This window comes from Pundamilia nyererei, unplaced genomic scaffold (assembly GCF_000239375.1).
Source record: "Pundamilia nyererei isolate P.nyererei 1_Seehausen unplaced genomic scaffold, PunNye1.0 scaffold00008, whole genome shotgun sequence".
NCBI classification, from domain to species: Eukaryota; Metazoa; Chordata; class Actinopteri; order Cichliformes; family Cichlidae; genus Pundamilia; species Pundamilia nyererei.
The window spans coordinates 1,425,575-1,497,663 of record NW_005187409.1 but is presented as its reverse complement, the minus strand read 5'-3'; the positions used below and the strand labels follow the sequence as shown (position 1 = coordinate 1,497,663).

General features: G+C 39.3%; 1 protein-coding gene across 1 annotated transcript; it reads left to right on the top strand.

Moving 5' to 3' along the window:
- The first annotated feature begins 25,302 nt into the window (after positions 1-25,302).
- On the top strand, positions 25,303-65,012 carry glra4a (glycine receptor, alpha 4a). The gene is made up of 9 exons (XM_005722878.1): positions 25,303-26,047; positions 46,676-46,800; positions 47,690-47,757; positions 48,893-49,116; positions 52,025-52,107; positions 56,368-56,505; positions 56,756-56,970; positions 58,288-58,437; positions 64,057-65,012. The coding sequence occupies exons 1-9, from the start codon at positions 25,980-25,982 to the stop codon at positions 64,348-64,350; spliced, it is 1,365 nt and encodes a 454-aa protein (XP_005722935.1). The 5' UTR covers positions 25,303-25,979; the 3' UTR covers positions 64,351-65,012.
- Positions 65,013-72,089: the final 7,077 nt, after the last annotated feature.

Below are 72,089 nucleotides of genomic sequence, written 5' to 3'. Positions count from 1 at the left end.
TTTTCATTTTTATGTAAGCTTCTTTGTATTGTAGGTACATTTCAGGTGAATATGAAGGAGGTAAACACTCAGAAATCAAAGCTCAATCATTGCTTGAAGCCACTTCTGGCACTGCTCATCAGTCTGAGTAACAACATTGTTGTTTTTCTCAAGTTTAGGATGGAAACAGAATCAAATGAGATGGATTTGTACCCCTCTCAAATTTATGCTTGCCTAATGCCGAGCAGCAGCTGGAGAAACACGTTTTTCTTTTCTTTCAGCCCAGCGGCTTTCACTGGCATAAGCGTGAGTGCAAAAAAAGAAAAAATACACCACCTTTTCCTTCCCTTTCCGATGTGTCATGAGTCTTCTCTGAGCATATTCTAAAAACTTTGCAGGACTGTGTAACAACATTATTACTGTGCCATTGCCTTTAACTATAGCTTGATATTTTAACTTCTGCACGAACTCCCTTCCCCGTTCACACCATTTAATTTGCCTGCCTTACCCTGAATATGACATGCCATTACCGCATTAACAAATTCAGATGATGACATTGTTCATACAACAAGGGTAATTTTTCATTTAAAGTTATGTCATTGCATAAGTAGGGGTCTCAGTGACGGAGAGATTCTCTGCTAGTGCTTGTGTTGTTTTTCTCCATATGACAGAGAAACGCGAAGGGATCTGTTTACTGCAGACAAGTCACTGTGATCGCAGAAGCCATTAAATGTTGCTACCCTGACAGCTGTTCAGGGTCATTCGTCAAATGATGGAGTGAGAGAAAGTTGGAAAGATGAGGCGAACAGGAGGGGATGCAAATCTGCTGAGGTAGGGAGCGTACAAGTTGATGAAACATTCCTTGGACGATTACCCCCAGGTTCAGCTGGTCCCCGTCGGCCAGTCAGACACTCTCATTTTTTCACTTTACTGCTCTGCGCTAAACTTCAAAGAGTGCGCTTAGTGATATTATGGCATTACAGAAAGTTTCAAATTTATATTATTTCCGTCTTCGAACCTCCTTCTTGCACCTTTTACTTACGGGGCAGAAAAGGAAAAATCCTAACCAAGTGTTTGCCAAAATCCCCAGTTTCTTCACACAGCCCAAAGACATGCATATTAAACTGATCTGTGATTCAACAATGCCCAGTGGTGTGAGTGTGGTGCGTTGGATGTCTCTATGTGCTAGCCTGGGACAGCTGGGATAGGGTCCAGGCCCGCTTTGAAATTGAACTGGAAAAGCAGTTCAGAAAATGAATGAATGGATGAAAAAAAGGACAGAGAACGCCAATCCAGTTTCTTTACATGCTAATCATTTTATTAACGTAAGAACACAGGTCAAACTGAGCTTAAGGAGCCACAATATGTAAAAGAGCTAGTCTATTAATGCTAGGAAGCAAGTACAACCACAGCACTTTTCTAGAAATCCTAGTGGCCAAGAACACTTGGTCCGGCGCACAGGACCAGATAAGCAGCCTTGCTAATGATCAGATGACATCCAGAGGTATGGCAGACCTGAAGACATGGAAAAAGGTGTCCATTGAAGTTACACTCCTGAAAATTGCATCCTTGTTAAATAAAAAAAAAAAAAAGATTAAGAACAATGCAGCAGCTGAGGTTAGTGAAGAAGGAGAGGGGGTCATACACTAATTGGAAGGTCAGGGGTTCAATCCCTGGTTTCCCTAATCTCTATGGGGATTGTGTCTGAATGGATGAATGAGGTTTATATTAAAAAAGCACTGTAAATGCTCAAATTGACTAGAAAAGCGTTATTAATAGTAATAATGGATTACATTTACAATCTGCAGCAAAGCCTGTGGTTTGCATTGTTTATGGGTAGATTTAGTAATTTGGCTTAAGTAAAAAAAAAGAAGAAGTTTGAATTAAAATATAATTGTCTAAATAAATGCTTTGGGCTTTCTGTCACGGCAGCCTTGTTCTGCAATAAACCACAGCAAAGCTGATCGCAATAAGAATATTTGAATTGGTAAACATGACCAGAAAGAAACAGAACGATGCTGTAGTTACTTCATGTTGGGCTGATAAAGATTTTTAGGACACCTTGATCAGACCTACCTGGACTACCCTGAAACGCAGCCTTGTTCTACCCCCGATTCTAACTGTCACTCTACAAACACACAGCCAGACACACACCTATATGCACAAATATTCCCATGTCCACATGACAAAGACAGGGATTATCTCATGCTGTTTACTCTTTGGTCACCTCTCAAGGACACAGACCTTTATCAGGGCTGACCAGTGCTGTTTGTCCCACCTTCCTCTCCTCCAATATACCACTGAGTTATGGAGCGCCTGCTGATGCTCCTTAAAGGGCAGCGGGACGAGTGAGAGAAATGCAGCGTATGCTTAACACTAAGCCGATGGCTCCAGACACTCCCCATCCATCACTGTCTGCCCTGAGCAACCTCTTTTTGCCTGCCATTCCAACATTGAATTGCAGGCCCTCCAGGCCATAGTTACATTTAGCAAAATTATGCTAATCATTTCTCTCTCTTTGAGAGGACTTCTGGTAAATATTACATAAAATACACATATTTCATATTTGCAAACAGCAGGTTTTAGGTATGTATAACAAACCAAAATTTACAAATGAACAAAAACATCTCTTTTGCCTTAGGCATGTGCGCCTAATGCCTGAGGGTCTGGGGGAAATTATTAATTTATTATAGTTTAGAGTGATATTGACTTCTTTTGATGATGCAACAAAGCTTTGTTACTTGCTGTGTGGGCCTTATTTAATAAACACCTTTCTTCTGTTTCATGGTTGTTTGTGGTGGAAATTGGCCTGCTAGTGTAGCCATGAAGCTATGCAATTATACAACATCCTTCAAGCTTCAAAGGTCTTTTTTGTTTGTTTGTTTGTTTGTTTGTTTTTTAAAGAAGAATGGTAGTGTATGAATCAAAACAAAGCTACTTATTAACCATTCAAGGTCACAGCGCACTTCCAGATAAGGCAAATTTATATTCACTTTGTGAACACAAGGAAGACTTAGCATATCCCAATCTCAATAATGTATGTATCCTGGTGATAGTGTAGGCTTACAAGATTATGATCAGGTTTAATTGGAAGCCTGTGTCATTCTCACTCTGACGGTTTGCCTTTCTTGGTCAAATATAATTTTCCCATCAACACTGCTGGACTTCCAGCAGAGATGGAATTTAAAAATGACTCATTTATTCACAGCTGCACTCTTCCCTGGGAGGCACTTAACCCGTTTAATCCCAGAGCACGATTCATGGGTGCTTGAAACATCTCAGTGTGTTCAGAAAGTTAATAACAAATCACCTGCTAAATGCCAATAAAGATTCAACGAGTTTTTGAGATGATGATACTAAACAATGACTTTAATAATTAGTATTTGAGATCATCCTAATAGTTGGAAGACACATGGTAAGAGGAGTCATATCTTCAGGTCACAGACTCCCAGCTGTATGGACTTGGACAATGTCACCACCCTTCTCCAAATCCCAGCCTGCACAGTAAGGCTCTTTAAAAAGCCGGAGGAGCTATTTGCATGGGCACGTATGAAAATCAAGCCCACCATCAAGCCTTGCAGCCTTTCAATTCAGAGAGTGACCAGGAATGATAGCGTCGTCTTTACTCTTGGTGGTGAAACAATCTGATTCTTAGGGGGACCCGTGAGAGGCCTTGGTAGACTATGCGCGACAAGCATGTGGTCTCAAGCATAACAACTCAACTTCTGCACAAGATTGACTGTTGTGTCCGGCCAGGACGGTCAATCAGTCTGGAAAGGGTGAGGCTCTTCTAGATCTAAGAGGCTTACAAGACCTGGCTATACAAGCTGCCAATCTCCAAGCACAAACATGATGCAAGTGGAGTGCAACTCAACCAGTAAATCAGGGCTCACACAATCTCAAACAAAGCCACTCGACGATGGGGTGGAGTGCCAAACATATAATCCAAAGCCACCAAAACGGAGAAGAAAGACCTTGTCATCTCTGAAATAGCCTAAATGGATGCGAAAAATACACAATTTTGGCTGTGAGCCAACAACAGGAAGGTAAATGGTCCACCTGGCAGGCCGTCATCAACAGTAGTGGAAGAGGTTCTCATCTTATGACACTCTTGGAACCTCCATGTCTCGTATGGTTCACATGAATCCCGCCAGCTGTGTCACTCTTCTAATCCCAACCTGAGACGTATTCTTACTGGCTGCACGACAGCTTTGTCACAAGGGGCTGGTTGCCATGGAGATTGCAGACATACAAAGGATAACCTTAAAGACAGCGATACTGATGGTGATAATGACAGCTAACAAATATATGAGACCACCACCCAATGAAAGGTTCATGCTACAGCTGACCTAAATTAACAGTGCTTGTAATTTTCTGTAAGGGTTGATCAACAAGTACGCCCAAGCTCTTTAATCAACATGATATGTTCAGGGTAACCCATATCTTAAGACTGAAAATAAGAGATGCAATAATAGAACTTAACTGTAGACAAATCTGTCACAGTTTTGACCAGTTTATGTTTACTGTTCATAGCAGCAAAGCTGTCTATGTGTTCTACCAGGTGATAATTAATGTGGAGGGCTTGTTGCTCATTCATCTGTGCAAGTAAATTCTGAATAAAAAAGACAGAAGAAAATAGGAGCTTTTTTGCCACAGTGTTGTGTCTTATTTGCTGTAGGTCCGTGTTAATTTGGATGTGACTGGGTTCACATTTAATCTGTTTTGTCACCGGTGTCACTTTCAGTTGTGTTTGTTGTTGAAACTTGGTTCACAGTCATGCTAGTGGGCTGAAAATAAACAGGAAAAGTAATGTTAGTTCTTATGGTGTACTGCTGCATCTTTGTGCTGTGTTTTCAGTAATGTCATTTCTCATCCTATCTTGGGCTCTTTACTCACTTACTGGTGACCTACAGCAGCAGTGTTTTGGGGGGATTTTCTCTAATCGACACACAGCCAAAAGTATACTTACTGATCCAAACATACATGTACACCTGCACTAATATTTGGTTAAATGTCCCTTAACAAGTTAAAACTCAGCCACACCCTTTAGTAGCCGACAAGTGTCTGATAGTAAATGACCCCTCTCTCAGCACAATTAGTTTGTTTCAATTTGTTCACTTCACTCTGGGCAGTGATGCTGGTAGTCCACTAGTTTCCATTTCATGGCAGACTAGTGGACTACCAGTCAGTGGTTCCTGTGCTGTTCTTGAAATTTTGGGCCTTCTTCTGGACACATCTAAATAACTTGTACTTACATTGTGGCTCGAGGAGATCTTACCAACGTGTAAATCTACAGTTCTCCTTAGATTTTCACCGAGTTCCTTGGATTTTCCCATTTTTCTGAGTATTGGTTACTCCAAAAGTGCTATCAAACAAATCATTTTATTCTGGCAAAGAGAAACTACCCGTTAATGATCATGATCACTAACGAGAAGTTAATAGTTCTTGGATTTGTCAAGTTAAAAGACATTCTGGAAGTTGTAGAACTACTTATTAAAAAATTTAAATCAGTTAGTAGATGAGTTTAAGGGATTGTATATATATATAAAAACCTGTATTTATACTTTTGACAGAGAGTGGATTAGAGAAAATGCAAAATAAATTTTAAACTTTGAGCTTGCAGCTGATTCTTGTTTTTTAAACTCATTAAAGGACCATGGTGTACAGTCATTTCACCTTGGAAAAAGAACACTTCAGACAAGTCAATAAAAGCCCCAAATGACCATTGCCTTCATGCCAATAATAAGTGTATGTAAAGTTCTGACCACAACTACATATTAAATAAATAACATTTTAGCTGTTAAGGTCACTGTAATCGCTGTAATGTTTGAAAGTCCTATCCCAAATTACATTTTACTGTATAAAAACATGACATTAAAAGATAAACAAAAAATTTGCATCAGGAAGCGAGCCTCATCAAACATCCCTGAGGATGTGCAACATGTCACATAACTACATTTACGTCTACCAATGGGTCTCTACGGGTCTTATGGAAGGCAAGAGCTTTATTGCATATCCCTCTTCAGGATGTTTCCGTTATAACTGGAGTAGAACACGAATGAACAAAACTGAATTATTAGAAGATTACATCTTGCCCCTGCTCCTTTCAGTTCCCCCATGTGGCTCTTGATGACATTGGGAACTGCATGATGCTCATATTCCTCTCCATATAAACCCAAATACAAGGTTTTCATTTGAGCTTAACAAACCAAACTTAATCAACAACGCAGTCTTAGCGAGCTCTTGTCAAAGCAGTTATAGGTATGCATCTTACTTTTAGTTTTAGTTCAATATGAATGAAACACATTTTTTAAATAATTGGAGATATTTGTATTTGCTATGAAATATAGACCTGCCACAAAAAGCCAAGGACATTGCTGGACAGTGTGGGATACGTCATAAGTTTGCAGGACATTAAATGTGTGTCTGTGTGCGCGGCTTCAAAAGCCCGTGGTTGCTATAGAGACCAGCAGAGAGAATTATGAGTGGAAAAGGCACAAAGGGAAACATCATCAGTGTTTGTGTGGTTATTGTTTTAATATATTCCCTGACATCTTTAGTCGTCTTCCTGCTACAGCACAGTTGCAGTCAGGTGTCTCTGCAACAGCTTCCAGATTAATTTCACTGATCTTTTGTTTTATAGCTTTACACATAGCTTAGTGTTTGGTTGGCGTGCAACCCCTCCATGTGCTCCAGGTTGTGTTCCCATTAACCATATTTATTGGTGTAATTCCTCACTTGTAAGACAGGAGGTGCAATATTGCGTCCCCCAGTGTCATTTGCTATCATTCCATTATTGTCTACTGGTTTTATTGCATTGTAGTAGCAGCAAGAAAACATTAAACCCATTATGTGACCTTCCCCGGCTCCACAACCCCACTCTGTTCCTCAGTAACTTTAAGGTCCTGAGGAAAGCGTGATTTAAGATGAAATATTCTGAGCTTCAGACAGCGTTTGTGGCAGCAGCTTACATTTGTAAAGCCGGAGGGATGCAAAATGAGGTCTAAATTTTTTTTTGCCCTCAAAGTGACAAAAAGAGACAAAGAATAAGCTGTGCTTGTCTTTCTAGGAGCGGTAGCACCATCTAAACAAATCAGACCAGCAAACACTAACACGCCAATTTTATTAATCATTAAAAGAAAACAGCAGGAGTGTCAAAAGACAGCTTCTAAGTAGTTTTCCACAGAGTGGTTTCTCATTTCACAAAAAGGCCTCTTTCTACTATCACTTCAAGCTCCAATGTCAGTGCTACCTTATTTTTCTACTTTAATGATTTATTTCACAGGCTCCCTCTCTCTCTCTCTTTCTTTTCTACATCTATGCTGCCATCACGAAGGAAAAGAAAAGTGGTCAGTGGGCCTAATTGAGGCATTAGATACACTTTCCTGATTTTGTAGAAAAGCCCCATTTATTTCTTCTTATTGAATTTTTGTTTGTGTTGTTTCTGTGTTATTCAATTTTACGCAGCAGTTTGTATTCATTACGGGGCAACAGAGAGTCAGTGAGCATCCAAAGACAATGCCATGTTAAACTTAAGTGTCTCCATTTGTGCATTGATCTGAAAGTATACGTGCATTACCATCTAAAGGCTCCTGACTCTTCCTCCATCACATAAGGAATTGAGACCTCCTAAAAATATTTGTAGGGTTAATTTTGAAATTTAAATTGGCTGCTGTCTCACAGAGCATCTGAATATTTGTCAATTATACGATAAATCCTGAATATACTATAATTCGCTAATGCTCTTTCAAACACCTGTGTTTCCCTTCGAGAATTTTTTTCCAACTTCACCTTCTGTGTCACGACATCCATTTACGTTCTGCTGACTGTAAAAATAAGATTTGCAGTAATTTCCTTTCCAACATCTGTAAAAAGCAGCTTCTTTCACAACTAGAGATTAGTGAGGAACTCCGCAAATTTCACAGCAAGAGAGAGCCAGGATGCCAAATAAGGGGGGACATCAACCTCATACTCCAAGATTGAGTACCATGCCCCCAAAACAACTGGTAGGTTCAATGCCAAAGCAGCTGGCCTGAAAGAGATGATCATAGCTAAGCTGGAAACCTGGACCATCCGTGGCTGAGTCTACTAGATGTAAATGCAGCATTATTGATAATCCATACTTTAGCTGATCAGTTTCAGTGATAGTCAATCTGTACCAAGGTGATCCTCGAGATGCTTGGCAATAGAATGAACGACAAAGAGGCGTGCCAAGGCAAGATCAAGACAACATGGAGGAAAGTTAGCAAACTATCAGAGCTGCTGAAAGGTGTGATGAAGAATGGGATGCCCAAGAAATACAACAAGCTGCCCATCTCTGAGACCAAGCAAAGACTCACAGCCTTGGCTAACTGCATAAAGACACGAAAACAATAGAAGCCAGGAGCATAAATCGGATGTTCTCCACTGAACTATCCAAGGTGTACTCAAACAATATAACGAGGCTGGAGACTGAGAGCCAAATCCAGCACTAGGGAGAGTGAGAACCACCATCCAGGATGAAACAACAAAGATCATTGAAATGAAATTCATTGTGGTGGTTTTAGTGGCAATTTTTTTTCCTGAGTATCTTACGATGCCCTTCATCTCGTCAGACTATATAGACCTTTTAAAGCGTACTTCTTTATATTCCTGCCACATAGATAAAGGAAAACAGGAAATGCCACACTTTCCTGGTAAGAAAGAGGATACTGTCAGTTAGCTCCCTGGCCTTATTAGTGTATCTCAGCAGGGCGTCCAGAACCAATCTACAGTTACTGGTTGTGTCAGGTTTCATGCGATATTGGGCTTTTGTGTCTTCTGCTTCCCCAGAGAGTTACCCATGTGTCTGAGAGACAGTGAATGTTGGCTTCTCCGAAAAGAATATCCCGCAGGTGTCTCAGCAGGACACTGTTTAAAGAAGGCCTCCAAGAGAGTCGAGCACTAACTCCCAAAACCCTGCCTGCAAGTGAGATTGAGGTAGAGCGTCATGCAATTCTATGGCCTGAAAGGAAGGGGTTTCTGAACCATAAAATGAAAATAATACGAGAGCCCATAAAAGTAAAAAGAAGTGAAAATTTTAAAGTAGTTGGGTATTTTTACACCAAATGAGTCTTCACTCACCTTACACGCATTTGAAGTAGAGAAAGACTAAAGATGCAATTTCTTGCAAGCTAGAAAGTGGTAAGTGTTTTGCAAATTTGGAAAAGGCTGGAGTGAGACAAGTCCCTGAGGGTCTGTCATTTATGCAATATAAAAAAAACACGACAGGTACTTTTGAGGCTTGAAAACCACTGTTCTGGGGTTTCAAAGGAGAACAGCAATGGTTGTGACGAGCATGGTCCAAGCATACAGTCTGACAAGAGGCTGTGACTATCATTTACAAAGGCAAGAGGACAAGTTTGGGTACTTTTAAATTTTAATAAACCATAAACAAAATATGAAAAACAGGAGTGAAGCGCAAATGCTGGTACAATAGAGACACTTGCTGCAGGGCACAAAAGCTGAGGGTTGACCCAAATGTTCATGTGCAGACTTGGTGATTAGAGGAATTCATACACAAGAGTGAGGATCTTAATTTGTCTGCAGAAACCAAACCAAGGGGATTTTTTTTCATACCAATATAGCACATCTTAGACAACAGGGTGAATAATGAATTGAGAGTGCAACTGAAGTATTTCAAAAAGAGAATTCAAAATGCGAAAGTGAGATAATTTTGAGATCTACAATCAGTTCTCATTAGCAGCCGTCGCTCTGCATAGATCACCTCCAGATTCATTTTCAAAATAAGACGTTGTGCCTTTGCATGCCATAAACCTAATTAGCCATGATGGATGCTAGACAAGTTTTTGACAAGTCCTAATAACTTTGTTGATCATTCCCTAAGAGTTTACTGCTTCCTCTTCTTCCACCTCCTCCTCCCACACTGTAACCCTGCCCTTCATCATGTCTGGGGATGCTTTGACAAAATAAACCCACAACATGCTGATGAATTATTCAAATTTGACTCAGTGATGTATGAAGAGTTGCGAGAGAGATGCAGTTATTACTACCGGCAAACCCCCTTCCTCCAGCTGACTGAACCTCCAGTCAAACCAATTACCATCCACACCCCTCCAGCTTTTAAGCACCGTTTGAGAAGGAGAAGAAATAGGAGCAGCTGACTACATTATTCTCAAGTTGCTGCAGTCAAAACTGCTGCAGTGCAAAGATGGAGGTGATGGAATTTATCAATTCATAGTGCAGGAGAAAGTGAATTACTGTTGTTTGTCACTGGCAATCTATTCTGCTGAGAGGAGTAGGGCTACGAATGTGATGCTTTATAAAAACAACTTGCAATATCTTGTCATAACAAACAATTTTGATCCCTATCGACCTTTTATTTCAAGACACCGTGTTTTGTCTCCCCCAATGTGTATGTGCAGCGCTCTAGGTATTAGAGCATCTGCCACTTTTAGTTTAAAGCTCTTTGGCTCAATCTAAAAGGAGATTTTACACCATTTGTCCCTGATTTTCTCAGGGTTTGGGGCTTTTAGTTGTCATTTCCTGTCTTGTTTTTAATCACTAACCTTATTTAACATCTCATCAGCATTCTGCCTCACCTGTGTCGAATCAACTAATTACTCATCTGGGTATACTCCACTTTCTTTGTTCTCTGCTTGACAAGTATTCCACTTAGCCTAGGTTGTTTCTTAGTTTAGCGTTTTATTTCCTCATGTTTGTGTCTTATTTTTTGCTGTCTGCCCCTGCCCCTCGCATGCATTGTGCGGTCTGTTGGCTGACCTTGTGTATACGACTGGACCTGGCATAAAATCCCCAACTAGCAACGAGGGTGAAGAGGTGAGTAAACAAGGAAGCAAAATAATAGCATTACAGGCAGCAGTTGGTCAGCAGTACTTAGAGAATCTACATTAGTCTGACCTACTGCACCAGTTTATCCTCTCTTGAGAACATGTCATGTTTCCCTCCCGCTGCCCACTGCCAGATCAAAAATATGACCGTCGACCCAAATTGTTCAGCCTTCCCTCTCTTCTTCCTCCCAAATTTGTCCCAGATTTTAAATGCATGTTTCTCTCTGCTTCACTCTCTACTGTGAGCCCTTGGCTGCTGGTCTGAAGCTATCTTAAATATTCACAACCAGCGAGAGGGAGTAACTGAAAGAATAACACAGTCACCGGGACTTTACTTTGTGCAGCACAAGTCTAGAAAATTATAGAACTTTCTTGTGACCTTAAAGAGGTTAAACAAAAACAAATTAAAAATATGCACTATGTGGCATTTTACTTTATATACACATAAATATTGTTTGCCTGGAATAGAAATAATAATTTAGAAAACTATATGGAAGCTACAACTGACCATTTAAATCATGGTAGATGACGGTGTTAAAGCAACCAAACACTGGGGAAATTTTGGGGGTCATACAAATAAGCCCATGTAAAACCGTGAACCTTTCAGAATTGGTGTTGACTTTTCAGTAAACCACCTGATATTAGATAAGGTGGGACTCTCCCCAATAAATAAGAAAATAGTGGAGAAGCTTTTCGTGACCTTTGCTGAAACACCACCAAGTGTTGGTGCTTAAACTTAACCAAACGGGTTTGTAAACAAAAACATTCAGGAAAATCTAAAAAGTAAATCTGGTTGCACAAGGAAGTAGACCCTTTTTGCTTGGGTGAAAGCACGTCTGCCTCTGCCACTTCCACCTTTTCCTCCAAAAGCAAAGGTTGTCACTCTTTATATTACTCTGGAGACCATTTTCCCATTGAGGCATTCGACCAGCAAATCTACAAACACATTTTTATTTTTGGAGAGTTATTGGCAATTGACCTGTTATGACATTTAGGTAGGAGTTGCTAGAGTCATAAAACACAGATGAAAAGCCTAAAGTACTAATATACAGAGATTTGTACACTTTCAGAGTACCAATCTGCACTCCTGCTGAATCATGATGTTTAAGTGTGCAGAAGTAATTGCCCAGCTCAAGTGCTGTAGAGTGTACTTTCCTCTGCTTTTTCTTTACTTCTGTTGAAATACCAAAGGTCATGACTATAAACGAACACCTGTGTTGTGTACAGTGCTGTTGAATCTCCTGCTGTATTCCAGCTGTGGGCTTATTTTATTGTCAGTGTGAGGACACACGCAGGTAACACAGATGAAGGTCAGGGTGCCAAGTAATTTGAGAATATTTAGCACACACTTTAGAGAAATTTGTTTCTTATTAGCTCATCGTTGTTTCTTTAGTATGGAAATATTATAATTTCCACTCAATGGATTTTACTATTTCTGTGACAGTCCCTCGAAAACCTTAAGCCAGCATATACTGAAAATATGTTGAGCTTCTTGAATTCACTATCCAATTTAATTTTATTTACTCAGCGCCAAATCACAACAACAGTCGCCTCAAGGCACTTTATATCGTAAGGTAGACCCTAAAACAGGGGTAGGGAACTCAAGGCCTCAAGAGCTGGTGTCCTTGATCCAACACAGCTGATTTAAATGGCTAAATTAGCTCCTCAACATGTCTTGAAGTTCTCCAGAGGCCTGATAATGAACTAATGATTTGATTCAGGTGTAGGGACCCAGGGTGAGATCTAAAACCTGCAGGACACCGGCTCTCGAGGACTAACGTTCCCTACCCCCGCCCTACAATAATACATACAGAACAAAAACCAACAATTATATGACCACCTATGAGCAAGCACTTTGGCGACAGTGGGAAGGAAAAACTCCCTTTTAACAGGAAGAAACCTTGTTATTGCAAAAATATGAATTTCTAAAAGATTCTTGTAGAGTGGATACATTTTGTTCTTAGTCAGTCCTAATTATTCTGAAATGTATGTTGAATGTTGCCATGTTAACCTTCTTCAGCAAAGTATTTGGTATTGCCTATGACAAATAATTATTATTTATAAAAGCTAAAATGTACAAAAAAAATTTTAAATTTAGTTTTTGTACTTCAGACATGCATATTTGCTTTTTTACGGCAAATAATGGTATCGAGGTTTATATATTATAATACACGAACATAGAAATGATCAAGTGCTCTTTTTACTGAGCTGCGTTTGTGTTAATGCATCTTGTTTTGTGTTTTTATATTTCTTGTACAGTATTTGAGTGAAGCACCCACAAATTTGTTGTATTTTTTGTACAATAAAGGGCTTTTCTATTCTATTCTACTTTGAAAGCAATAAAATGCAGATGGTGACTTGGTAGTTTGACCTCTGGATGTCTAACGTCTGAAGTAGAAAATGAAATAATCCCTTGTGAAATCTCTTCTGTAATAAACTGATCTGGAGTGACCTCACAAATTACCAAATGAAACATACTTGGTCATCTGAAGTGTAAAACCTTTTTTTTTTTAGCACAGTTACAACCTTTAGTGATGAGCCAGTACATACAGTGCCATTTCACATGAGCACATTCCTGATGCAGCACAGTGAATCACCAGCTCTTTCTTCAGACTGTTCTGAAATCAGTAGCATTAGTTAATGGCATTTTCCCCATGAAACTCTCCTTTAAGCTTGAGCAGCAGCTATATAACATGCAACCCAGGAGATGTCTGTGTATGGTGGCCTTTAAGGTCTGTTACCTGCAAAAGTGGAAGAGTACAATACCAAACTTTTCCATTATAAAAAGATAAGATGCAGTTGCTCCTGGTTTCATCATACATCATGTTGAACTCTGCAGTTTCTACCCTTTTCGTCTGGGTACCTCTGGCAGCTCAGAAAAGCTTCTGCATTGTTTATTTCATGAAACGTGACTCAAATCCCCCTTAGACTCATTACGTTGGTGAAACATTTCCTCATCCTATTGCATCAATAACAATTGAGAGCAGACAAATGAACCTGCTAAGATTCAAGGATCCTGACCAGAAAGGGGTCAATCAACTGTGTGCTAATTGGCTCTATTTTCACCCTGAGTAATTCTGCAACTAATTTGTATTGCAGCTCAGAGTCACTGATCAATTATGAAAATGTTTTCATAGCGCTTGCACTCAAATGTACCTTCATTTGTAACAGAATCTGAAATAATAAGAGGTTATCCACATGTTAATTTCACATACCCTTGTTGGTGTTTTGTACTCTGGGCAGTGTAAAGCTGGCCCCATGAAACACTGCAAAGGTAGATGTTGGTACTTCAACTGGAAACACTGGCATTAAACCGATTTCAGGTGCAATTGCTTTGGTAGTGCCCTCTGTATCTATGACATAGTAGGGCCATTATTCACTCCCCACTTCCTAATAAAGCTACTCAATCAGACTATGTTGCATACAAATACAACAACTGAGTTTAAAGGAATGTGCCCATTTTTCTCAGTCAGTCATGCAACAATGCTCACATGAAATATGGACATTGAGTAGATGCCCTAAAAAGAGATTCTATTGTTAGTAAAGAGGAGAAATCGATACAGTGATTTTATCTTCTTCAAAGTAAATAGGGCTTTTTTATTCCAATAGAGACTTAGTTTTCCTGGCTCATCTTTATTAAAAAGTGAAATAAAAGGACTTTATTTAAAAAAAAAACACACACACACACACACCTTTTTATGGATTAAGTGATACAGAGAGTTAAAACAGAGTTTATCTATGTGTGATTTTGTTAACAGTAAATCATCTTTAATTCTAATCCAAAATCCTAAAATGAATATGTTCAATGAGAAGATGTTATGTGTGTTGGTATGATTCAGCTTCGATCTTGGCAGATTAGTGTCTGTGACTCTGACCCATCATTATGATTTTGAATAAGACAAATTATGTATAAAGTATGTTGCAACTGATAAACACGGAGTCATAACTTCCAATAATAGTTTAAGCCTACTGAATGAAATAAAGATAAAGACACAAGTCACTAAAGGATGACTGCAGAAAATGAAGCTGTGATTTCTGTCCGTGAGGGAAAAATGACAACTTAATTCACTTCTTCTGTTGGCTAATTATAATTTAACACATTACCATATTGCTTTGGATTCTATTCATTTCCATCACAAACTCACAAGAGCAACATAAAAAGAAGCTGCGGGGCACAGCATTGCTGTTTCTCACCATTTCTACCCCTGCGAGTGTCACAGGCATTACGTGGAAAATAGGACAGCCATTGAACACTCCTTCAAACTCCACTCTAACAGAAATGAGTCACACAAAGGCCGTTTAAAAGTGTTATCTTCAGACGCGTCCTTTATAAGCCTTCTCGTCTTAAAATATAAGGAAATCTAAATGTTTTCTTCAAGAATTTATTTCGCAGCCGATGAAGTACATTTTGCCTCGGTGAAGTCAAAGAACAAAGACAGCATAAAGCACCTTATTTATAGCTGCTGCGCCTTAAAGCTGCGCTCAGCTGCATGTTCACGTCAGCAAAGGCTGAGCTGCATTTCATGGTCACAACTCTTTGACATAGTGACTTGAGTCATAAAAAGACACAGCAGCTAAAACGTACTGCATCACAGTTGTAACACGACTCAGAGCAAACCGATTCCAGTCTGCTCAGTATAAAAATCATTACCATTGATCGGTGGAGAATGGGGCCTGACTTGAGTGTTTATGTTTGTACAATAAAAATAAGAGTGGGTATCTGATAAAGAACACAAACATATTGTTTATTATTGGCTTCAGCAAACACTGAGTGCACCTGTGTTTAATTTATAGGCAGAATCAATCTTTTTTTTCATGTACATTCAGGATATATTTACATGCTATAGAAAATTTAAGAGATATGAATACAAAACCAGTAAACTTGGATTTTTTTTTTAGGACTTGGATAATTATATCTATTTATTTATTTATTTATTTATTATATTTAGCTTTAAATCAATTGTGAAAAATGTGGGGTTTTCACTGTATATCAGTCCAGCATTTTGTATCGCAATAAACACTCGGCTATTATTAGAGAATGATTATCGTCCTATTTAGAATTTAAAAAATGCTAATGAACAGCAATATCCTGTATTAATCACCTTAATTAATCCTTAATTTGCAAACATTCTTTCCATCTTCCAGCAAATCTGCTGTCTGATCTGAAAGTCTCCAAAAGTCTTCTTGCACACATTCGTGTTGTTCAAATATTCTTCCTCCCAGACTCTTTGCCTTTTCTTCATCTCCGCCTCATCCTGGTTGCTCAGAGAGTCTCATCTGAGTCACCATCTGCTTCACTTCTACTACCACCAGTGTTTAGACACCAAGGGTCCTATCCTACTTCCTGATATTGCTGACACTCAGCTATACTATGTTGCTTCATCAGTTTATTAGTCAAAACTGTGCTTTAGTAAATGCAATGTTCAGTCCTTGTCGAAACTATCACCCAACTTCATTCAATGTTTGCATCATAAAGGCTGTGTTTTAGCAAGTTTCTTTGCACTTGAAAAATTAGTGTAGCTATTAGTGTAGTGTAGCACAAAATGTTTGCTATATTCTGAAATGGTGCTGCCCAACATGGAAGATACTACAAGCTCATACACTCTACAGCATGAAAGACCGACACTACAGGAATGCAAAAGACCGAAAGGAGATGCACTTTGTTTTTGAACTGGCCTCCAAAACATCCATTACTGATCTTTCTCTTAGTGCCCTCCATAATATGTGGAACCAGATTCACACCAGTCATCAAAATTGGATCCTTTCTTTCCATTTTAGTCTGTTCAGCTAATCATACCACCGTTAAACACACCAGACCCTCGTTAAAGCTTTGACCAGCCTCCTTTTAGCTCTTTGCAATTGTTTGGTGATGTCAAGAAAATAAATGCCATGATCGTCTGACAGGGGTCAGAGTGGCAGTAGGTCAGGGAGCATAAAAAGAACGATATATTGCACTTCATTTTAATTTTGTCCGCATTCATGTATCTTTGGGGGAGTGTAGAGAAAGTAAAGTAAAATTTTAATGTTTAATGGTTTGTATTTTGGAGACCTATTTTCATATTTTGGACTATTATTAGCCTTTGAAAGTAACTGTAACAAGTCATGACATTCAGTACTATTAAACACAGCTTTACAAGAAAATGCACAAGGTGTTTTTGAATGGTAGGCTTCCCTGGATTAGCAGATCAAGCTAGTGTTGACCCCAATCACACAAGACCCGTGTGTTTTGTAGGCTTTCTTTTCATCACAAAAAAGTAAAACCCATGACTTGGTTAAATAATGGGTGGCATGGCGATGCTGTGATTAGCACCATCCTGTCACAGCAAGAAAGTTGTTGGTTCAGATCCAGTATGCATGTTCTCCCTGCGTGGATTCTCGTCAGGTACTCTGGCTTCCTCCAGCACAATGGAGTTAGCTTAATGGGTGTGAATGTGAGAGTGAATGATTGTCTGTCTCTATGTCTTAGCCCTGTGACAGACTGGTGACCTGCCTAGGGTGTACCCTCTCTCTTGCCCTGTGACAGTTAGAATAGGTGACCCAGAATAAGCGAAGAAAATGGACGGATGGTTAAACAATAAGGCTATATGATTACAAATGTGACACTGCCCGTTACATTTTTGTACTTGAACTATATTCCTGTATCTCAAAGATTGCAGCACAGTCATGACCAAAGGTTTTGCAGTGGCACAAATTTTGTTTCATACAGTTTGATCTAGATTATCGTTACATAAGTCTATGATATAAATGAAGAACAATCACAAGTATTTAATACATCTAAAAGACTTGCATTGGCAAATAAATTAATAGTTGGTTTGGGCAGTGGTGCTACTGGACTGGAATAAGGATTGGAAGTTGGCGCTACAGCCAATCACATATCTTTATACTGTAAAAAATTAAGATTTGCTAGCTAGCAGTCTTTGCTAAACACTGCTGTCTGTCTGCTGGCTGCAGTTTCATCCAGTAGCCTAATGTATATTTATTGTTTGCCTCATCCTCATGGTCATTCACTTTCCCAGACATGTGGAGCAATATAAACATAACCATCTTCATTTAACCATGTTGAACAGCTGTTGCAGTGGCTCAGTGCTGCTTAACTCAGACACAAGTTAAACATAAATATGTCTTCAGACTTCATTCTTACAAGCATACAACAGATTTACGTTGTTACTGTCTAAAGCTGTAGCTGAGGTTGATTTGTGATATGTCTGCAAACTAATTGGAATTTCAAAACAAACGGCTCCTCCTTTTAAATGCGCTTTAAGGGCAACTGCTTTTGAAATGTGGGTTAGGGTGCTGGAGTGAACTACGTGCTTGGGAATCATAAAATAGACTTTGACTACAGCTAATATGAATAAAATGTAGAGCTGATGTTGTATTAGACTGACTTTGACGTTGCATTCTTCCAATATTTTGGCTGACTGGCTCTGACTGACTCTTGTCATTCACATTGTGGCGCACATGTCCATCTGTCAAAGCCTATCAGCTTTCTTTTGGACTGCGTGCCCACCTTGGCTGGCAGTATGAAATGAATGGATGCTTTATGCATGCAGACGGATGGTCATGTCTGTCTAGATTATTCGTTTTACTTTATGCATCTGCATCTATTTCTGCACATTTATGTCCCCATGAGAGAATTTGTCCCTTACATTTAATCAAATGATACAAATAATATAACACTTATACATAAAGTTTGCAATCAAGTTTCTGAAGCTGAAAACACGACTGAGCAAACAGCAAATGCCACAAGGATTAGACTGAAATGGGTTTAGGGCCATATTTATGTATGAGGGGGTTAGATATGACCAAGCACGTTCTTCATTGAATGGTAGGTAGTTATTGAATAGGTTCATCCTTGTACCTTTTAGAATACCTGATCAGAAAGTTTCTTCCTCACAAACTCTGTTAGGTGATAATGTACGAAACTTATTTATGAATACTGTTTTGGGAAGAAAACCCAAGACCGCAGTACTCATTTCAAAGAGGTCTGTGCATTGACATAAGAAGAAAACAACACAGATGGTATCAAACCAAAAGTAGGACCTCAATAAATGAAAAGAAACCCAAAAAGAAGATAAAGCAAAACAGCCCAAAGAAAAACAAACAAAGCAAAAGAAATATTGCAAAAGAGTCTGCTCAAATCCCCTCTGAATTTTGAAAAGCTGCTTAGTATGTGTGACACAATTGTTGAATTTTGTGTTTTTTCTGCAATCTGTTCTTAATTCACATTGTCTTCTCATTATCACATACTTATCTACTCATCTATTCACATTACTAAATATGGCATTTTCTCCAGAATGCACAGTAGCGTACAGAAAGGAGAATTTTACATCTAATATTGTGCAACGGCAAGAAATCATGAAAAGTATAAATACAGAGAACATGGATGAAAGAGGACAGACTTTTAGTTGTTACCAAAGTCCTGTCAAATCCGAACAGCTGAGATAAAGCCAATAAAACCAGACAGGATGGCACCTTAACCCTGCCTCTGTGTAAGTTGCTCTAAACATTATGTGGATAATCACCTCTTTAGGCCATAAACAGCACGGACCGCTGCACAAAGCTTTTTGTATTCACCCAGACCAACAGCCAAGCAGAATGTTATTTACTCTGAAGCAGAGGATAAGGAAGAAGTTAGACCACAAACAGACTACTCCAGCCACAGGTCCAACCCTCTGGGGGAGAGCTCGAGATTGGGATTTTGTGCCAGGCTGTGCAGCCATTTCTCTGCGACTAAAGGAGTGCACAAACAGCATAGGGAGAAAACAAATCACTTCCCAGGAAATTCACAATTGGCACAAATGCTGGCAGCAACAGGGCTTCGGAGAATTGCATAGAATTTTAGTACAATCTTTACTCACCTGCATAAATGTGTTGCTAACGTAAATATTGATTTCTTAGGAGGTTTCTGCTAAAGACAAGGGGAAATATTAGCCCCAGTCTCTGAGACCAACTTATTAGGTTGCTGTGTTAGAGGTCAAGTTTGGCATGTTACCACACATGCTTCACAGTTATATTAGGATAAAGCTGGTTAAAGAAAACGTCGCCTTTGGTTGTATGGGTGAAAGGGAAAAAAGTCAGAGTGACTGCCACAGCTGCAATCTGACCTTTCACTACTGTGCCTCCTATTAATCTACAAAGCTGAGATGAGGGCAGCGCAAGAGGTTAAAGAATAACAGCAAAGATAAGACGCTGACAGCATTCGCCTCAGATGTCACTTAGGTAGCTTATCAGCTGTGTATTTTCTCTTTTTAGGGTTGTGCCTTTTCATTTTACAACATCAAAATAAAAATTGAATCATAATCAAATCATAAAAATCTCTCTGAGCAGCCAGTAGCTTATTGGCCTGTGTCATGGCCCCGCATTGTTATCCAAGAACTACAGCACATGCCCTGTCTTTTATTTGTATTGCAGAAGATTTTGGTGATTTGTGGGATTTGATGACAAAACGTTTGACTTGAAGGAATGTGATATTCTTGAAGGTGGTTTGAGGAACCGCAGTGCCTTCATTAAGTATTTTCTCTGTTTTTGGTTTTGCTGGCAAAAATCAATCTGCCGTCTATTCTATGTGCTGTTAAGTACAGCATTGTTTCTTTCATCAGTTTATTTTTCACCATTTCAATTTGTTCAGGTAATATCTTGAAAGCTGGGTGCTATTTAGTCTTTGCCTTTTCTGTGATTTCTGTGCAAACATGTAGCTGGTGCAAAGTCAGAGAGTTGAAAGTCAAATAATCTTGAATCTTTATGGGAGAAACAGATTGTACTAGATAGGACTGATTCTATATCATCTATGTTCTTTAGTAACCACTATTTCGGTGGTTCATCAGCATCAGTGGACTTCTTTCTTTTGGATGAGTTTTTCTTCATCGTGTTGGCTTTAGAGTCCATATTGTGTTGTTTGCTTTACCAGTGGCCAGAAAATGCTTCCAAGTCTGTTATATCCACCACAATGATGATTGTTTTGTTTCCTCTCCAGGTCTATAACTCACACCATGCCTGCACCCTTTTCTATTGGATGCTGTACCTTAACATAAACAGCCATAATCACTTCTGTGAAAAGTGGCTCTACTCCAGTCTGCATGTTGCAACCATGTGAGAGTGTGTGAAAATGTTAGACAATGTTCTTAGGAATAGAAAAAAACAACCAAACAACAAAAAATTGCACGAATATTTGTGTTAAAGGTTAATGAGGCTCGCAATACAAAGCGGATCTGCATGTGGATGGTCCATTTACCATCCACGTGCACTCCCAAGAATTTTAATTTTATAGCCCATCTCACATGTGATAAGTTCATTTACATGAATCACAGTGTCTAAATGTGGCTTAATTAGGTTTGCTTGAAGGCAAAATACCTGGCTAATCTTTAAATACACCTCTTAATTGTCGTTTTAAAGCCTGAACCACTAAATAATTACCAAAAGTACAACTTTTGTGTTTTGTGAAATCTCTTACAATATCCCCCCCCATACACACACACACACAAATACATTAAATATTAACTCATATATTTGCATATATGAGTTTAAAGTTGTATCATATTTGAAACATAGGGCTTTATTGTAATTTATTCCTTAAATGTCTCACAAACCCACAAAAACTCATTTATCTAATATGTTAAACGTGGCTTCAAAGGGTTAAATTGCTGCCTGTTTTCAAACTCATTGCATTCAGTTTAAAAATGTTAATCTAATTCTATAATCATGATTTATACTCCTGTCTCTTGCTTCTCTCTCATACTTCATGTAATGCAATATCGCAGCTTCTCTGGGCCAGTGTTTATTTTCTAAAACTCCCTCTTGCATCATCTACCACAACTGATGTGTGATCTTGTGGTTTGGCCTCTAGTGCCAATAGCACATCTATTTAATTTAAGGACCCTACTATATTAAATAGAAAATGGCCAACAATCACACGATCCCTTGTGAGCAAGTGTTTAGCAGTGGTGGAAAGGAAAAACTCAGTTTTAACAGGAAGAAATCTTCAGCTGAACAAAGCTCAGGAACAGGCTGAAGTCTGGCATTAGGGGAAAGAGGTTAAAGAAAAGCAACATCAGAGGGGACAAGGACAAAAAAGCTAAGAGAGAGAGAAGACAAAGTCGAATGACATGTAGTAGTGGTATATAAACACCTGAAGAGTGAAATAGGGTTTGTTGTGCAGTCATGCTAAGTACACCATAGGAAGCCCCCCTTGCAGCCTATTTACTGTAGGTGATGGTTCAGGCTCACCCCGATCCAGATCTAACTATAAGCTTTATCGAAAAGTAACGTTTTGAGTTTAATCTTAACACTAGAAAGGCTGTTTGTCTCCTAAACCCAAAATGAAAGCTGGTTCCACATGAGAGGGGCATGATGGCTGAAGTCTCTGCCTCCCATTCTACTTTAGCAAGCCTGCAGTCTGAGAGCAAAGAACTCTGTTTGGATAATGTAGTACCAACTGGGTCTTTAAGATATGATGGGGCCTGATTACTCAAGTATTTGTATGTGAGGAGGAGGATTTTCAGTTGGAGATTCGGCAGAGTCAATGAAGACAAGCAGGGATGTAGAAAGGAAATAAAACCTCCCTTTCCAGCCCCTGTCAATACTTTCACAGCAGTGTTTGGAGTTATCTGGGGGTTTTTGTGGAACTTTTAGAACAGCTCGATATTAAGGAACTGCTATAGTCCAGCCTAGAAGTAATAAATGCATTAACTAGCATTTCAGCAGTCTTAAATATTTGTTTAATGTCTACACCGAAGGAAATATCCTGTTCAAAAAGGTCTCCAAGATTCCTCACAGGAATCTCACTGGAAGCCAAGGTAAAGCCATCCAAGCTAAGCATCAGATTAAACACCATGTTTCTGAGATTTTTGGGGTCAAATATGATAACCTCAGTTCTCTCTGAATTCAGGAGGAAACAGTTCTCCTGTAAATGAAGGGCTAATTGTGTCCTGTAACTTTACTCAAAGAATCTGGTTGGGGCATTTTTCCTTCTGTTCACGATTTTTGCATTTCCACAGCTCTTGCTTCATCCTGCGTGTATTTATGCTTAGTTAAAATTATAGTGTCTCAGTTCCTGAATGGCTGCCTCAGTTTTTGAGAATTTAAATTCTTCACAGTAACAGCTTCTGTTCTGTTACAGCTAATGTATATCATCTACTAAACACAGTAGATGTTAACTTTTACTTCAACCCCTGGGCTCTGGATTTGCAGAAGACAGGAATGTTAGCATTTAGCATCATTTCCACATTCACTACATTTCCCCTTTGATCTTTCAGCTAGAGGGAGGTTTAAGGCCTTGTCACTTTTATCTTTAAACTTGACAACAAATCTACCTTCCTCTTTAAACTTTACCATTTTCCCTAATTTCCCAAGAACCCCCCACTTTAACTACTATTCTCTGATCTGTCTCTTTTATGTTGTTTTACTAGACTTTTTTTATACAGCTACCCTTTCCCTCTTTGCTGGAAAGGCCAAAAGAGCTTCTATTAAACGACTTTTAGATGTTACCATATCAGCCAGTGTCTTGTACAGAGACACTAAATATCCAAAGCAACTTCTGCCTTCACATCTCTGACCTCTTTAACTTCAGCCTTCTTTCCCTTCCTTTGTTTTTGTGCCCACACGCTCTTCTTGAATTCTTTCCTCTTGTGCCTCTTTTCCAGTCAGCTCCACTTGTTTTGATAGTGGTGTGACCCATGTTATTTTATTAGTTTATATGTCATTTTCCGAGTCCTTCCTGTGTAATTCCTTGTCTCTGCAATTTGTTACATACCCATAAGTCTGCTAGGGTCCAACTGGGCCAGAAAAATGTTAAGCTTATCAGATGTTGATGGTAAAGTCTCATCTACAGAGCCTTTACATAATAATGTACTAAATACAAATGCACGCTTCAGGTAGGTGAAAGCACTGTTACAAGAATGACGCCTTGGCTGTTGTTTCTACAGCTGTGTGTTTCAGCGTCTGCAGCAGGGTTTAATCGCTGCGTTCCTTTTAAACCACCTTCTGGATAATCCCTTTGTTTTCTTGTTTTTATTTTTCTCAGACTTTACGTGGGCTTGCCTGTTATATCTTTTGACTTCTTTTAAAGTTCTGAATGTGTGACCCACTCGCTCATAGAAAAAACCAAAGCCAAACTCAAAAACAGAATTTGAATGAGCCGATGTAAATTCATAAGCCCACTGGAATGTGAAGCTAAAGAGGCTTGTGATTTTTCACTCCTTTTTAAGAAAGAGAAACCTAACGCATCTTTAATACCGTTCTTCATTGAAAGGGGACCAAGTAATTGAATATGGCGAAGGTTAATCTGCTGTATTTTCACACATAAAGACAAGTAATGGTTCTGTCTGCTTAGAACATATTAGAGCTGCTGAGTGGAATCAACCGGGAAAGATGACTCACAATAAAACAGACAACTGTGCTGCTGCCCTGTGATTTCTAATATTCAGAGGCGCTAATGGACACTGAGACTGGCTCTGCTTTCTTTCTTTTGCCAGTACATGGGGATGCATTCAATGACCTGATGCAGTAACACTGTCTACCGTAGTAGACAGGGTTCCATCTAGTTCAAGCCACAAATATATTGATCTTTTTTCCAAAGAAGATAGGGCACTTGCTAACCACAGCAACATCCCTGCAAAAGCTCCACTTTGGTGATGTTTCCATGTGGAAAATCACTCTTGTTACAATATTGCCAGGATTAAAGGGCGCAAAGGTGGTGGCAGGTTTACCTCAGTCATTTGGTTGATAACAATATTGTATTTTGGTTCAATGAAGCTCCTTAAAAAAAAAAACTGGTGAACAACATTTGCTTTGCCCACACTGCAGCTTCCAGGGCTTAAAAATGAAGCTAATACTGAAGTGCCAAAAACTGCCGCTCCTCCAATGGCTACTTTATGAATGGGTCCAAAAGCGAGTCACTACCTGTAGACCCCCATGTTAAAATGCCCATTCCACAGCTTTGTACAAAATGTGGCTTTGTTTTCAAAGAATCATTTACTCAAAAAGCAACAACTCTAAACGGCTGTTTTGTTCTTTTTCTTCTTTCAAATTTACCTTTTCATTTGTCCATGTGGTACAAACCCTTAAAGAAGCTTTTTGATCCATTTCATGTGAGTGACATTTTAGTCTGCTAGTAGTAATTAGCAGGTTTATCTGTGGGTATGCATCTCCTGGGTATAATAATAATAATAATAATAATAATAATAATAATCCTTTTTTAAAATAACAGCCCAGATTTTTTTTTGTTTGAACTGAAATAAATAAGACTTGTGTAATTTAGTTGGTTTTTTTTTTTCTAAATTAGTGATTAGAAACCAGCTTTGTCCAGAAGTGCTAACATTCTGCATGCTGATTGGTCGGCTAAGGATTTACAGGTCACGCTCCCTTGACAGCAATAGTTTACCAATGATAACTAGATGTTGTAAGTGTAATTAAACCACGCACCTAATTAGATTTGTGCATAGAAAGCTGCTGGCTGTGATGGTCAAAGGTGATTGCTATCAGGGGACTGTTGCTGGAAATTACCTGCTGATACTTGCAGGAAAACAAAATGGTGAAAGGCATAAAACAGCTTGTGGCGCTGTGGATAATACTCGAAGAAAGCTATTTTATTGCGCTAGAAATCTTAAATAATAACAATTTAAAAATGAACTTTCACATTTTACTTACACGTTTTTGAGTGTTTTAGTCCAAACTGGTCATCAGCTAGCGTCTAATTAGGTCATCATCGGAGGCCTCACTCCCTTCATTCTAATTAAGGATAATTACACCAGAGGCAGCCGTCAAAACAAAAGCTACTGTTCCTTTAAATCTTCACTCCTTTCAAATGTTTTGGAGCGAGGGAGGGAAATACAGTGAAAAGGAGACGAAACCACATTGTCAAGGAAAAGGAGAGAGGAAAAAAGAGACCCACGCGTAAACTGACACTCCCCTTGAACACATGCACCAGCGCACTGACAGTCTGACCAGTGCCGTCCAGCCGCCTGAAGCACAGCGCCCGCTGTTTGCATGTGTTCACCCCCCTTTGGACTTGGTGGGAGGGGGGAGAAGTTTACCCAAAGACCAGCCTGGATCACTGAGAGAGACGATGCCTTTTTCCTCCACACCGGTCTCACGATTCTTCAGTGGATTTGCTGATTCCCACAATTAACCTTGCAAGTTATTCATCGGGAGTGGGGCGAGATTTCGAGCCAGAGGATGCTCCCACAGGTCATTCGGATACTGTATGTCTTGTCTTTCTGCTTTTTCCAAGGAGTCTTTATCAGGTGAGGGAGCAATCTGCTTTTCTCTCAGTGTTTGTGCGAGTTATTTTCTCTCTCATCAACTGCTTCGCATAAACTTTTTCTTTTTAATTTAAACCATTTTAACCGACGCTACTGGCTGTAAGACATCTGGCATTTGTTTACTTATTTAAAAGACTTTCTTAGAAATTAACATCTAAACGTTTTAAATGCTGGCTTGAAGGGGGGATGGAAGACTGGTACATACGAGCAAGAAACCAGTCAATTAATTAATTAATTAATAAAAAAAAAAAACTAGACCTGCTGTTTACGCACAGAACAAAAAGATGAAGAAACCACGGAGCCACTAAACCCTGTTTGCCCAGAGGTGTCAGACTACCTGTGGAATTCCCGGTTGCATTGAAAGGTTGAGTGATGGCTTTTGTGGGTCGTTGAAATCGCTACATTAATACTCCAGTGTAGGATAATCGTGGTCGTGGTGCTGAACAGTTTAACGGGAGCCAGTGATTACAAAGCTTGCTGGGGTTATAAAAACTAATAAAGCTGCTGCATACTGAACATTTGGATGCATGTTTGAAAATGGGAGCTGGGAGTGGAGTATATTGTTTCTGTGCTTAGTTTATTCACTACTGCAGGAAATGTCATTCATTGTGGGTTCTAGAACACGTTTTATTTCCACGCCATCATTCTTTCACTCAGTCCATCTAACAATAACCAAGCTCCTCTGTCTTCTTCTTCTTTCCATGTCACCTTCCTCTCGTCCTCCCTCAACCTCTCTCCCTCCTCTTGGTGGCAAAAAGTTTTATTTGCAGTGAACACTTTTCTTATTTCATGCCCTGCCACCCTCAGGTGTGAGCGGAAGGGAATTAAGATCTGCATAATCCCAGAGCGGAACAGAGCAGTGACTCCGTGAACCCAGGGGCGAGGAGAGCAGCTCTTAGCCTGGAGAGCAGTCAACTGACAGCACCTCCTCTGACAAATTATATGCTCTCCTACCAGTCATTCTGCTAGCCACGTAGGGAGGGAGTGGGAGGGAGGCATGAAGGAAAAGGAAGGGATTAAGGTGTAAAAGACAGGCAGAATCAGATGGAGTCAATGGACATGTTGGGGGAATGATGGAAGATGAAAATGGGAATGGAGCAACCTGGGATGGGAAGAAATGGGAACAAGAAATTGAAAGAGTGATTCATTTAGCTGGAGGTGGTGTGAAGATTAGCAAAGTGGAGAATGAGACTGGTAGATGGAGAGAAATGGTTCAGATAGGAGAAACGAGATGAGATGGAGAAAGAGGGGGAGGTGTATGTTAGGTGGGAAGTGCTGTAAGAGATTTGGGGGGAAAAATGTCATGTGAAATAGTGCTCATCAAGCAGGATGGACATATGTTTTGGACTGGGTGTTTGTCAACAAGAGGAAATGCGAAACGGGAACCAAGGGTGTAATAACCAAGTTCTTATCATACTCTGAGGGTTGGGAGATGGTTATGTGTTGACGTGTGTATGTAGAAAGAGGCGATGTTGTGTCTCTTTAACTTGAATGACAACCTGGAACAAAACCTGACACGTTCTCTTTTCCTGAAGCTTTTCTACCATCCACTTCATTTCTTTGTGTGGTATCCCAGACAATTTCTGACCCTGCAAGAGGAAACTTAAAAATGCTAAGTTTTAATTGCAAAGTTGTTGATTTATGTTAATTTAAGCATTTTTAAAACTTGCACTCACAGAACTGAAACATGACAAACATAAAGATAAGCATGGTGCTTTGCTGCAAGTCGTATTTTAAGTCCACAGCACTTAAACAACTAACTTATACATAACTTCTAAACTTTTGGCTTTTGGATATTTTCTTTTGCATTTTATCGCACTACTGCAAGAGAAACACCAGCTGGCTGGATTATATTAGCTGTTTCCCTTGCTATGGTTCGTGCTTGCTCACCGTTACAGTTTACTGGACACTTTAACAGAACAGTGCCACTGTAAATGTTCTTGCTAACACCTTATTGCCAACACCTTTTAAAATATTAGCTGTGAAAAATATTGTGTGCATTTGCAGAACAGGGTTTCCTGAACTTGATTTAAAATAACTGTTTAAATAAAGTAAAGCTGGATCAGAAAATGTGAAAATAGCTAAAGAAATTAGCTTTGGCTTAGTCATGAGTTTTTGTTTTAGTCATACTGCCTCATTATTTTTAGAACGCACATTATAATGGGGAGCTATGAAAGTGGACCAATTATGTTTTCATTTTTTTCTGTTATAGTCTTAAAGTTGATAATATTCACTTAAACACGGCCAAGTGTCAGATAAAATTGAAGCAATCCACGTGAGCCTAAAGCTCAGGCTTCACTTTTTTTCTTCTTCTCTATTAATGACTCTATATGATTTTCATAAGAGTGATTATCTCTAATAAGGTACTCCAGGCACACAGGTCTGCTGCTTATGGAAGCCACACCCAACTGCTGTTCAAACTTCCTGTTTATAAGCGGCATCCTATCAGAAGTAGGTTAGGTCAAAGAGAGGCTGGCCTTGAAAGCAAAGGAGCCAAAATGGCTTGTTTCAGACAGCAGATGAATTGAGAGGCTGCAACATGGCTCAGCATGAGGTTTTTAAAAAAACTGAGTTATGCGAAGCTACTCTAGCCAAATCCAAGAATTTAAAAAATAATAATTAGCTGCAAATTAGCTAAAGAGGTCCACATTACAACAGAGAACTTCTGCCACCGTCACTTCTGACTAACACCTTTTGATGTGTTGTCTGAATGGGACTTTCCACATGGTAGAACTTGAATTTTTCTCTTTGGGGTGTCCAGTGAAAAACGAGTTGGTTGTTGATACTGTAATAAAAAAAATAGCCAAACTATCACACATGAAGTCTTCACCATGTGAACATCACATCAGAGGAAATTGTGCAAATATGTCCCTGACCTCTGGTCATCTGACATGTGTACTGGGAAATTGCAAGAGAAGAGTAGTGGATTGCATGAAGTGAAGGGCAGAGGATTGCACACCAAGGATCTCTGCTGTCCTTGCCTGCAGTCAGCTAGAGATCATGAGTCAGAGCTTAAAAAATATCAGAGAGTAAGTCTTATCAGATGGAGCTGGGCACTTGCGAGCCTGATTAGAGTGTGAGTGAGTGAGTGTGTGTGCACGCACAGGCAGGCATATGTGAGAGCATGGTGGTTCAAGAGGAGGCATGGGATCTTTCCCTCTTAACTGTAATGCATTAATTGGAGTAGATAAAGACTTAACATGACCCCAAACCTCAACTTGAGAAAATAGGTCAGCCATAAACATTAAACAATATATTAGTGACATATTTGGAGATAAACATGATCAAAAATTCTGCAACCCAGTTAGAGACATAAAAGAAGTTATTTTTACTTTTTAGATTCTTCACTGCATTGCTGGCACGTTCTGTTTCTCATATTTAGTTTATAATGTGAGGAGTAGTTTTAATGCAGTGTCACTGCATTTGCAAGGAAAGTCTAACTTAAAATTTTGAACTCTTTAAAAAAAGATTTGTGTCTCAGTGACTAACTGGCCTAATTAAAACATTGTATTGAAATGATGTGTACACCACTGAGATACTTCTAGTGTTACTGCAGTTATAATAACAGAATAAGTCTGAACTAGGAGTGATGTCACTGCAGAGTTGAGCATGTTCCAGTAGTGAAGTTGGAAAATCGAGAAAAAACAGGATTTGTTTTGCTCCTTAGCAAGGTTTATGTTCACTGCCGCCATCTTGGATTGTTACTCTGGGGTTGGCCAGGCAGCTCCGAATTTCAGATTTGGAAATCCGACTTGAGGGGGCGTTCCAGTTGGAAATTCTGACTTCTACCTTAAACTGGAATGTGCTTTAGCTGAATACATCTCCTGGAAGATATTGATCAGCTTAGGATTGTCGTTCAAATATTTGTGATGGGGGAAGTGACTGGAAAAGGGTTACTGTGTGGCGGTAAGCATGGACGACACAGAGCTCTCAGTTCTCACTCCTTTTTTTATTCCTCTCCAACATCAACTGAACACATCGCGCCACAAAACACAGCAACACACTTCCTCAACACGGGTGTGAGTGGAGCCCTCTAGTGGTCCGCCACAACTGTACTATTACAAATTGAAAAGTTGCTGTTCTTAAGGCTTGTGAGACAAGCATTTTAAAGATGTATATCAAAATCTATGCGATATACAGTCCAAGGGGATCAGTTTTGGCCAGTGAGCTGATCTAATGGCACGTCAGCTTTTTTTTAACCTTATGTCAAATTTCATGAAAATGGTTTGTAGAAAAGTTAAGATGCAGGAATCGATGTCTTTTTGGAATAAAATGTCTGCCATAACAGTGCTAATTGACATTTAGCAAGCTTGATGTTTCTTTTGAAGCCCGTTCTAAAACAACTGCTAAAGAACAGAAAAAGGACTTCTTTATAGTAAGCTCACTGGAAAGAAGTAAATACGATTTTTAGCCAATACAGACTTCAAAAGCTCTGTTTCTGGGCGAGGACAAAATCTTTCTGTGATAGCTTTTAATTAAATTCTGATGGTCCTCCCAGCTGGCACAGAAGTATCTGCAACAGCAAAGCAATATCTGGAGGCTAGTAAACAGCAGAGAGAAGAGGACTGCAAAGATTGTGTGCCTTCACTTTAAACATTTTGCAGCCCACAAGGAGTTGTCCAAATCACTTGTATGGGGAAAATCCCGGTGAGAAAATGCCTGGCTCTTCCATCAGAGAAAACTTTTCCATGCATTTTTTAAACCCTTTGAAAATTAAACTTCACATGTGACGTGTGTAGCGGGGTTTTAAAAGACGGCTGCACATGGCAAGACAAAGAAACAAATCGTTAGGGTCTAACAGTGATTTCACCTTGAGTTAGACTTTAACAAACACTTTTGGGGTTTTCTCATTCTTTCCAAAAACACAGAAAATCCCCACACACTTGGTTGATACACAGATTAGAGCAGCAAGGAGTACTGGCAAAAGGAAGTGTGAAAGGAGAACAGATGGGATGTTTATGTGAGTTAATGACGAAAAAATGAGAGCCAAGCTGGATACAAGAGGCGAGCAGACGGTTTGCTCTCCACAGCCACCACCGCCATGAGCAGTAGAGGCATGCTTATCAATGAAATATTAACCCAATAGACAAAAAAGTCCTCAAAAGATAAACAAAGAGTTCATGTTTTTGCACTTGTAATCTTCAGATTCCAATGAGGATATCATAAAAGTTAAGTATGGCTTGTTAAGGAAAGGGAAAAAACTTATTTTTTCTGCACATTCTCAGTTTTTAATAACTCTGTGCAGCTGGAAAAAGGCAAAATGAACATCTATCTTCTATTTAAGTGCAGCTTTTAATAAAAGGGTAGCACACAGTCACATCCTTGTCAAGGAGGCACTGTCTGACATAGATCTACCCATTTCTTCAGTGGGCATTAGATTTGTATTTGGATGTATGGTGGAGGTGACAGTTCGGTGATGGTCTCTAGCAGCTGGCCTGTTCCTTCACTGGTCAACTGACACCTCAGGCTGAGAGATGTGACTGATTATTTGACATATGTTTCAGTTAAACCACATATAACCTTTCCCTTTTTTAGTTACATCAAAAGTGTGTAATGGCCTTATTTGACAGATTGGAATAGTTTTCAGGTGCTGGTGGATGAAAACAGTGTTCTTGTCCTCAGGGATTTTATATGGGCAAATATGCCAGCTACAAAATCCAACCATGAGTTAAATGGCTACGATCATTCATATCATAAACCAGTTTTGTATTCTGGATGAGAACTGGGTCTCTGCCTGTCTTTTCCTGTCCACACTAAACCATGTATTTTTGACATGCCTCTGCCGCCAGCTGAAATCAAAACCCCAAGCCACTGAATAATAAATGCATCATGAAGCGTAACTGATGCGCATCAGCTCAGGGTAAACTTTTAATCTTTAAAGATATGTAGCCAGCTAATGCTAAGCTGAAAGAGCATTAAATGCAACATTGTCCACTGGTTATGGAGCCAAAAACCTTTCAGACGTGCATCAATATTTTTCCTCAGTTAATGGAGAACTTTTTAGCATCTTTCTTTCTTTTGAGTAAACAAACCAAAACTTCATGTTCATCTCCTGATGCAATCCCTTCATTATTAATTTAAGTAGAGCTGTCCATCAGTCGTGAGCTAAGATGAAAAACTGCACGGTTTAAGTTGAAGTAGTTCCCTTCTCTGCGTTAACCCCTAAAGTAGCCAAGAATTGCAAAAGGTAATTAAGCCAACCTAATCGATAGCCTCATTCCTTATGTGGGTCTTCTCACAAACCCACATAAACAAATGTTTTATTTCCTTTATTTGTTTTATTTTATTTATTATTTTAAGTTTCTGCCGATCAGGAAACTTCAGATCTACATATACAGTTTTCTATCTGGCAATTGTTTTAGTTTATAGAGTAACAGCAGTATTTCATAATCTATTTCATGTTTGTTTTTTTTCCTTTTGCTTTTTTTTTTTTTAGGTTTAATATGTAATTTTACATACAGATATGTTTTCGCTGACAGTTGTTTGCCAAAATGTACCGGAGGCCGTGCAATATTCTAGAAATGAGCCTGTTTTTAAAGCAACTACCTGTCCAAAGATGGTATCCGCAAATAATAGTTTTATGGTCGTCTTCTTTGTATATAGTTTTGTTTGTTTTTTATTCTCTGAATCATTTATTGATATTAAAACCTGTAGATGATGGCATCCTTAAAACTGTATGCTTAACTACTTGCCTTCTATAATTCTTCAACTCACTAATTTACATTCTACGCAGCACCCCGACTCTTTTAGATTATGTTGTGCTTTAAAATGTTGTAAATTGTGCTCCATTCACTGCTTGCTTAAATAATTCGGTGCAAGAACTTGTTTGATTTGTATACCTGAGTAAAGCTCTATACCATAGTCTTTGTGTCAAATCTTACTTGTTCTTGATTCTAACAATGGCCTGGCTTCACAGTCAAACTGCTAGTGTCGCAGTTCTTTATTTTAGTTTTGGTTGCAGAAGGCAGCCAGCTGAGGTGGAGGCGCGGTAGGTGTGAAGGTTTCAGGTGGCTTCATCAGGGTTATAAAACCACAGGTGTGTTCTGCAAATACATGTTGCTGCATCTTTGCAGCCAAAACAATCCAGCATACAATCTAACTCTCTCCAGTGTCTGGATAAGAAAATGTGACACAGTGGTAAGGTAATGCAATAAAGGGGAGCTCTCCACTCTTCTTCTCTAGCTCTAGCAAATTAAAAATACCCACTTATTGACTAGGAGAGCACTTTGGCTCTGAGGTTCACCATTGTAGGTCATTATGCTCTCTACAATTAGAATCATGAAGTGGGGAACCATTATGAAACCCTCCATCATGTCATTACATCTGACCAGATGGGCCTTGCTGATTAAACTTCACTTTGAGAGTGAGGGGGGAAAAGTGTGGTCTCAGAAAGCAAGACCTCATAATACGCTGCTGGCCAAAAGAAGAAGTGGCCAGTGGAGTCAAGCTGAAGAGCTGCTTTGTAATTGAATCCGAAAGTCATTAACCGAGCCATTTAGAGTGACCATGCTATAATCAATCATTGATTACACAGGGCTGTGTCAGCTTTGTCAGCCAAATATTGCAGGCTACAGCTACAGCTAGCTAACAGTCGAACAGCAGCATACCACACTTTATTAATCATTTTGCTTGTTTGTTTGTTTTTTTTCTTTTTTTAATTTGTCTAACTTGTGCTCTGATTTTATGCACTGATTATGTGTGTACAGTAGATCAGCGGTCTCCAACCTTTTTTTTTATGCCCGGTTTATGCCCGACAATATTTTCATGGACTGGCCTTTAAGGTGTCGCGGAAAAATACAACAAAATAAAACTAGTACCGGTACCGAAAAAAAGAAAATTTATTCATAACACACGTGAAAAGACCCAGGAAAACCGAGTAAACGATAACAAAATAACGCTGAAAACCAATAAAAACCCTGAAAACCACACATTTCACACCTGAGCCTCAGCTCTCGCAGCCCGGAACCAAACGAGGCCCGGGGGTTGGGGACCGCTGCAGTAGATGATAAGGATCATGTTGAGAAATGTTGTTTGAAGACTTTGGAACTTATTTTTTGGGGAGTGGGGGTTGTTTGGTGTTTTGGTAACTATGAGATACAGTCTTCTCCCAAAACATGGCACCATAGTTTTCACTAGCTGTGTGTGTGTGTGTGACTCACTCACTCACTGGCTACATTATTTAGGTACATCTTGCTAGTACCCGGTTGAAAGCCCCTTTTGCCTTCAGTAGTGCCTTAGTTCTTCAATTAGGTAAATGCCATACTGACATGATGGCATTTAGTGACTGTTTGCATGTGACTCTCCTGTTCCATCACATCCCAGAGGTGCTCTGAGTTAAGATCTGATGACAGTGGGGCATCTAAAGAGATGCTTTTCTTCATACCTTGGTTGTATTGAGTGGTTATTTGAGTTACTGTTGCCTTCCTCTCAGCTGAAGGCAGTGTGGTCATTCTCCTCTGACAACACGAGGTACTTTGGCACATTTTGGCCTTGTCATTGGCTTAGTGAGAGTAAAAGTTAGGAAGCATAACTGTGCGATGTTGGTAATTAATAAGGTTAAACAAAAACTACACCCGGGTTTCAAGCAGAATTCCTAATGTTGATTTGGGAAGCTGAATATAAGGACTTTGTGTTTTCTTGCAGCACAAACCAGATTTAATCTTTATTGTGTACAAGAAGAAACTTTTGGCGGATCCCTTATTTCCCAAGGGGATCCACATGCTTGATTTTACACAAATGTTGCAGTGGAGTCCCTTCCTCATGCAACCCGCCCATTCATTCAGACAGGGACCAGCACTAAGAGTAGACTAGATGCTGGGTTTGCGTCTCCGCCTGGTTTGGCCAGGAAATGCAAAAACTACCATACCATGGAACCCCTAATATCCATACCAGCATGTATGTTTACACAATGTTTTAATCGTAGCCTTTCAGTAGTTTGTAGCAAACCCAATTTTACCAAATCAAAACAGCATAAGAAGTATTGTCCTCCTACATTTTACTACACCCTAAGTCACATACACTCAGTAAAGGAGAATCTGTCAGGTGCTAAAGGTGGTTGAGAAAGATTAAAGCTGTGTTTGTCAGATAACCCAGGGTAAGGGAGTCTCTCCTCTTCAGCAGCATTAAATAAGGGAAGTTCACTTGCAAAGTCCTATATAAGGACCCTATATAATTCTCCTATACACTCAAAGAATTACTGTGTGTTAAGGCTTACTTTTGCTCTCACATGGTAAGAATCAAATTACAAGAAATGACGGTTTCATCTGGTGAGGAAAAAGCTTCCTGAGATGCTTTGATCTCAGTAGGTTTTCTGCCTTTGCTGTAACCGATCCAATAGGGTCTTCAACCATCAGTTAAATAGCTCCATATTGATGGTTGGACTTACTGTATGTGTCCATTATGTGACACTTTGTGATGTAAGTGGCCCATTTACCCTACGTGGCCTTCATGTGACTCTCTTCAACAGAGTAGAAAGCTGCTTCAAGGGTAAAGCAACATTGTTCATATACCTCCACAAATCTGCCTTGCTAGCGGACTTTTTTTTTTTCTCTCCACACACACTGATGAGATGACTAGTTGTCCTTGACAGGAGGAGTAGAGTATTAAACTGTAATGGTATCATAGAGTGCTTAAGTCTAAAAAAGAAATCTTTGCTGAGGAGAGCACAACAGTGTGAGCTTTTGGAAGGTGTTTGTGTTAATCCCAAGGATATTCTGTGTTATGTTGGCGCGCTGTTTCTTGGTTGCTCCTTGGAAAGAATGAATTTAAAAGAATCTGTTTTCTCAAAGTAATTGTTGTCTGAGGTCTACAGTAAAAGTAAAGAATGGAAAAGTTTAGATTATCTTCTAGGTCTTTAGAATCTTATTTATTTATTGTAATTATTATTGCACTTATTTAATCAGAGGGGAAAAGGTCTGTCTTTATAGATTCAAAGCAAACAAGGCAACAAAAGAATAGATACGAGCAATTCATGCTGCAATTTATACCATGTCTTTTTCAGTAACTGCTTATTTCTCCAAAAATGATGTGAAACCCAGTTCTTGCAGTTCGGCAGCATGCGTCCTACAGAAAGTCACCTGGCCTACCTGAATTTGAGACATGTCCCCTACTTAAAGAGGCCCTGAATTGCATGTCAGCTGAAATCTGTGGGAGACATTTAGCTTAAATCTAAAGCGAGAGCGTTTAAAAACACAGTTTTAGCCTTTGACATTTTGTGTGCAGTATATTTCAAATGGATGCACAAATTTAGGGCGCAACAGTGGTGTTGATGGTGCATCAGATTCAGTGGCCTCTGAATTGACTCGTGCATGGTTATCTTGCCTTTCTTTGCTAACCTCGTTACGGACTAGTGAAAGCAGTAAAGCAGAGACCCTTGTTTTTCTCTAAATCAAAGAAATGTCCAGTGTTACAAAATATTACCAGCATATCACATTTAAGACTGTCAAAAAAGTATACACAGTCTTTGAGTCCATTAGATCCCAGCCGGAGCCTCTAATTCTTCCTCGTTTTGTTGATTCAATCGATTGCCTGGCGGACATTTGTCTTCCCCAGAAAGGAGAGACATTTAAGTTTGTTTGCTGCAATCATGTTAGTGGGTCCATAGATGTCCCATGTCTAACATTGAAATGGGACAACTATAATATTCATTGCTTGAATTAGTTACATTACATTTAAATATTAATTTTTAAGCCCTTGATCATGAATTGGATAAGTGGAAGTGAGGAAGGGTGGATGGGTAAGTTTGGAGGTTTCCTATAGTTAAAATGTGTTTTACTACCAACATTTCTGAGATCAGCTTCTTGAAATTTGTTTACGCAGATTGACTATGCCTTATTTTCATAGCCCATGTTGCCATCTTTAAAGTCACTTTTGAAAGTTGGTCTTTATGATTTTCATCATCTCTCTGTTAGTGATGTTCAAACTGTCATTTCAAGGTAAGCCAGCTAATATTTCAAAAGCCTTGGTGATCATAACGGCATACAACTTCCCAGTGAGATTCTGTAAAAAATAACTTTTAACATCACAATGTTAAGGAGAATAGTTTTTGATTATGTTTGTATGGTTCTCTTGGAGGGCACTGCTTAGATGACTGGCTTTATGCTCAAAAGATGTGCTTTTGCCATGATTTTCTTTTTTTACCTGGTGACACACACTCTTTTTAGTTATGCAGGACCGTGCTTTGTTCATGGTTATCTCAGTCCACACACTCACCTCTGAGCTTGCTAACCATCCATAACGGTGCTGGAGACACATCTCTCTATCATACTGAGCAGACATCATGTGAGCTGAACAGATTCGTTCTCACCTTGCCTCCTGACCACTGAGATTCCTTCCAGTTTTAGTCATTTTTTTAATGTCCCTAAAAGCAACATTGTCTCCTCAAATAGTGTGCTAAATGGTGTGGTTCCCTGTGTATGAGAAGATGCGTCACATAAAGGCTGTTAATTAACATCAAAAGGCTTTCACTTTTCTTACCTTTTTCTTACCTTTGTTGTTTGCTTCTCTCTCACACAGTGGAATAATTAAATCCACCTGATAGGAAGACATAAAAAAGCACAAAAGTGTATGTCAAACAGGATTAGTTCACAGTCTGTCTGAACGTGTTTTTCTTTAACAGGCTGAAGGATTACCATAGCCATATGCCTTTGTTCTTTGGAAAAAGCTGCTAGACATGCAGTGCTTGTCCAGCACCCCAAGAGGCTCTTGTGAATAAGACATCACCCCGGAAAAAGTGCACAAAGCAAATGGAGCAGTGCCTGAGTTGTCTCTTGGACTCGAGCCTCTGAGGAAATCTCACAGAGCCAGACTTTGCCTCTCTTGAGGGTTTTACAAATCTGTGAGAAAGAAGACACGGGGACTTTTCTATCTACCCTTGGCTTTGTACCATCTCATGTTTACTGAGGCATAATCAGTGATTTTAAAAATTTCAACATGAAAATTGTAGCCTGCAGTCAAAGTCTCAGCTATAGCTGTGGGAGGGCTGGAGACTATACCAGCTTTTATAGCACCAGAGGCAGGGAACACCCTAGGTGTTGATGTGAGAGAAAAGGAGTTATGTTTGCAAAAAATATATAAGATTACCAGAAAATAGTGTTTCATGAAATAAATATTATCTTGGGGGGATATCTCATTGTATAGCTAATCTTTGCAGACTGTTATAATCAATTTTACACTTTAATGGGCAAAAATAATTATGGGCTGCTTAAATATTCCAGGCTAAAAAAGTTGGTAAAAAGACTAAAAACTAACTTTTCTTTCATCGATGTGAAATTATACATTAGCAGCACAGGTAAAACGACAAACTGATTTCACAAAGCATTGCAAGGCTGCTCTGTATACGAGTGTGATTCAGAAAATCCCTGGTAGACCCAGCTCCACGGTGTCTTTGTCATGACGTTGTTGCTTCCAGCCAGCAGCTTGATCAAGCGAAACAGGCCAGCGGCTATGCCTACAACTTCCTTTCTCTTCAGTGTCCTGTCCAATATATGGGTCATGCAGAGTGCAGTTACTGTCTTTGTGTGTTTGTGAAAGTGCTGTGCGTTTCTGTGGGAAGATTTTTCTGTATGACAGTCTGCTCTACCTTCTAAAACCTCACTTTATTATACGGATTGACAGCAAAACCACCAGCTTTTAGGCTTTTCTTTAAAAGCGCAGGTGGACCATGACCAGGGCCAAGTGCACACTGACTCACACACTGTCCCTTAGCTTTCTTATGTCTTTCTTGTTTTTTGCAATAACCGCTCTAGTTCCTAAGGTAAAATAGGAGGGCCACCGCACTGTACTTCCCCCCCACAAAGAGTGACCTTTGAGAGATAATAATGAAATGATAATGAAACAGTAGTCAGAACTGTGAAAAAGCTTTAGCGCGCAATGTAGTGTAGGGAGGGAAACGCCATTACATCATCATCTTGATGTGGCTAGCAAATAGCTAATAAAAGAAAAGATCATAACTGGAAAAGGAAACAAGGATAACTGGAAAAAGAAGCATCAATGCGCGCTTTCCATATTCATACAGGTGCAGGGAGCAAATGGAAGACTTTTATCATAACAGAAGAGTCTACAACGTGTAATTACGTGTTCAGCTTACATAGTTTGACAGTAGTCTACTTCTGTAAGAAATGAACTGGAGAGATTTCTCTGTTGCGTTGAGATCTGAGTTGAGTTGCTGCAGTGATGCAGACACCAGCAGTGAAGAGACTCACTTCAAATTCCTTCATTATGTTATCCAATTACCATGCCCATTTGGCTACATAGAAAAATGCTTTCCCAACTTGCTAATTATTGCATTTTGTTGCCTTGAATGTAAGACATGGTGAAGATGGAGATAAACACAGTGCTTTGATCATGGCTTTTATCCTGCATTTGAACACAATCATTCAACTATAAGAAGTTTCATAATAACAATATGAATTTCAATGTAACATGTAGCAAATTATGTTTATGACTCTGATCCAGTTGCAGTCTGAAAATGAAGCCATGGTATGTTTCAAGTCCCCAGGCACACATCAAGGCAAATCTTTTGCAGTCGGTATCGTCCCTTCTTTGTATCAGAAATCCTGCTAGCTCTGTTTCACAGAGACTGACAGGAGGCGATCCATGCTGATATCAGATTGTAGACGTGAAGAAGGTGGCCTGAATACAAAGTAGCTTGAAGAGACATCTGGGAAGATGGGTAGGTCTGAGGAGGCTTTGTGTTAGATTCGTCTCTCTTGGGTGGGCCAAGTCAGTCCCTGGTTGATCGCAGGAATTGCCATTTTAACTTCTACTGTTGGAGACCTTTAGTTTGTTGATTAGGCTTTGGCCAGAGCCAACAGGAGGTACACAATCAGCAAGTTCAATGCCTTTGGTAAATTTGAAAGATGCCTTATGGAGTACCTTATATAAATGTTCTGGGTTCCCAAGTTTTTAATAGCAAGGCTATATTCTGAAATCTACTCAAAAAAGAAAGAGAAACTTTTGCTAGATAATGTATGTGGGAGGAACAATTCATTCTGCCATGACATTTTGACAGCAGATGTTGCAATTAGGAGTTGGAGAGAGAGTAGATTCAGATTTAACGCAGCGTTATTCTCACAGATAAATGCATTATGTCATGAAGAATAGGATAATATATTTCCCACAGCTATAAATTTAAAGTCACTAGACAAGAATACATTAGAGAACTGAAGATTAGTAAAGGGTGTATGAGAACAGCCTGGCTGTTAGTTAGAGTTCACTGTAGTAGCAACGTGAATCTGTCATCAAGCCACAGCTCATTGTGTCCTTGTCATTACTGTGGCAAAAGCAAGTCTGTAAACATGTATTTATTGGTAATGACCCTGTCTGCTCTTGATGCACTATATCTATGTCGTTGCGTTTAAAACTGGTGTTTATCACTTTCTAATCCAGTAAAATAATAGAGTACATTGTATTATCAAAATGTAAAAATACATGGATTAGTATTGTTCTTTTGTCCAGACCCGCTCCATACACACTGAAGATTATTTCAACCAAAAATTACAGTGTGAAATTTCCACAAATTCGTAGTTCAGGCCTTTTGGAGTGAAACATACTTCATCCCTTTCTCTCTTTGATGACATCCACCCTTCCATTGAGACCATTTCTGATGAGCAGTAGATGGATCCACCGGAGAGCCAGATGCATCTCTCGGGTCCTGAGTCAAGTCTTTGCTGGATTTCTGCGTTTTGTTTTTTTAACCTATTTCTTAAAGGCATCTTGCATTAAAACACAAGTGATGGCCCGATTAAGTGACAAATCATCTGCTGTAGGATGCTCTGTCCGTACCTGTGTTTTCATACTCAAGGTGTTATAGGATGGCAGTGGTCATGTCATTGAAGATAAATGCGCAAGGTTAAATTACAGTGTGCTCCAAATCCCATTCCCCAATGTGCCTATTGATCAAAAAGCAACAGCAGTAGCCATAGGCCATCTCATACAGTGGTGTAAAGACAAGGGCTACACAGGCCATTAAAAACAAAAAATGGCATGTCATTGTATTTCCATGAAGCACACCATTTTGATAAGATGCCTGTCACAAGCTTGAATGATTTCTGTGGTTTGGTTGGCCTGATAGAAAGTTCTGTCAATTATCTAAGAGGTATTAGATCAATACATGAGGCTCAAGTAAATGTCAAGGACAAGTTGGCAAGTAGGAAATTAGAGCAATGTGGCAACAGGCAGAGAAAGCAATTTTCTTCTGTTTCCCATTATGCTAATGGGACTAGAAACTTAGTATTTCCATGTACTATATGAATATCTAATGGCCTTGATATCCCCCAGTGCTTCCTGGTTGGAAACCAGTGAACATCCATACTGTGAAAAGATGTGCTTTTCTGCGTCTTTCTAATGAAAAAGTAATTAACAAAATATGTTTGAACTCCATTGGAAGACCCTCATCCCATCTGATTTGGTGCAATTTGTATCTGTTATATGAAATATAAACTGATTGTTATTAAGTTAAAAAAAATTGAACATATTTGTTCAAAGTAGTATTTTTATGTGATAATTAGCTGCTTCGTTATCTGTCCTTGAAATTAGTGGGCAGCTTTCTATATCTCCTGAGGCATGGAGGCTATACGTCGTGAGAAAAAGAGGAATCAGTGAATTTTGCAGCTGTTGGTCTCTTGCTGACCTAGCCTCCCTTCCCCCTCACCCTACCCAGTCCAGTTATGTCCTTATAGATTTGAACTCTATGTAATATATAGAGAACGACAGCTCAAGCCTCTTTTATTTTACTGGATGTGCTGATGTCTGTTATAACTAAAGGATACACCGCGCTATAAATGCCTAGCATTTGTCAAGTTATGTAGCTAATCTTTTTGCTTGACCTGCTTGACCTGCAACAGCAGCATATTCCTATAAATTATATTTGCACTTTATAAACATCTTATGGATTAAATCCAGTTCCAACATTCAAAAGATCAATTTCTGATCCAAAGCCATTAAACAAACAGCATTGTCCTGTTGTATCTAAACCAAATTAAACACTCATAAAAATTTGTTTAGCAACCACTATTGTGGAAACTAATGGGGTTCCTTATATAGAAATAAATCAATTAATATAAAATGTTTTCTTGTATAGCTTGCTTATTTTTTTTATTTTTTATTTTTATAAAAGATAATAATTTGGATTAAAATAAGTTTTCACGTTTTTTTTTTTTTCACCAATTTTTAATTAGTAATTAGGTGGCGAGTATCATCATATTCCAAAAACACAACATGACAGTGGTGAAGCTAAACCAGAGCAAGTTGTGAGGAATTGGCTATACAGCTCTGGTAAGCCAAGAGAAGCTGATGCCAGTTTCGCTCTAGCTTAATTAGTTTGCACTGTTCTCTGTTGGGATTTTTTTTTTTAAAAATATATACTTAAAACTAGTAAATTAATCTCTATTCATACAACATTTCTCAAAATCCGTCTGTTTTGTGTGAGGAAGAACTGTAAAACAAAGCAACCCTGACTAACACTGGCCCCTGCGTTGTTATCCGTAGACTTTTTTTGTTTGTTTGTTTTTTCCTGGACTGAGGGTCGTGTGTACACAAGATAGCAGGATAATGCTTCTGTTACATTGACCAAAATTAACGGCAACCTGAAGGTTTATTTGTTTATTCAATTTATTTATTTTTGTTGAAAGCCTGGTGGAGTGGAAAGGTAATCAAATGCTTGCTAGCTCTTCACCCCAGTTGTACTTACTTTGGGTTACTTTGGGTACACATGGTTGATCTGATAAGACGCTCCTGGCAGGTTTGCCAAAACAGCTTTTTCCTCTTGTAGCTGCCCCACTGATGTGAATTTGTGAGTTCAGGAAGATGCAGAGAGGCCTTTCAAACTGAAAACCACCCTATGATAGATTCAAACAGTAAAGTCGGGGGGGGGGGGTTATAAAAGCAATAAAGCAAATTACCACTTCAAAGACATCGAAACATTTCTTACTGGCTACACTGTTATAACAAAATTTTCCCTGCATCTAAATATGTGTGCATACAATCACCTTTTGGCTTTGACTTTAGCTTTGTTTTCAATAAAAAGTCACTTGCTAACGAGAGTGTTACAGCCAAAACTTGCTTTATAATGGAAGGAATGACTTGTTATTCTCAACAGCAGCCTGGCACCGATCCTCAAATGAAAGGGATGCAGGGGAAGCAAAAGGTCAGGCTAATTAAATGTCAGCAAAGAGCATCTTAATAATTGAACCATTCAAACAAAGAACCACATAATTTAGTTTTAAGGGTTCTGATGAGCCACTTGCAGCCTCTCTTGTAGTTTTATGGTCAATAGATTATTATATTGTTCCATCTTAACAGTGATTCCTGTACACTACATAAACCTCGATAGACTTCACATCCAAAAGCAATTGACTAAGACAGAGTTTCCTGATAAAGATGTAAATTTTTGGAAGGAGTTCAGTTTTTCCCAAAACCTCCAGCACTACATCTTAAACATCTGTCAGGACTCATTAGTCGGAATGCAAGTGAGTAAATTTTCAAACAGTTGTATTTGTGCCAGAAACCTAAAGATAAAATTGTTTTGACACGCTTGTAAATGGCTTAGGCTGTTTCTTCTTTCACCCTCTCAGTTATATAAGATCCTATTGTGACACCATAAACAATAGCAAGAAATCCAGTTGGATATGCGTGAGGGTTGATAGAGAGGTGATGTTGGTCCCCGAGGGAAAACAAACCCACACATCCTCCTATAGCAGCGGGTAAGAAGTTCGTCCATTGACCTCAAGAGTTTATTTATCCTATTACTCTTTAAATATTCTTTACTTGTGTGCTTTAAATGCACTTAAACTCTGTGTTCTCTGCATACTGTATTTTCATTATGTTTGATCACCATCAGGAAACATCGTAAAACTACCAGCACCTTATTAACTGAGAAATCTCATACTGCCATTTCCCCTAACCATAAGCAGAAATTACTCTCAGTCAGCTCTATAAAGTGGGGCTGTATTTCACTAGAAGTTTCTGTCTTAATAGTTGGCTCGGAGCACTGACGCATGCATAGTACAGTATAGAAATGGTGAAGCTTGTCCTGTGAGCTAGGCTGACAGCGTTGTGGGGCAGACTGAGTGTCTTGACTGCAGTTCACCTCTCCATGATTTTTTATTTCCCAAAATGTCATGTAACAGCATCTTTTCTTTGATCATGAGCCATCCACATCAAAAGCATTCACACTGCCAACACATGCTTGTTGTAGGGTCTTATTCTTTGTCTGTCAATATTTCTTCAAGATTAAAGAGTTTACTGTCACAGTCATTTGTCTTTGAATTCTTGTGACCACCTGTGAGAGAAAAATCACACTTTAGGCCAAACAGGATGCTTTATTGTTCTGTGTTGGTTTGTGAAAGGGACGCAACCCAAGACAGATTGTTTGTTGTTATCAGTGGCTTACTGCAAGTAAGAGGCTGACCATCCATCCATCCATCCCCTTGTGCACCTGTTTGTGTTTGTAGCCAAGCGCTTGTGAGAGGGGAAAAAAGATAAGAGAGGTGCGCGTGTTACATCAGTGTTACTAGAGGGGAAGGAGTGCGTGGAGTGAGGGGAGTTATGGGACCAGTGAGAGTCGAGCTTTCACCAAAGACTGATATGTGCACGTCTCTATGATGAAAGCAAAAGAAGGGCTCCAGTGATAAGGCTTGTATGTTCATGGGCATGTTGTTTTGGTTGTCAGTGAATCCATCTAACCTCACTATGTATGCAAGGCAACAAGCTCGCTTTACTTGTGGTACAGACACTGGTAAAATCAATGAGCACAGTAACAGTAAAACTAGAGTTCCAGAGGTATAGATGAGCTGTCAGATTAGTTGCACTGTACCAGAAGTACCGCGGGCAAGCACAACACAATATTCAGTCTAAAAAGTTTAAAAAATATATACAAAGCTTGCTAGTGAAACTATCACAGAAGTGATAATCAAATTGTAAGTGTTGGTCTTTGAATAACAACAGCAAGTTGAGTACATTTGAATGAATTCATTAAAAAATAAAGCTGAAGATGCTTGCTTGGAAACTCGGACTTTCTAACATTCACACACAAAGTCACACTCCGATAGATGCATCGATCACAGACCTTCCAATTGGTAGGCAATACGCTTTAGTATCGGAGCCATAGTCACAGGTTTTGGAACAACAAGGAGTTCTTCTTTCAGTAACTAAATCTACACACAGTGATACATAAACATGTCTGTCTTGTCACAGTAATAGATGGCAGAGCTAGATTATACGTTTAGCTCAAATCAGCGTCCTTATTTAAATCAAAGGGGACTGATGACAAAAAGCTTTTCCATTAAAGAAGCACCAGAAGTGAATGTTTGCCCCATTAATGACTCTGATCATCTAAAACCGAATGAGAGGATGTAAAATTAAAGCAGTTCAAAGAACAAAACAAACGTGATGCATTCTTTTACCCCTACACACACTGCAACAGAAATAAGAGGAAGTGACCGTAGTAATTACCGTGCAGGCTATTTTCAGGTACAGTTGGTGTCCATCAGAACTGAGAATTACAGAGGCAAAATGTCACCATATGGAAATGAATATATCAGTCTGCGAAGGAATTTCAATTTTTAAAAAAAATCTGTAGAGTAATATAAAATAAGTAATGGCACAAGTGGATAAATTGAGTCACAAATTGGACTTCTTGCATGCAGTAAACGCTAAACTGGCCACAGTGATCCATCACTAGAGCCCCCTTTTTTAAAATTCCTAATTGTAGTCTGTGCTATTGCAAATAATGCATATCTTAGGACCAACTCGGCTTCACACATGTTTAAAAAATATTGTCCCCAAAGTCACCCTGTAAACTATAAACTGCCCATGCAGTTTTTGTGACTCTAAAGCAAAGAGCATAAGATTGGTAAATCAGACTGGTTCCAGACTTAATGAGGAAAACACAGGGTATCAGCAATACTGTGCCTTCCCAGGGACTGAACCTGCCATCTGTACGTAGCTTTAGATCTTGACAGAATCATGAACTGTTAACAGTTGTATCAAATTCATGGGGTGCAATATGCTGCGCTGCAGCCAGAGCCAAACAGAAGTCAAATCCAATGTGTACTGTTCTTTGTGTGTTCCTTAAGATATCCCTCTTTGTTACCCTTCTTCTTTTTCCTTTCACTCCAGGCTGTTGGTTATTCTTGTCAGTGGCTGCCCGAGCCTTACTGGAGCTCGTATCAACTCCTTCCTCTCCCTAGTGTGACATTCATAGCATTACAATTGAGCCATCAATCTGTCAAGCTTTACCCCTGGTAAGCCGCAAGCAGTGGGAGGCACAGAGGAGGGACAAGTTTACCTCTGCTTCTGTTTTGCTTCTCAGTAGTTAGGGTCTAACAACTTCAATAAGTCTTAGTCATGATGGGAAATAGATAAGCTTTTAGTTGCCAGCTGAGGCAAGCCATTCAGTTATCATTTTTCACCCTCATTTCGCATCTACTGCTGTGTTTTGTGCTGATGACTGACTTGCTGGCTTCATTTTTTTTTTCTTTGCCCACAACCCCCACTGCTACCTCTCAGACATGAATGCACTCCTTCACTACCGTTTTTCATATCCTCTCTCTTCTCTTTCTCTTTGTATTTGTTGTTCCCGTCTTTGCCTCTCCTCCTGGGTAATGTCAGACTGAGCTCCTGTAAGGAGGAGATAAAGCACCCCAGCAAACAAGAGCTTTCACCTTCTGACTTCCTGGACAAACTCATGGGGAAAACATCAGGATATGATGCACGGATCAGACCCAACTTCAAAGGTACAGCGTACGCCATGGCAGACCGTCGCAGTAGCCCTCAAGAAAATCCTAGAGACAGTACAAGCATTAGAAAACAAAGCAAACAGTAGTGAGTCTGTGCTGTGAAAGCTAAACAACTCGCCAAGCTCATGTGCATTTGCCGTGTATGTGTCTTCACCAAAACTGTAGGAGAATTCTAACATTTAAAGCTGTTCGTATGCTTTATGCTATGAGATACCCAACCGCTGTAATTTTGTCTCAGTACGACATTACTTCCAAAAACCAAAATTCTGTTACATACAAAATATTTGTGCAAAACTGCTACCTGGATTTTCTAGAGAAGAAACAGTTTGAACCACCCACAAGTCACCAGGAGAGGATATGGGTAGATGGTGTGCATACAAAGCACCTGAGAGTAAGGTTCTCATGTGTGTCCTCCACACATTGAACACAGCTCCGCACAGTGTCAGGGTTTAAGCAACAAAATATTTTTCTTAATGTTGTACCTCTGTGGTGTACTTGTTAGTGGAGTGTGTGACTCTATAAAACATCCTCCCTGAGTTATGTAATGTAGACAGGCCTGAGCACTATTTTGTTTTCTCAGACGCCTGACTATATTTGTTCCTCCTGTCATTATCTTTGTGCCCAGACTTTTACATGAAGCTTTTAAGCTGTCGTTACACTGACAGTGAGAGGAATAGCAGGAACTCCAACTTCAGAACTGGAATTAGCATTGCATGCATTGCAATAACATTTTTAAGTCACAGTCACTGTAAGCAGATGAAAAGTAGTGGTACAATGGATACATTTTCTATAGCCTTAGAAGGTGCAAAGACAAATATTCACAGTGGTGCTTTTTCATAAATCGCAGGGACAAGTGTGCATCTATGTTCTTATCTCTTTTCCCCAGGTCCGCCTGTGAACGTCACCTGTAATATTTTTATCAACAGCTTTGGTTCAATCACAGAAACGACCATGGTAAGAAGAGCATGTACAAATATTACACATTTCTTAAAAATGTAACCCAGAAAATTAAATATTGTAAATACTCTTTGACATGATTATAGCAGCAGATTATGGTACAGTTGTATCTCTCTGCATGATTAATAATAAAAAATACTTTTCATTTTCCTTTTCTAACTTATTGGTTTCTAATCCTTTAAGTGCTGAAGCAATTTCTGTTTCCTGGAGCATAACAGTGCAACCTTCAGAGACCATTGGGGTCACTGACATGCTGATAATGAACTGTCCACTCTGCAATTAAAATGAAAAATTGAGAAAATGAAAGAAAAGGGAGAAGGGTGAAAGGACAGGAAAAATGGCTCCCCTTACGTCTGCATTAACACTACAGTAAAGCAGTGAAGTGTTTAAGGGTATCCGGGGGACTTCCAGAGCTCCAAAGCTACAGTCAGGTTAACCCAGAAAACATTAATATTTTAACTGCAGGACTTTTCTTATTTTTTTTAAATAAATAAAAGAAAAAACCTTAATAACTGCAATTGGCCACAGAGAAATGATGAATTAATTGTACTGATTAGATTTCTAATTTAATTACTTATGTCTTCTGGCTGCAGGCCAGGCTGTGTTTGGTGTATTTCCTTAGCCTGGCCTTCATTATCAGCTCTCAGCGCAGTCTTTTCTTTTTTTTTACTAAACCTGACAAATATAATGCAGCAAACAAAGATGAATTATCTGCAGTGACCTTAGCGCTTGCTCTTTCTTGTTAGGTGTGATATGAATATTTTTCAGATTTTCCATTTATTTGCTCAGTCTCCAGGGTTTTCACACATTTCACATTTCTCAAATGAAAGGACGTTCATTAAAGTGTGTTATTCTCATCATGAGGAAATATAAAGTAGAAACATTATATAGCTCGAATTAATGTTGTATAAAGTCGTACTCCATCCCAAGAGAATAACTTTCATGATATTTCTGTCTGGCTTTGAGAAGTTTAGCTTCAATTCAAAATAAGAACGGACAAACAGTGAGCCGTATCAGACTGGTCCCAGAACTTCTCAAACTACAGCAGAACAATCCACTTCTGAGTTTTCCATCTAACTGCAACCTCCACTGATGGTATATTTTCCATTAACTACCCTGCGTTCTTCCACAGGACTACAGGCTCAATGTATTTCTACGGCAAAAATGGAATGACCCTCGTCTGGCATACAGCGAATACCCCGATGACTCCCTTGATCTGGATCCATCCATGTTGGACTCTATCTGGAAACCTGATTTATTCTTCGCAAACGAGAAAGGAGCCAATTTCCATGAGGTCACTACTGATAACAAGCTGCTACGGATTTTCCAAGATGGCAGCGTTCTTTACAGTATCAGGTAACTAAAGATTATATTTCTAGAACAGCAGGACCACTGGTACTGGGTTATCTAGTTATGTTTAGAAAACACTTTAATTTATTTTTTAACAACATGAATTTATTGAATTTCAGTCTCTAGTAGGTTTGGATTTGTGAGTGAGAGTCTGACCTGTAGAATTTTTTTTTTGCCCATTTCTAACCATAAACCCCCTAAAGAGGGAATTATTCATGTGTGAAGTCCATTTAATTCTATTCAGTTTGAGCTTGAGACTTTCTATTTTACTTCAGATTTTGTTCTGTCCTCTTTAGGCTTTATATACAACATTACTGTACATACAATATTTTCCAAACCAAATTCAGAATGTGTTGAAATGCTGTGTAAAATGTAAATGAAAAGAAAATGTATTGATTTGCAAATCTCATAAACCCATATTTTATTCACAATAAAGAACATGGTAAACATATCAAATGTTTAAAGTGAGAAAATGTACTATTTAAAGAAAAGTGTAGCTCATTTTACATTTTTTGGCAGCAGCACATCTCAGAGGTGAGACAGGGTCATGTCATGCATATTCTTGGACTCTTTTTCTTGATATTATGTGCTGTAGATGATTAGATATTTGCAGCCTTCACAATTTTACGCAGAGAAACATTATTCTGAAATTGTAGAGAATTTGTAGACTCAGTTTTTTGCAGATTGGTGGACTGAAACTGTTTCTTAGATTCAGTTCAAACACTGAATAGGTTTCCTTTGCGCTGCTGTGACAAAGATCTGGGATTATGAGTTTGGAAAATTGTTGTATTTTCTTTTGGTTTACATTTTAAACAGCGTCTTTTTTTCTTTTTTTTTTTAATCGAGGCATTAAACTCAAACTATGTATATGCATCAGTAGGGCTGTTCGATATAACGATATATATCGGATGACGATATAAAAACGTCTATCGTTTGTTTCGTGGTGTCGCAAAATAAACTGTATACGGCAATATTTTCTCATCGTTTTGATGTCACTGTAGTGGTTATATTACTTTCTTAAACTTCTCTTTTTCTCTTATATTTAATATAACCACACGATGGATGGACAAGCGCTTGTTTTTATGCGTTGTCGTTAGCAACAACGACGGTAACACCATCGCGTGTCCGCTTGTTTATGTTCCACATAAACCTTTCACAATAAAGTTCAAGATCCTGTTGAGACTTTTCAAAATAAACTGACTCACATAAAAGAGTATGCAGAGTATTTACAGATGAGAAGCCAAAAAAGAGCCGCCAGGTGCTAAAAAATAAACCTTAGACGCAAACGTTAGAACAGGCTTTTCCCCGCAGCACGCCGTGTAATAAATACTCACAAAGAAAACGGCGCCGTTACAACTTATGTCTAAAAATGTATCGTTTCAGCATCGATTAAAACACTCGACTCCAGCTACACGACGCCCAGCTGAGAACACTTCAGGCAAGTCGAGCTGCCCGAGATTCACAGAATTTATAGAAAATGTTACATTTTTGTGATTTATATCGTTATCGGACGATAGGTGTCTTATATCGGGAGATGAGATTTCGCACAGCCCTATGCATCAGCAAATCATTATTCAACTTGGGCACTCCATTTCTGCTAAATTCAGTGAAGATGCCCCCACCCCAAAAAAAAAAATTGCTCCCCAGTCTAGTGCTAGCAGAGAAATGGAAAATAAATCCCACTCAAACATGACTTCTTAACTAAAATATAGCAGATTGCTGAAATGCCAGTTACTCATCTTACTGCATCTTTCCACCCAAGCAGTGCATGTCTATGCGCACTGGAGGTCACCAAACTATTAATAGGGTGCAAACATGTCAAGTGGCAAGTGTGTGACGGAGTCTTTGATGCGATTTTGTTTAATGACGCTCTGCGCCAGATGGGAAATTTGCAGCTGACTTAATAAACGATTGCACGGGAGGAGTAGATGTAGTTTTACTCTGTGCTCGTGTGTCCCGAGTTCCCATTTTAAAGCTTTAAACATGTTTGTAATTAAAACGCTGATAAAATGTACACAATAGAAAACAATTTAATCACAAAAGTCTGTTCGCGTTAAGTTATTATGTTGTGCAGTGATATTTATGTTTATATGTTTTGTTGTTGATTTTCCCATCATGAAATTACTATTTTACTGAGAAGAAAAACTTCTTTAGGAAGAGGGAGAGGCATAAACATTGACATCATCCATTGAAAACAGACTCACAGTATTGCAAATACAGATGATCACCTCCTCATTCCACTGATTTACTGCATCTCTTAGGTTTGCTTGCAAACTGTGTTCGGTAATTATGCATCAAACATCTTTGTTCCCTCTAAGTGCATGACACAATTTAGGCAGCGAGTCAACCAGTGGAGTATTTGTAGTTTGTTCTTCTGCTGGTGAAAGAGATATTGTCATCATAACACAGTTGCAAATGGGTGCCTGAGTGTATATTGCTGCCGGCTCTTGTCTCGCCTCTGGGCAATGCATTACAGCAGGTAATTACAGAGCTTTCCTCCAGACAGACTCCCAAATAGCTCTCTCTCTCTTCTCTAAGAATCCTTGAAGGCTTAATGCATCAAAACAACAAATAAAAGTCGGGATGCCTGCACCAATTACTTCTCTATTACTGTGGTGAGTGAGTGAGTGAGCGATCAAATGGCAGACAAATCCAAGCTGTTTTCCAATCTACTCTTTTTGAAAAAAAGATCCCTGTTTATTATTTTTATTTATTCGATTACTTTTTATTGAACATTTTCATACAGACTCATAAATTGCAAAACAAAGCAGCCGACGCTGATAAAGCCACTTTTTAAAAATGTTGTAATCGATCGTTTCTTCTTATGCTTCGTGTCTTTTCCTCGAGCTCTGTCGTGCCCTCTGACATCTTCTATGTCCTATTTCTCTTTTCCAATCTGTTTTTTCTATCTCAGGCTGACTCTTACCCTGTCTTGCCCTATGGACTTGAAGAATTTCCCAATGGACATTCAGACCTGTACCATGCAGCTTGAAAGCTGTGAGTTTTCATTTCCTCCTCTTCCTTTTGTTTCACTTCTCTTTTATCCTCCTTTGGTTTCTTATTTTCTGCATTTTGCCCTTTTCTACATTTGCCTTGCTGTATGCCAAACCTACAGGTTTGTGTGAGCATGACGTTTTGTAATTGCTTCATATGTTTGTCCATGTTTCTAATCGATATTGCTAATATGATTGTTACTCAAGCTGGTGTTGACCATTGTCCGTACTATTTCACAGAAGGAGCAATTGTCCACATATTGCTTAACAGCAGTAACGGACATTAAATATTTATTAAACTACGACTGCAAAGGTGAAACTGTAAGCGCTCTACCAGCTTGATTGAGAAAGATGCTAATGTGCAAGCATATGTGTGCGAAATAGGTTCCTCAAGCTGGGTGCAGTCTTGCAGTCAAGGATCCAATTGTACTTAATCCATCCACAATCTGATATTGCCGTGTTGTTCCTATATCACCATAATTAATGTTGCTTCCTGGACACTGTTACAACTGACCGGTCATGTTGCTGTTTTCAAATAGCAAAACATCTAACAGTGCAAAAGGGTCTATATTAACCCAAACCATAACCAGCATTTGTAGAACTAGTATAAGAACCGCTGTCTCGTGGGTAAAAATCCTGTGACAGTGATCAAAAGTCACGCTGTGTTGTATAGACCGATGTTTGCTTTTTTTGTCCTGTAGATTAGGATGTGGGGAACTTTACACTATCAGGTAAAGCTTTTCTATGAAATACAATTGCTTTTACCGAAAACAGCCTCATTCTTGTTCCCGTTTTAAGAGCAAACATGCCATTTCAAAACCTTTTAAGCTGTGGAAGTTAGGCAACTATAGAGGCAGATGTTGACTGACATTACGTCAACAACAGTAGTATTTTTATCCACTTGGTGAAGCTAACTATATTAGTCAGTTACTGACTTTCTACTGATAGCAGCTGTCATTTTATACCACAATTGCCAAAAGGTGTCAATTAAGTTGGTTTGGGCATCTAGTTAGGATCCCTCCTAGGCATCTTTTTTTTTTTGGGGAGGGGGGGGTGCTTACATCTGCTTACATCTGCTGAGTGAAGACCCCTGTGTAAGGCCTGAAACTCAAAGGAGTATATCGTATCTGGCCTGGGAATATCTGAGGATCCCCCGGGAGGAACTGAAAACTTTGCTGGGCAAAGGGACGAGTGGAAAACCCCAGCTATGTTGCTGCTGTAATCTCAGAGAAGGGAAAAATAAAATGAACTTTTCCCCCCTTGAATCATTCACATTTTCTTACATGAAACATGGCAGAATTGTCAGCTTCTTACACTTTGTTTCTGTCTTTAGTCTGACACTGTCTCCACTCCTGAACATTTCAGTGGGAGAGAGGATTTGATTTTCCCCTAATCACTCTTTAGAGACTAACCTCTTTGTCTGAAGCTATCACAATTTTAGGTTGACACTGAAGTGCAGTCGTGCAAACATATTGGTTTTGCAGAGCAGACCAAAGCAAAATCAAACTGCGATGTTACCCCTTGTATAGAATGCATACCATCTATGTAAAATACTCTCGAGGGGATCATGTCAATTTCAGCAGCACAAATGCAAAACAGACTGATTTGCTCATTTGCACAGCTTGACAACTGCTTGGCATCAGCATTGATGCCGCCAGTGACACTGGCTAATCTTTAGTCCTGTTTTTTGGTGCTCATTGGACTGAATGTTTGACAGAGAAGCTACTTTTTCACGTCACAGTGCCAGACAAATCAGTCAGCTCAGTGGAGTGGACAGTTTCAAAGGTTTGGACCAAGGCACCACATTTTCTCCGCATTTATTAAAACCAGAGAGTTTGGAAAAAACATAGAAAACATATTTGAAACCTATTAAAATGTTATGCACTGATAAAACCGAGTAGGAAGAGTATTCTCCTCTCTCAGACTTCCTTTGCCTTTAGCAGAGATAGTATCTGCCCTCATGAAACCAATTTCCAGGATATAAATAATAAAACTTTAATTTTGTGTCCCTTTTATTATATGTGACCCACCCTCTGTGCCTAGGGGTGACCCAATTTCCCTTCACAGGGACAAAAGAATTCAACTTTGGCAAAGGGTGAAATAGACAGAGCCTTCCAAAGATTCAGCTTTTATCCAAATAAGTTTAGTTTAAAGTTTTAACCGCTATCTGGATTTGTACCTGACTCGGTAATAATCAAGAAGCAGAGGGACAAGCTGAGTTTTTTTTAAATCTAATAAAATATAAAGACATTTCACCCTTCAGAAGTGCAAGAAGAGGAGACGCTCGGGTAAACAGATGTGTGCCTGATGTGGCCGTGTCTGTCTATATGTGCGTGCGTGTATGTGTGTTAGTTCTGGGGGTTACTGTATCACATCACACTGCCATTAGAGGAGAGGTAATCATTTATGACTAAAGGCCTACTGAGGATGCTGCTAGTGTACACCACCCAAGGGTGCGATCACCTTGGCTTGAGCTTAATGTTAAGAGGACATTATGGGTTTTGCTGTCACTACTAGAGCTCTCGCAACACCATCTGCTCAGCATGAGAGCGTGAGAGAGGAGAATAATGGGGGAGGAGTTTATCTTCTGAGGTTTAGAGAGCCAAGGCCACGGGCTGATACAGATATATAAACAGAGCCAACCATAGGATTCTGCCTTATTCTGACACTTCAAAGCCTCATATATGCAGCTTATACTAGTTTGCTTTGCCACGAGCCATTAATGTTCAGTAACCCCAAATCTACTTGGAAGTTAGTCTATTAGTGAAAGCCAAGACTAAAACAGGAAGTGTGAAGCATAACTGTAACTTTCATTAGGTGAAAGACTTTATAACATGAAAAAAGAGATGGCATGTGACTAATGCTCATTACTCTACCTTGCTGAGATATTCCAGACATGCTGGCTCATGAATTCCATTTTTATTGCACCTTGAAAGCTGTGTCAGTTGCGTTTTGACGTCTGTTAGCTCCGTCTGGCAGAGGAACAGAACAGAAAAGCATCTCATTATCTCAGGAAAGCATTGGTATTCCCCTTGGTTGTTGTAGCAGGATGTCTGAATGACAGTGACTTCTCCTTGTGAACGACAGAAGCGTGCTTTAGTGGTGGTGTTTTTCAGACTGGTGGTGTGGGATTGGATGTAACATCGTGAATAATTGATGTCTTTTGTAATTCAGGCCCTAAAGGGTCCCAGTAGACATCAGTATTATTTAGATGTGCGAGGAACTCCTTGCTGTTGTTGCATGCATCATGCATTTTTAATACACCTGTAATCACGCAGCTGTGAGGAGTGTAACCCTTTTAAAAAATGATGCAAATCAACATGTGAATGTATTTGTGTTTCAAGAAAAACAGTTGTTGACTTATCCCAAGTGTTTACATCTCAGTGCTTCTCTAAACTGTGTGGCAGTCGTATTCTATGTTGTAGTTTGTGCGTTAATGGTGTGTTGGCACCAGTTTCTCAGAGTTTCTCAGGCAGATATGCTCCTCGTGTCGCCTCCTTAGTCTGTAACCTTCAAACAACCACAACAACACAACTGTTGCTGTGCAGTATGATGTGACCTTTACTGTGACAAACAGGATGGCAGAGGGTAGCTGGTAGCTGGACAGATGGGGAGAGGAGCATTACATCACCACTGCCTCTCTCAAAGTCTCATTAGCCAAGGTTTCTAATGTTTTCTCATGCACAGATTTTAGACCGTGGTAGCACGATCCCCTTGAAAAATTGGGTTAAGGAGGAGGAATAACGGCAGTGATAACAAGAATATTCAATAGCTGCTGAAGCAGGTTGTCTGAGTTAAACAACACAGACTTTTTTTTGGAAACTTCTGCACTTCTCGTCTCCGAACGACTAAATAATGTGCAGCCTTGTTTTTCACTACATCTTGTATTTTGTGAAGAGTGCTATCCATAACTCTGTAAAGTGCTGTTGTACTGGTGCAGTTTGGCAGATAGTCAGTGGTAACTTGGTATTTTTGTTATAGTATTGCATGTTCAATACTGAGTGTGCGACGTGACGTACATTAGCAGCTGCATGCATTTTTTTCAAAAATATGCAGTAGTGTAGGAAAATGCATGATGTGAAAATAGTGGGGTATATATCAGCTAAATGCTTCAAATATCAGGGAGGGTGCAAGGGAAAAACACAGAAACAAGGAGGGATTTGTTTAGAACGAGTAGAAGAGACTAAGTTGTAATTGGAAGAGCACGTTTCTCACCATTTGTGTCTGTTCTCTCCTTTTTGTGCCCCTTGGTTTCCTTTCACAGTTGGTTACACGATGAATGACTTAATCTTTGAGTGGCTGTCTGAGAACCCCGTTCAGGTGGCCGATGATCTCACCCTGCCTCAGTTTGTGCTAAAAGAAGAGAAGGATTTGGGCTACTGCACTAAGCACTACAACACAGGTGCAATAAGTGTAACCACCAAGTTACCCATGTTATAAGACTTTTTTTGCATGTCGCAGTAAGCCACATCTTATTCCAGTACACCCTGCATAATTCTGATTGCATGAAGTCTAGTAGCCTTCAAGAAAAATGTCATTTTAAAAGACAAACTTGTGTCTTACTGTATTTATATTTCAGGTCATGACACAAAAACATGAAAAACAAGTAAAGCAAAACAGGCAGTCTTTTGTTTTATGCCATCTTTCTGCAGGTCAGTTCACCTGCATTGAGGTGAAGTTCCACCTGGAACGTCAGATGGGTTACTACTTAATCCAGATGTACATCCCTTCCCTTCTCATTGTTATCCTCTCATGGGTCTCTTTCTGGATAAACATGGATGCTGCACCAGCCAGAGTTGGTCTGGGCATCACCACAGTACTTACAATGACCACACAGAGCTCCGGCTCAAGAGCCTCTTTGCCCAAGGTGAGTCCTACACTACCATTTAGAAACCTACAGCCCTGGAAAATTGTTCAAATTCAGGTGAAGTTTAAAATAAACATCAGTCTGCTGGATTTAGCATGTTGCTTTTAAAATTAGAAGATCTGAGATGGAATAAATCACATCTAAAATGTCAGCAGAGTGCAAAGAAGTAACTTTTCTGCCACAGGACCTGAAATATTATCCTCGGAAACAAATGAACAGATTTTGAAACTAATAATATTCCCAGATTTGTCCAAAAACTTAAAGTATGAGAAGAAATAGGATTACATAACGCTATCAGCTCCAGAAAAAGGTCATTGACCAAGTGAAACATATGTAATAAATGGCATTGTGAACTGAGTTTGAAAATTGTACACTCTTCTGACATTTTCAGACATAAAAGTGATGCAGGATTTACAAAAACCATTAACTTTGCTGATATTACCTGACAAGACAAATCAAATGTTTCATGAGATAGCAGCAGAGAATCAATGTCTGTAAAAGACGTTTTACGTGTAATTGGTTCTGTATGAGTATAGATTTAATGCGAAGACCTTGTGACTATCACAAGAAAAGCATCAGACACACGATGTCAGCCATTTCAGATCTATACACAACCTTAATCGGCACTTATCTATTTGATGACTGCAGTTTGTCCCAGATTTGAGCTGAATTAAACTGTGCATGTACTGAATTCCTGAGACACTTCAGTGAGAGTTTGACGGAAATCAGAATTTGTCGCATCCTGTTATTACTCCTACAAAGTTGTACTGGCTGTGCCCACCAAAGTGAAGTCAATGGAAATGAAGAAAAATCTTTCTTTTGTCTTTATGTGGTAAATGGACTGACATCTATACCGCACATTTTTAGTCTTTTGACTATTCAAGACACATTTACCTATTCACAATAACATTACAGCAGCTTATTCTGTGACGACCCGCTCCACCTCCTGAGCCACAGGGAGTCATTTAAAAGAAACTGTTTGTCAATCCCTCTCTGTTTTTCCTTGCTTCTCTGTATGTATCTGTAACAGTCAGTTAAATGCTGCTCAGTTGAGTGAGTGCCTGCTCGGTTGGTGCTGCTGATGTGGTGTGACATATCTTCTCTCATGAATGACACGGCCAGGGGACTCCCCAAGCCTTAGCTGTGACCTGCCTCATGGCTATGTGTCAACAGCCCACAACCCACTGACTCTTTTGAATTCTAGGCCATCCCACAGATGTATGTCATTATAGCCCAGAGCCTGTGAACAACCCACGAAATTATCCATCAGCCTTATTGATTGGCTATTGATTACACTGTGACCTTGTCCTTTTCCAGGTGTCTTATGTGAAGGCCATTGACATCTGGATGGCAGTGTGCCTTTTGTTTGTGTTTGCTGCCCTTCTGGAGTATGCAGCAGTTAACTTCGTCTCAAGGCAACACAAGGAGTTCATCAGGCTGAGGAAAAAGCAGCGGCAGCAGAGAATAGTAAGTGTAAATGATGCAAACACACACTGCTACCAGAAAGAAAAACATACACACTTGTATTCAGTGTCACAATCTAGTAGATTCTGAAAAGCATGGATGAAGAAAGAAGACTCTCGAGTCCTCGTCATCCTATTTAGCAATGAATTTTGCCTCTTGTTGTTGTGCGATGCTGTAGATCCAGGAGCTGACAGCGTCAACACGCTACAGCTGGCTGTCACATTAAATAAGGAAGATCCAGTCTCTTCAGTTCAGCTCATGAGCAGTGACCTGTTAGAAGATCTTGTGATCTTTTACCTCTGCCACAGTGAAACACTGAACTCCATGTATTTATAATTTTCTATCACACAATAAAGTTTGCAGCTATAGTTGGTAAGTTGCTATTAAAGGGGCACAAGCATGTTCACGTTGTATGTGCAGAAGATAAATAGGCATAACTCCCATTATTAGGCTGTCCATTTGAATTAAAAGGGTAAAACTGTGATAGAGCATCTTAGCAACAACTTAGCAGTTTGGTTTGTTCTTATTAATGGTTTCTTATTTACCTGGAACGCTTGACTTTGTGTTTATTAATAGTGATCAGTCTAAAAGTTGCAACACCAACCCTCTGGAAAGTACGCCTCAGTAAGTGGTATCTTTTGGTTTTTTGGTCCTGGCATATTCTTTCATCCAAAAATATATCTCCTAAGCTGAATCCATATCCTGAATAGCAGTTGTTAGAGACGACAGCTTGTAAGTTGACGAATAAAAGTCTTTAAAGAGTGGTAAGACAGAGATGTTTGTCTCAAGAGAAACAAACAGGACATTTTGAAAATCCCATTAAACACCTCCAAGTCTAGGCAGCCTCCTAGACCTGTGGCAGTGTTCCCTGTAAATGCAGGAGAGTCCAGCAGATTTGCAGGACAGCTTGCTTCCTGCACAGCAGAGAGAAAAGAGGAGAGATGGAGAATAATGGTCTGTAGAGAAAAGGACTTCCCCTGTTCACATCAGTTGGACAATTGCTCCCACAGAGGAGTTGGAGGGCACAAACGATACATCTGAGGGATATTGATGCCCGGCCCTGTAGTTGTAGCAGAGAGATGTTGCGAGTCTAAGGCAAACAAATCCCAGACTGGCTGAGGCTTAATCAATGAGATACTGTGCATACCCACAGCGATCAAATGTGTAAAAAAAAATACATGGATTTGTACTTCCATTTATAGTCTTTACAAAAATAACTTGAACCGGCTCCCTGAGGATTCTTTTTTTGTCTTCAAAGCCGTTTCTTTTCACTAACATCTACACTCACAGTATCTCTTTAATTAAAAGCTAAGAACATCTACTTGAGTTTGTTATTTGGACCTAAAGTTTGTGTATATAATATGAACATGATTTTTTTTAAATTTATCTCTAATACTCAAAACAAATCAAAAATATAAGGTAAATGCCTTCAAATCAACTTTTTTAATCACAAAAAATGAAATGGTCAGTAACTGCTATCTCTGTTTGTCTACCATCCTTTCCAATGGAGGTATCTGCTAGTCAGCCTGGGAGCGTTGAGTCGTTGCGAAAAGCCAGTGACATCCCTGGTAACAACTCAACCTACAGGAGTCTCAATCAGCACTGCAGCGCTTGCTCCAGGGTAAAAGGAGTAAAAAATCTAACCCTGTGTCAACCCTGACCTTCCCAACCCTATTTTTGTCCATGCATCCACTTTTTCAAATTGTTTAGAGCAACTTTCACCTTAAACGTGAATTCCTGACCTCTTTTCCTGAATTAAACCCAACTTGTGCTGATCTCATCTTGTTTCTATAGTCATGTCCCTTTGACCTTTAGCTGTGGAAATCTTTGCACTTTGCCCTTTATTCTTCCCCGGTGTGTAACCTGTTTTCAGGCTCCAGGTATTCTTTCCTTGTCGAAGGAGAAGCCATGCTGTTGTATTATATGTGGAATGTGGTTTAATAATGTCTTGCTGAACAAACTTCAACTACTTTCTGGATAAATATATCATCTGGGTGGTAGTGCATGTTCTCTAAAACTTGAAATGTGTCATTCAGTATGATTCCGCATTAATAGTGCCTTCACAGAGGAGGAAGCTATTAGATATGGACCCCAGTACAGTCACAGATGTAAACTTTTGAATTGTGTATTGATAACAAGCTGAAACCACGGCTTCATGATGTCCAGAGAATATTCGACTTTATTTGTCAGACCACAATGCAGTTATTCACTTTGCCTCATTTCAGTTTTGATTGAGCTTGGTCTGGTCTTGGTCTTGGTCAGGTGATGGTCTGTCTGGGGCTAAAGCAACAGGTGCCGACATAATCCTAACCATGTAGAAATCTTGGCCAATCAGAAGTCTAGAAGCCTGGACAGGAAAGAGTAAACACATGAAGCATAGAAGCAGTCTTTGGTCTTTTCTAAATGGAGAGACAGTAACTGCGTGTGTATATGTAAGCGTGTAAAAGCTGCATATAGTAAGACAAACAGCAACAGTATGTAGTCTATTGTAGAAATTTATCTCGTGTACACAATTACGTGGCGCACAGCATGACGTCAAAAAAGGCGCACACCTTTGACGTTGCGTGAGTTTTCGAAACTCTCCGTCCTGGCAGGAGTTTTTAAAAATCTCAAAACGCCATTTACGTGTGGACGAAGGCCCAAACTCATAGAAAAAAGCTTCATTTTCAAAAGTACCCGTGTACATTTGGACATACCCTGGGTTTTGTTTTTAAACGTTGTTTCTTCTCATGTTTTATTTGGTTCCCTGATAGTGGTTTTCAAAAATTCTGAACCCCCCAGTGATTTATTTTTATTTTTATTGTTTGTTTACTACAGAATCTTCTGTTTCTGGTGCAGTGGCAGAACAATCACTGCCAGTCATTGTAACCTTTCAGCTGTGTCCTACATATTTTCTGGACACTCTTCTTTCAGTGATACAGTCCATCCATTGACTCATCCATTTTCTTTCGCTTGTCCAATCCCAGCTCAGTGATGACATATAACACTGAAAATGTATTTCCATTGTAATAGTTTGAAAGATTAGTCCTTACTCAGATGCACATTTTATATTCAATGATGTTAATGATCTAACTAATTCTGTACCAGTGAGTAAGCATAGTTATTCACGGGTAAAATGACTAACCGATGTAATTAAAGATCATGAAACACATGAAATTTTACTAAAGCAGGAAAAAAAAATAGCTGGCCTGTTCTGATCATTTGTGTTTTTAGACAATAACTTTACTCTCCACAGAGCACAATGTGGTAATCAGAGCGGGTTCAGTTGAAGTTATGCCAGTATAGCTGCTGCGGAGAGTACAGGGCAGAGATGAGCGCCTATTATCTTTAGAGAAATGCACCATTAGACTTTAGCACATGATGTTCTGTATCGTTTAAGGTGGCAGAGGGATAATTAAGCTGTGCTAGAAGAGCAGTGTATTCCCTATCCACCTGTTGCATAGTGCAGTTTACCAGTGCAGTAGCAGAAAGTTGGTCGCAAGGTGTAAGTTTACAGTAAGTTAGTATACTTAGATGTGCACTCTTAGTATCTTTCTGCCAAATCTGTACAGTACTGAGAAATGACATTCAGCAGAGAACCAGAGAGCTGCCGGGGTCAGTGAGAGAGAAACAGAGAGAGGCGGGACACGGGGATCAGAGCTTTCAGGGCCCTTCACACTGACTACTAATCATCCAATTTAGATCCCACATCTTCACTTTCCCCTGCTAAAGTGAATCTCTCAAAGTGTCAGAGGGCTGTCAGAGTTAAGCTGCATGTCTATTAATATTCTCTTCAAAGGGCGGGAACAGTGTCTCAATAACTGTTTAAAAAAAAAAAGTGCATAGCCATTCATCAAAGCATAATGCCAGATCATGACTTTATTAATATTTTGAGCCATTTTATTAACATTCTGAAAGGTCTGTCATTCTGTAACTTTGAAAAGGGGATAGATGGGGGTTATTATTTTCAGAGTGACAAAAAGAAGATGCCCTCATTTTCACTTCTTTGGTTGTTTGAATGAAGTAGATTGTTATAGATACTTTTAATCTACTTTAAACTCAACATCTTCAGGGATACGCCAGGCAAATTTTGAAGCTCTTAGGATAATCTGGAAGAAGTCACATTTTTGATAGTCAGCCTATGGACCCAAGCTCTTCTCTCTGTTCCCAGTATCATCATCAAATCCAAATGCATGATTTAATATGAAAATATCATATTTCTGGCAGTATTGTGGGCTCAGTCTATCACCCTAGAGTAGACTCTAACTGTGCAAGTGGTCACATGTTACAGCTCTCACACACCAGATGCATAATTTCACTGGACAAATTTGCAACATTTATTTTTTCAGATCAAGCTTGATTTTTTTTTCTTTTCATTTCATGAAAATAAACCCATCTGACCAGTTTAACCACTGCATTTGGCAGCAATTTCACTTGGAGCTTAAAACATACACTGATATTGAATATATGATGATACGGAAATACTGAAATAATACTGGTTTACCTCCAACCCACAGCCAGACACTGATCCGGGTCAATTAGCTCTTTGGTATCGTTTCTCTGCCTCCTCAGATGTTCCCAATTCTGCCCCACTGACTTCCTGAAATATGTATGAAACATGATACAGCTTCAACTCTGGATCAAACCCTTCTCTTGAGATTGGGATGAACCCAGAATCTCTATTTCTTCCTTTCGTTGTTTAAAAAAAAAAAAAAACCAGGACCAGCTTACGATCACTTGATGCAGACTTTTTTGCGGTCCACGTTTTCCGCTACGATGGAACACTTGCTGTGTTTATATACGTTACACTACGAGGTCACATCTGAAGAAGCCCGAAGAATTTTGTGTCGTTTTTTTCACAGTGCACTTGGTGTGTAAAAGCCTTCAGGTACCGGTGTTCTTTGCTCCCATTGGTAGCTCACCTCAGAGTTGAAAGAAGTTGGACTTTGTACCTGCCTGTTTCATATTGCTAGCAGTTATCTCTACTGACTGTCTGCTACCTATGCTGATGCTGATATAACTGTGGCAGCAGAAGCATGCAGCACTACAAAGTAAACTGCTACCGTTTACTTGTGCTTTCAGATGATTTTCAACCCTCAACCCAGGCATGGTTTTTTCTTTTTTTTTCCCTGTCTGCTGAATTTTTCTAGTTTTTGAAAAATCACTACTTATTTAGTTTTAAGAGAAGCAGATGTTGATGTTTTTTCAGCCCTGACTCTAATGTAACAATGTTGCTTTTCAATACAGTTTTATGTATGTATTATAAGTTTGCTTGAGTTTTGACTTCTGTTTCTCTTAAATGTAATTCTCCTAAACTTAGGCTGGTGTTATACACTTGGTGACAAATCATCACCGTTTTCAATCTCAAGGTTTTCAATCATTTTTTTCTTCTGTTTAAGCTATTTTATTAAACAAAACAAATGTCAGGAATTTGACAGAACATTTTAGAAAACACAACTTTTTCTTTTTTTCTTTTTGCTGTTGTTGTTTGGGTGATCTCATTCTTACACTGCGCCGCCCTTTTGTGCTACTACACCACAGACGCATTTAAGAATAAGCCACTGAGCGGAAATGTGGAAAGCTGTATGCTAATCCATGTTGACAGCGAGAGGCCAATCTGTTTTTCCCTGCTTGACTCCACAGGAGGAGGAACTGGTGAGGGAGAGCCGCGGTTTTTACTTCCGGGGTTATGGCCTGGGTCACTGCCTGCAGACCAAGGATGGCACTGCTGTGGAAGGAGCCAGCGTGTTCACCCCACCACCACCTCCAATTACCATGTTTGATGGAGAAGTGCTTCACAAGCGTTTCGTGGACCGAGCCAAACGAATTGACACCATATCCAGAGCCGTTTTCCCCCTGAGCTTTCTCATATTTAACATCTTCTACTGGGTCACCTATAAAGTGCTGCGACATGAAGACATCCATGCAAATTTGTAAAACACTCTGCCAGTCTGGGATGTTGTTGTTTGTTTGTTTGTTTGTTTGTTTGTTTTCTCGAAACCAAAACTGCCTGTCAATCTACATTACAGTGAGGAACCGTGTCAAAAGGCACATCTGCTTCTCAGAACCACTGCTAAAAATAAAAATGTTGTGCTCAGGTGCGTCTTCAGGATCTTGGACATAGAGCAGTCGAGAGAAACTAGATTATGCTGCGTGGTTTCTGGCTGTTGTGTGCATTTCCGTCTTGGATTGATTTGCCTGGATTACAGCAGAGACGAGACACTAACGGTACTTTTGGGTTCATGACCTTTGCTTCAAAAGATGGATAAATGATTTCAGCGAAGTTGGTCCTGGCTGAACAAGACATTCTGACTTGAATTTTGACACTACCCAGCTTTGAATGAATGTTTTTGAAAATATTTTTTTTAAACAACTTTAACAAATGGGTGCAAACAGTACGGGCGGGGAGGGGAAGGGGGTCTTTGATATTTCTGACTATTCAGTACGTGATGATCATTCAGTTTAAGTATCTGTAACAAGAGATTATATATAATGGTGTATAAAAGTGTATATAACAAAGCTGTTCATTATACTGCACAAAGCACAAATATGTATTTCCTTTTGTCTAAATTTAAATAAATTAAATAAATTGTTATTCTGCCAGGAAAACAGAAATGATTCTGCTTCTCTTTAACCTTGGTATTCAAATGATTCGTTTTGGGGGGTGGAGGGACAATGTAGTCAAAGAAATCAGTCACAGAATAGCTGAATCACACACAATTACTTTTCTGTTGCATTCATTTAATAGCAGCCATCAGCTCTGAAACCCCAAGTGGAAAGAAATTTAAAAAAGGCTCTGAATAAAGAATTATTACAAATGTTACAGATGCAAAATCTTAAATTGCCATTAAGATTGTTGGAGTTTGATTTGTGATAACATGTCACTTGCATAATAAATCTTGCAGGAACTCACTGAAAGTTTGCATAAGGGCTGCTATCCTCAGGAGTGGTTTGGAAGGTGTGGAAATTCAGGGATGCAGTAGAGGGAGAGCATCGCCAGTGAGGGAGGACGAATGGGTTTTTTAATGGGAAATCAGAGGGTTGTTTTATCAACTAATGAGTTTGAAAAGGGCTTGGTGTTCCACTGCTAATGACAATGAATTCAGAGAGGCAGCCAGAGCCTACTGTCCTTTTGTTGGCAATCCTAATCAACTCCTCTGTATTGTATGGTTCCCCTGGTAATGAAAATGCGTGTGTGAGAATCCTTTAGTGTATGTGTGTGTTTCATCTGCCTGCTCTTATATCAATAGGGTTCTGGGGGGGTTGTGCTTTAAACTTTACTGGGTTAAATATTATCCTATATGTTGCCATTTTTGGAATCAAACTCTAACGTACTGGATGAAAGGCTTAAATAAGGAGCTACTGTTATATAAATGTAAAAAGCATTTACACGTTGGACTCTTTGCCTCAGCTTGAAGGACACGTACCTTGAAGTCCTTCATACTTGCTTGTGACAGCTTAAATTTCTAAAACAGTCTGCAAGGGCATGCAAATGTCAAAAGTGTTGACTGTTGCATGCCATGGCTAATGCATTTCCCTTTAATCTGAAGCCTTTAGGACATTAGTTTGAGGAAATTTGGGGAAATAAGCTGATTTGCTTTTTTGCCTCTAGTTAATTGAGATTAGAATCCTTCCCATGTCTAACTCTATTTAAACAAAAGTCCCAAATTGACACTTTACATCTCATCGGTTTAATCCATGGTGGTTGTGGGTGTTTGTAGTGGATCCCTTGGGTAAGCTAGGAGGGTTTGGACTGTGGGAGTTTACTATGGCTCATTCAATCAGACTGGCATCTGGGGAGTTTGTAATTTCTACGGTTCGGCCCATCTTCTTGTAACTTTAGGCACTCTTGAGAAGTTTTTTGTGTGATGTAAGGTGTGTTTTCCTCCTAGTTAGAGACTGTTGCCATTGATGAGTGCAGTTGCCATGCAGGGCTATGCTCGTAGATGGTGGGTCCACATGAATCCCAAGAAGAAAGCTCCGACAGCAGAACATTGCATTTAAACAAAGTATGAACACCAAGGATTGAGGTAGAGAAAAGTGTCTGTTCTGTGGCTGGTTAGTGAGCAGTTGTTAACAGTGGCTAACCTGAAATAGAATATCCTGAGGTATACTGAGCTGCACTTAAAACCACCTTGCAACTGCAGGTTGCTGTCATTGCCTGTAGTTTCCACTGTGTGTGCTGTGCTGTTGATTCCTTTTGGACCATTTTAATGAGGTTTTCTGACAAATAATAATGTGGTAGGAAATTTGTGCTGTACTTTTGGTGAGTAAAAATCCAGTGTTTTAACAGTCTAAGGAAACAAAACTAATAAATAAGGAAGACTAAAGAAAGTTTGCATTGTACCCATATGGCTGTTGTTTCCTTTTGCAATTTCCAGTCCAAATATGCTCTGTTTCGTCTCGTCAAAAACCAGATCTAGTTGCATTCTAATGTAGATCTGTGTAAATTTCAGTGTTCCTGGCTGCAAAAACAACAAACATAGCCAGTTTGCAGAACCGAAAACCAATTTCTCAATACAGGCATTCAGATTTTACATTGTTGATGCCCACACAACAAAAGGTCAAATTACATTTTGAAACTCAAAACACTAACCAAAATTTCTCACATCCGAAACAAATAGTATCGCACAGCGTAGCCTCCTTTCATTGTAAGTCGGAGATGGAATCGTTTTGACTCTGAGGGGGGAAAACGGCATATTTGTTACAAAATAAGAAGCTTTTCTAAATCTTCAATTGACTGACACACGCAAAATAGGCCCAGTGATTTCTGGCACATTATGCTCTATTGCCTCTTCGAGAAAACAGCATGTCCGCTCAAAATGTGCATTATTTTGAGGACAGAGGAAGACTGATGGATTCCAATAAAGCAAGATCTTTGCTATGCTGGCTGGATTTGCACCCTAACTTTCATTACACACAAATTCCCAAGAGTGCGATGACTTTAATAAAAACCCTTAACCCATGCACTGCCACAAGGCACCAAAAAGAAAACCAAAGCCATTAAACCAACTGATTTATGAATTAGTCCCAACGGAAGGACGGACCCAAATGAAAACATAAAATATTCATTGTTCCAACCGGATTTACATGCATCCAGTCATGTGCTATGTGTGGCTGTTTATTTGAAGGCCTTCTCCAGGGAATGCTCAATGCTGACAAATGACACACATGACTTTAAGCCATGTGATTGTGTATGAATAAACATACAGTGAGCACGGGAGAAAGGAATATGCGTTTGATGGAGCTCATCATGTTCGAGGTATGCCTTTACTGTCTCCCTTGGGAGTGATTAACAGCTTTCCCCCCCTCCCCATTTTCACTGAATGTCAGTAGTGCCAGAGCTAAAACTGAAGAGTGCAACCTAAGACCTGCAATCAATACTCTTCTCTCATAGTATAAGCATTTCACCTGTTCTCTGCAGACAAAATTGTACGTGCCTTTAGTCGTTGGCTCTTGTCTTCAGGTCCTCATTAAAAATGTCTTAGATCAGTTGAGCAAACTGCTGTTTATCTAGTTGGAAAAAAATGCTTTAGGAACCATCCAAAATAAACCTAGTGTAGCATAGATAGATGATATAATTTTAATCAGAGCTTATGAGTTAGATCACTGTTACCAAGCATTCATCACACAAATATACCCCTGCTTGTATAAGAACCTTCATAGCAGAATGCTAGATAAAGAAATATAGCATCTAAGGGGAAAATATTGCCTTCTTTTGACAGTGATGCATTGGTGAGACAATGCTACACGTGTCACCTTTAAATATATGAGAGTAAACAGAGGAAACTGCTGGTTCCACACAACATTATGGCTGCAAATCTTGTGAATGTCACCCAGCATTTGGATAGAGATGTCCTTGCACTTTAAATACACCTTTTTCTTCCCCCATAGGCATACTTGTGAATTCAGTACTATGCAGGTGGTACAATGGTTTCATGCAAATATCCTGTCTTTCCTCTACTGATGATCCATTATACAATGACACACATGCAGCTGGATCTATGTGACTATTTGGTGCCCAGTGCGCTTTTCAGTGTATACGTATTCATTATTCTTTGGGTAGTAGTGCAATCAAAATCCCCCTGACAAACACTTCAAGTGAAGGTTTAATTTCAAATCCTGTGCTTTTTCTGTTTTGTGAAATGCCCCATCCTTTGGAAATAGTGCTTCAGATCTCCTGAAAATCCACAGCAGGTACTCAAGAAATATGATATATGGAAAACGGCTAAAAGGGAGATAAAATAAACAGTGAGTTTATCATCTCCAAGTCTAGACACAGTAACTTCCTTTCAGTCAATACAACATGATACTCAATTTTACTTATATAGTGCCAAATCATCACAAAAAATGTTTCATGTTCCTTTTATATTGTAAGGTAAAGAAGACTTCCATGAGAAAAAAAATACCTTTTTTGCACCACAGCTTTGTAGCTTTTTTAGGAGCCACTACTTCCACAGCTCGATACACCAAAAAACAGCTGATGTCTTTTGTTAATGAAGAATTTGCAGCCAAATTCTTGAAACTAACTGCTGTAAGTTTAGAAAGCTGTGAAAAGGCACTGGACACAGTGTTTAGTAAATAATTCAATAGACAAACCCATCAACAACCTTTTCTGCTGTTCTTCTTGCAACAACAACGTTCAGACATTCATCAATACCCTGACATTTTTGCACATTCAAAAAACATGCCTAGCAGACAGCCTTTTAATATTAGCTAGATAGCCAGGCAAACACGTGAAGCTGGAGTCCAGCCCGGTTATATGACTCGACACTAGATGTAGCCATGATTGATGCGTCAGCTGGATCTTTCAAATACAGACAGATAGACATCCAGTCTGCTCATTTTAAACCATTCCTCCAACCTGAGACAAGAAAATATTTCTTCAAGAACACTGCAAAAGACAAAAAAAAACCGATATTTCAAGCAGCACTGAAAAACTCCTCACTGTGTATACTTATACAAGAAATCCCATGTGGTTTCATTTCCACTAATCCCTTGCTGTGCTTCTACATTTCTGTAATTCCAACATCTGAGAGAAGCCCTACAGCTGGGAAGACTGCAGCTCAAGGTTTACATGGATAATGCTTATAGATGTATATGCACACTGCACAGCCTTTGTGTGTGAACAGGAGAAACAAGGAATTAGTCACTTCCCTGTCCCTCTGTAGAGAGAATAGGTACCAACTGAAATGATGTCAACCACAGAATTACTTCACTTTAAAAGATTTTAGAACTCCTGGGGAGAGTTTAGTTGAAGATTGAATTAGGAATGATGCCAGTTCCTCTGCATATTACAGTAGTAATACATGTGATGCAATGTATTGCATATAAAGGATGTCATCTGTGCAATGCCAGAAAGATTTCTTTATTTATTTTAGACTCATTTCCTGTTTTATTTTATTGGTTATTTGCTAGCCTCTTGTTTCAGTAGTGCTTTCTCCCCTGTCTGATTTTGACTGACTGTCTTCACCTGTGTAATTGCTTTCACTTGTGTCACCAGCTAGTTCCACTTCCCTGATCACCTCACGTGAATAAATAGTCAAGTCCTTCCCCTCAGTCTGTGTCTTGGTGTCAGTTAATTGTTAATGTGGCTCCTCACACTTATGCTGGTAGTTTAAAATCAAACAGTGGTTAGAGGATCTAAATGCCCTTATGTACGTCATATAGCACTTAATCATGAAGGTTGGAAAGGGGAATGCATATGACTCACAAAGGGAGATTAAATGTTTGCCACACTGAGATAAGTTTGTAATCCCGTGCCATCATAGTTTTTCATCAAACTGGATAGATGATCCAACATAACTCTAACCTTTATTAAGGCTTTCAGTGTCTGACAACAGTTAAATTAAACTAACGATAAAACAACCTTAAACACGACTAAGGCGAACTGGCTTTGTAGTGTCAGTGTCTGTTAAATAAAGCACAATGTCGACTCTTGTCTTTTAATTCAACATCTGAAAATTTGCTTTGATCATGTTATTATAACTTTTTGCAGTTTTTTTCAGATATATTTTTCCATTTTCAGGCAACAGTTTCATAAGAATGACATTGTATTACAGCAGCATTATGATTATATATACAAGGAGAAACAGATACTTCTTTTAAGGGTTCACAGCACATTGTATATTATTGTCCAAAATTGAAAAGACAATATTAATATTTACATGATCTGAATCACTTATGTTACTTATTATTTATGATTATGATTATGAGTTTTGGCCATTTAAGTTTATATTTACATTTCAATACATGTAAACACCATGTGGTTAATACAAAAACACTAAAAAAAACTGTAGGTTTACAAAGTAATTATGGGATGATCTCCTTTCCTTTTTAAAAAAGGATGGTCTGCTGTATCCTGATGTAATAAATGTAATAAATAAACGATGTAATAAAGGAAGCACCAAAGAACTTTTTCTCATTAGTATTTAGAAAATTTGACTAGCTCATGTTTTGGATGCCATGTAGACACCTCTGGGTCAGTTCACTCAGTTAGAAACCTATCAAAGCTAAATCGATTATTCAACCCCAGCCCAGGTCTGGAACACGAAGCCAGTGCAGAAGTGTTTAAACCTACAGGCAGAGTGCTTTCCTCTGGAAATCTTTCCTGTTTATTCAAAGGACTAACTCTGTGTAGTCCACAGAGAACAAATTAGCTAAACATTGCATTGAGATATTGGTTCTTTTACATACTTAATCCCATTTTCCATAACTTAAAACAAGTTTATAATTATGATCCTCGCATCTTGTTCGTGTTTCACATTGCCTTATTAAGATAAACTAAATGCAAAGAAAAAGTCAGTAAGTACCCACCAACCCAGGGCCTGACACCTGCGTCTCTGCCTCCGTTCCACCTCTCCTGCTGCTGTGCAAGTGAACAGAGGATTTTCTCCACCTCCTTCTCTCCCTGTCTAACAGACACGACTGTCACTGTCATTAATGCCCAAGAGAGTAGGAGAGGGAGACAGTTCGCGTCCTTTTTCCGCTGCTGCTGCTCTGACACAAATCAGAGTTGGAGGTGTTTGGCTCAGAGTGGTGAACTAAGAGGGAAAATAATTATTTTCCTGTGAGACGGTGCATGTGTGAGCACACGCACGTGCCTTCGTGTGTGCGTGAGTGTGTGTTAAGACCGCTAAATGTCTCTTTGGCTTCTCACCAAAGAGATAAAAAATAAAGAGCAAAAGAGACTTACACAGTCATTCGCTGTTCTTAAGGAATGGTCATTCCTTTTATTGCTTCTATTTCTGTGACTCATAGTCAAAGTCGTTGAACACCAGAGACTTTGATACTTTGATTTTGTATGCCAGTGTTTCTAATTCATTTATTTTGTAGACAAGCATAACAGCATGCATACAGAGAAATGCTGGTTTGATGTCACTTTTCAATTAGTTTTGGGGATTACTTTTCACAGTCACGCTGCCAGTTCAGTCAAAACATTTTTTTATCATTGGAAACAGAAAAGACTTTATCCTGAAGGCCGCCTTCTCCTGAGGGCATTTATAAAGTGAACTGTAAGGTTCTTATGAATGGATGATGCAACTTTACTGTTCAATTTAAGAACCTCAAGTTCACTCCGTCTTAGTGCATCAGAAATTTAAAGAGCAGCAGACAAGAGATGCTTCTTGTTCACGCAGACAAGCAGCTGCGGCGGTCAGTTTTCTCGGGTAAAAGCC

Coding starts and splice junctions, on each gene's coding strand:
- glra4a (XM_005722878.1), top strand. CDS start 25,980: ATGCTCCCACAGGTCATTCGGATACTGTATGTCTTGTCTTTCTGCTTT. Junction 49,117..52,024: donor AGCGTTCTTTACAGTATCAG/GTAACTAAAGAT, acceptor TTTCTATCTCAG/GCTGACTCTTACCCTGTCTT. Junction 56,506..56,755: donor CACTAAGCACTACAACACAG/GTGCAATAAGTG, acceptor ATCTTTCTGCAG/GTCAGTTCACCTGCATTGAG.